A 72,089-nucleotide genomic window follows, 5' to 3' on the forward strand; every position below is an offset into this window, starting at 1 on the left:
AAGAAAAATGACTTGAGGTCACTGTTGGTGCGATGGCGCTACACGAGGGCAATCAGGCGTGACGGCCTTTTGAATTTCTGTTACGCTCAGACTTCGCAATAATTTGCCGTCATAAGGCCACGTTTGGGACAGTCATATGGTCACTCTAGATCCATCTCAGACGCCGTGACTGCGACTGTTATGTTCCTCAGACAATGGGCTCCTTTTGGTCGACAAAGTGGATCCGCCCGCAAAATTTTTCGTTCCGTTCTGGGTGATCACAAGAGCGGCCTCAGACTCTCGCAGTCAAGAAAAAAAATTACAGGGAAAGTGTCCCATCGCCATTCCGCGACCGTCGCGGGGAGAATAAGTTTGGGTTTTTTTCCCCTTTTCCCGAGCTCTGGGCTTCTCTTCACACGGAGATCATCTCGGAGAACATTGAACGTGCCCTGGGGTCGAACGTGCTGCCGGTTTGGTGCGGCAGGCATGCATAGATCTGTTCCTTAACCAGTCAGACAGAGGCGTATGTTGTGCAACTGATGGGGTGCGCGTGATGTTTCACTTTTTTGGGGACTGTTTCTTCGTGGACTGGGTTTTCTAGGCGCCCGTGACTTGATTTACACCTCCGGGTAGGGAGTGCGGAGCGACAGCCTTTATGGACTCGCTACATGGCTTTGCTCTGGCGAGCTATGGCGCGAGGCTCCTGGTTCTCTTCCCTCAATCGCCGGATGGCGTTTGGTTTGTTCTGGTATGCGCGATTGATGGATGACACCAGGACTGCTTGCGGTGTCAAGTTAGCATCCCGCTCTCGTGTGATCCCCCTTTACCTACGGCTTGGCTAGTAACGCCCTTAAACGGATTGAATGCATATTTGCACTAGAACTCCTTTGTGACGAGACACCTTTCCGACGAAAAAAGAGGGGGCGTCTTCACGGTGCGTTCTCAAATGTTGGGTAAAAGCAAATGTGCGTCCGAGAATCAGATGGTTGTATAGTCGAAGTTCCTATTGTGCCGCAGCAACTACATCAGTTGTTTGCATCTACGGAAGAACAGTAGCACGTTGGTACTAAAGGCACGAATGCCGCAGAGATTAATGTTAAAAAAGTCAAATCGACAGATTCACACACAGAACTTTGACGAAAAGTCCTCCCACTTCACGGCAGATGGCGAGATAAAAAGGCGGACTATCAGGCGAGATTGTCGATGCCCAGAAGCCGGTTAGATCCATCGTCTACTTCATGAACGAAGGCCTGGAAACCCCATGACTGCAACTTTGCAAAGCACCCATCCACATGTCTATTTTACACCGGTTCGACAAGGTCCAGCTCCTCTGCAGGCGCTCAGCAGGTATAACAGTTATAGTTCCTATGGATTTCCGAGGAGAACATGACGTTACACTAGAGTTGAATGGAGCAGTTAGTAACACACGTGAGGGAATTTTCATGATACATCTCCCATATTCCCTTTAAGAAACAGGGTCAGTGAACGCCTTGAAGGGTCAGTTATGGAAGGTACTCGTCTACGGTAGAGCAGACATTGTCAGCTTTTCTTCATGGAATTGTGGCGGGCTCCAGCTATGAAAGGAAGCCAGTGAGAAGAATTTGAATGGGGAAACAAAGAGGCGCAAGAAGAACTATGGCGGAGGGGTAATTCGTCAAGGGTATCGAATATAAGGTAGTTGGCCATAAATTCAGCAGAATCAAGAGGACCGGGGGACGGGGATGTACAAACAGTGTGACGAGCAAGTGATGGAGGATCCTGGAGAATCCCGCACTCTCCGGATCACGGACCGGATTCCTTTTTCAAACTCAAACCACCATCACCCAGTAGGCTCTGCGGGCGACCGTGTCTTTCCTCTGCTTTGTTCTCAGATATTTTCAGGTGCGAATTTCGGCTTTTTTTTGACAATATTCTCAGACCTGATGAGGCGACAGGTCTTCCTCTGGACTACTTTGTCTTGCCCAGGAAGAGACCAGTGGTACCATGGGAATGGCCTGAGAAATGGCATACTAGACTGCATGAATTGAGTACCACATTGGTGAGTTCGGAGTCTTCGCGGATAATTAGTAGCTAATGAGCGGCAGCACAAATAGGTCTGCTGAAGCCGTCTTCCAAGTCAGAAGATGACTTCGATAATCACATTAGTCTTCGTGTGAGGTTACACGGTGTAGCTGCGCAAATATCCCGGATTCAGGCTTTATTCCACGTTTCTTGATTTCCGTGTTGGCGAAGTGTCAAACCCCTCCGAGAAGTGGCACAAGGCTCGATATCAGAAAGAGAGAAGTGAAAATGACTGCGCGCGAAGTCGGTCATTTTGCAGCGTATCCTATGCTCGTTTGTGGTATTTCCTTTCTCGTCCTTGAAGGTGCGCGCGCTCCTGGGGAAATGCTGTACTGATAACTGATGTATTTCGTCCGTTATGCAGACGTGAAAGAACGCCAAACATAGTCCTTCTACGGGCAAAACAGACCGATATTTTTCACCCTTCATTTCACGATTGTCAGAAGCAATGATATGGATCCGGTATTCATCACCTGTGCGGCGCTCCTTGTCGTCGGCACCTCTGACGAGGGAGATTGCGAGAGGTCTCCGTCTGAGTGAAGGCTTCGAAGAGAAGTCCTTGATCTCCTAACAGAGGACGTGGCCAAGGCAAGCATTAAATCCTCTTATGCCAGCACTGACTGATCATTATCGACCAAGATAGACTTATACCACGACACTTTCGCGATGGGAACTTTGAAACGTGGTCGGCTTTATTTTTAACTCAGGGCCTCTCTTACCGCTAGCCAACATAGATGCTCTCAGATTTGCGAGCTTGCTGGCCTGACGGTCAGTTAGGCTACCGGTTTTTGTGATCGGAATGCACATTGACGTTTTCGGCAGATCACCTCGGACTTTGTTGTCTAAATGACGACGTGCGAGTATCCGTGACAAGGTGTCATATCATGCAGAAATTAACTCATAGGGATGGCGAGTTCTTTGTTGAAAGATATCATTCTTGCGCTTATGATGAAAGGCCAGCAGCAATTGGCTGCACGTGGGTGAAGCTATCCCCTTTCAAAATCATCTTTTGTTACGGAGTGAATGCATGCACGAGGAAACCCCCTCTATTGATTGATCTTGTGCTCGGAACGGCAAGCGTTGCTAGGCTTTTCCGTAGCTATTGGGAAACGCCGCCGGTAAAAGAAGCGAGGCTGTCGGCTCGGCCCTCTCACTTTCAGTTGACAGACAATTGGAATCCCTTCTTGTGCTAGCCCTCTCAAAGTAATCGACCTAGTTGACATGCAATCTCATGCTTCTACGGAAGCAAGGTAAAACCTGTGTTCTTTTCGTGTCTCTGCTCTCTGGCTAATCATTCTAGGAAAACGCTAGCACTGCTTTCTTTATTGGTTAGACATTGATTCCGCATGCATCCTATTGCGCTTCCTTGCAATTGTACAAGTTCGATAGATCATCTCGTACTCAAAGGATGCTGGGAGCTTCTTTCCCGTCGGCGGGGCCTTTGGCGCGGCTCTGATTGTTCCACAGGCTGACCGTCGTCCCCTTATTCGCTCGAATGCCCGCCTAGACTATACATCGAAGAGCGACGGATATAATATCATCTGACGGTGGTATGCATGTTTTCATCTCATGGGATTTATGCCTGACGTGGCGTTATATAGCCCCTCAGATCTACCCGGAGCGTTACTGTAAGCATGTCATCGATGCCGTTTACTCGCCCTAATACTAGCGTTCATGTGGAACTTGTAAGCTATCGCTCTGCTCTGATGTATAACGCTCGCTAATCCCTGAGATAGTACCATGCCTGTCATATTTCGGTTTTTTCTTTCTGGTGCTCTTAAGTGCCCCCTTGATCAACTTCCTGAACCAATCACCTTGTGGGTTGTTTTTTGATCCTCCTTCGATATTTATATGTCGGGATGTGAACCATTGACTGAATCAAGCTAGCGGCGAGTTCCTCTGGTAAGTTGCCTTCATGGCGTGCGATCCGACGCTAAGGGTCCATTTCAGGTCTGCCGTCTTGCGCGGTTTGACGGTCATTCTGGCCCAGTTCATCTTATGCGTACGAAGACCTAGACCACGTCTTTTCGGCTTGCGGCCCGGTTACCGATGTCGTATTATTAGCGTTGCTTTCTCCAGTGCTAAAAATGCGACTGTCTTCCATGTCCACACTTCACCTTAGGGATGTTCCATCGGAAACAATCATCACTCAGCCACACGTCGATGTTTGTCGCGTGAAATGACTGGACAAAGAATTGCTTGTGGCGGACGAAGCATTGGGCTTTGTTGCTGAGTAGGGGGGGATGTGGATCGCCACATAAGAACACCGCAGCAGCGATATCTGCACCTGTTTCACCGCTAGGCCGAATAGCGATGGCGCCCAAAATTTTGTCTACGTAGAGCCCGCTGGCAGAGACGTGGCAAGCGCTGATTAGGATGCCTCATGATGCAACATTCGGGCCTGGATATGACGCTCAAGGCCCTCCTGGGCTCAATGTGTGGAGATTTGATATCGAGCCGGTATGGAACATTGATTTACCGGGTATGTACAGATTGTTGGGGACCTAAGAATAGAGGCTGATGCCATGATGCAGTGTCGGATAATCTGGTCTCGAGTGTGGTCAAGCGTCGAACGTCTGGAAGAACCTGGATCTGCCGTGCGAGGATAGTTACATACCCTCAACCATATATCCTTGCGCTGTGAGTCTTGCCGCAATGATGCTGGTATAGACCTATGAAGAATATCGAGGATCTGCAGAAGCACAGACACTGTAGACTCGCTACCGAGAATCTTCGTATGGTACTGCGCTAGACTGCAATTCAATACCTGAAGGATGATGTAGAGCTGTGAAGGAAGGCGTGTAAGGCAGCATTTCCATCTCTAATGGAAGCGTATGAACTTACGAAGACGACAAATTTATTTCGGGTAGGCAACCGAAGGGCAATCGCGTCGCAGTCCGAGTTCAACAAGTGATCAGAGGGGACGTTTAAGAGCCAGGTTGGAGATGTCTTACCATTGCCGGTGTGGTTAACAGTGTTTCTGCTCAGAAACGAAGTCCGGAAAGCTACCCGACGAAGAAGACGTTGTGAGATGGTTTGATGGACGGACGTTTATCGGCGAATAAATATGAGGCGACTCGGGGCGCCGACGGGCATACTGTTAAGACGCTACTCGACACCTTTCCACACGCATAAGGCGTGAGCATTTGATCTTCTGGGTCATTTATCTCTATCTCAATGCTATTCCCAGTTCGACCACTGCACCTACTCTGTTATCATCAGCTATTGAAGGGCCTGCCTGAAATCTTGAACTGACACGTTTGCTGAGGGTTTCCAAATAGTTTCGGCGTGGTAGGCATCCGCCAGTGTGTGAAATCTACAGACGCCGAATCCGTAACTGTATCCTGAACTTTCCTTCGCAGTAATTATTATTCTGTTGGTTCATCACAGTTGTATTTCAGTAGATGACTACGCGTGTTACTTTGGAGCTTATCGTTCCTTTGTTGTACAACGGGCGACCAGGAGCCCGTGATCCGCGGGAAAGATTAGATGGCACCAGGAACCGGTTTCCTTCCCGTTATGAACTTCGGAGAGTCCGAGTTGGGAATTATTTCTGAGCATGAGAATAAATGATCTCCACCGTGGTTGAGAAGACAAGGATTCTTTACTGCGAGATGAGGCGAGGTGTTGTGGTATTTCCTTAGCTTTGCAAGCACGTTTCAGTTTCTCACTGGTGCGATGAAGGCTCAGTTGAAGTGTTCCACCTTCTTCGATCTGCCCTGAAGGTGATGTTACTCAAGGTTTCGTCATGGCTGCATCGGTTGATGTGCCGGATGTATCTGTGGAACTTCTCAGGACGTGCGCTCCAGAATAAGAAGTCACATCACCAATCTTTATCGTTTCGCAAGGTCGACTTAGTTCACACAATCGTTCATCCAATTGCAAGCAGCAGAGACAATAGAAAGACAGACCAGAATAAATCAAGCATACAAGCATGCAAGTGCTAAGTATAATCGAGGCCGAAATTTGAATGCCCTGTATGGAAAATTCAATTATGGAACAGGTCCATGGGCAGTTGATACATCAACATCTCAAACTTCTCAAGGAACCAGAACTGTGAACATCAATTCAGTACTCGACGCTCAAGAGATCAGGTTTGACAGATGGTAATACCATCGCGAACTTCGGAGCATTAATTCTCGCAGGTATCATAGATGCTGGGAGTGAGGTGCTTATGAGATGCATTCTCCGCGTGGTTAATCTGGACGCTCCCTTCTCCTCGTCCTGGTTTCCCCATCAAGGTCGAAAAGGATCAGCTGGCCCACATCAAAATCGCTCCGTTTCTATTACCAACAGGTTTTCTCGCCCGTATGACTTGAAATAAGTACATAACGTTCCCCAATTCCTGTGCCTTACAGATCGTACCTCACACCGGAAACAAACACTCCGTCGTAACCGTTATATACAATACTGATATCGAAATCTTCGCCTCTCCACGTACAGGAACCGTTCTCTACCATACTAATTAGTACGTTCCCCTCCAAGCAGGACCGAGCATCTGATGTCCTTGTTGAGCGCAGTTCCCTCCAAAGGTCAGCTTTCATCTCAGCTGGTCTGTCTGGATCTCATTCGAGTTTCATGGTTTTGAGGGAAAACATTACAAAGGTAGCCGAGAAATGATCAAATGGGTACACTTGTCAAAAACTATGAAGTACAACGCCCCGACGTGTGCCGTTTCAAGAAAGGACTGAAAGTCTTTGCTGTATGGTACTGGATCAGACGAGCGTAAACCTCAGTTTCGCCTAATCTTACAGTTACGTCAGTCCAAAAAACTCAGTAGGATAGTCCCCCAAAAATCTTGAATGACTGACATATTCAGGTCTTCATTAGCGATCTCCGAGCTAGGTTTAGAGCCCGCAACCCGAGCTAACCTAATCCGACCCTGCCCCGAAAAGTCCAACCTCTATGAAGGGCTCTGGCGGGCTGAAGGCTCGGGCTCATACTTTGACTAACCTCCGAGTCCAACTCAAGCTCCTCCAAAACCAGCCGGACCCGACTCAGAGATTGTTACTCTTTATATGAAGGCATTTCCATACCATTTCATAGCAGCACGGCTACATAGGGCAGTTTGTTAGCTGCTCTAAGGCGTCTAGCGTTAATGACGCCTCAACCTCTCAGGACAAAAATCACCGCAGAAACCCCACCTAGAAGAAAACATTCTCCGAGTCTGTCGGTCGAGAAGGACGGCTCACTTGAGCTTCTGGTGAAGTCTATGATACGAATTCGAAGCTGCAACCTGCTGTTGATACATGATCAATGGAACATGATGCGTGATGTATGATGCAGGGTTGAAGAACTAATGCGTAGCAAGAATATCGTTCAATCTCGAAGACAACACAACAATGATGGAAGATTCATAGTCGTTGATGCGAGCGCACCCACCCCTCCAAGTCCAAGGCAAAACATTACGGCATGCTGGATAAACAAGCGTTGGAGCGAACTCGAGTACGCGAAAAACTATGTACCTATGTTTCCCACTTGACAAACAAAGACGTGTCGGAGCCAAAATCGCCATGAACACTATGGAGCTTACCTTTGTCATCACCCATTCTGGATAACCAGTGGCCGCTGCACCTTTGGCTGCCAGCCCTTTACGATCGACCTGGCCTTTTCCAAATAAATGTTCCTCATCGATCTGAGAATGGGATAGTAAGTACGCCTGGGCGAACGAAATTAGGATGAATTCTACCTCGAACCCAAAATGAGCGTATATATCTCTATTCTTCACGGTTGTCGCTTCGAGATGGACGGATTTTGGTGAAGTGCGTGCGAATCCTTCTTTCATGAGAAGAGATGACATGCCTGAGATGGCCCAATTAATTCGAAGGGCCGCAACAAGGGAATCAAGTACAGACCTTTTCCCTGCCAGTCTGGATCTACGACGACCTCAAGCAAGTGCCACGAATCTAGACGATCAATGTTTCGTGCTTTGTACGCTTTTAGGAGAGTGTCCTCTACGTGAGGCGTAAAGTCCACAAAGAGACGCTATGGTCAATGATTAATCAAGACTCTGAATTAATCTGACAAAATGACCTACTTTGAGACCGCGTATGCCCCAACCTATCGCAACGGACCAGGCTCCGGCCCTGAGCAGCGTACCCAGGGGTAGATCAAATGTTTGTCCCGGTTTCAACCAAAGGGAAACTGCAACAACGCGCTCCCCCTTCTCGTTACTCGACGGTACTACAGCGAGCGTAATGATGCCGCCAACAAGCATGGTAATCTTGACAAGGCAGCGCTGAAATTTCCGAAGACGTTCCATTGTCTGCACCATTGGACAACTTGGTGAATTATAGTCCGTTACTTCGTTTTCTCTTTTAACACATCCCCACCAGTTCATGGCTGGATCGTTCGAAAATGCGCGCATCAATACCGTAGCAGCTACTTCGACATCATCCTGAGTCGCTATTCGTACGGTTGCGTTTACGCCAGAGGGTGTTTCAGGTGGTGAAGACATCCTGGTAACAAGCAGAGCTAGAACACGAGTTGGTTTGTAAAGAGAACGTGCATCCTGCGGAGATCATGGAAGAGAGGAGATGGAAAGTGGCTGTGCAGTCCTCTTTTGGGAAAGCAGCGCTCAGGCCGAGGCTTCCCACGCTTGGTTCAGTTCCTTTGGGTTTCGCCGTGGATGTCCCTGCAGCATCAAGTTTTGATCTCTACAGAAGACTTCGCGTGATGATTTTCTCCCCAGATAAGTCTTGTGAACAGAACCTCCCACTACTGTATTACTTACACCGCGCTTTCGATGCAGTGATACCGGTTGCCTATCCGACTTCGAAGCAAAGCACTTTACCTTGCTGTACCTTGACATTCACTGTGGTCTATGTACTTGTAAACTCACCGGCTTTCTCACCAATTGAGCATGCGATGACCCAGATGGTTCGAAGCTAGGTGCAGCTTAATTTAGCTCATATTGTCCACTCCGAGGCGATCCCGTCTGATGTCAGCCTTATGACAGCACTTGAGCCTGAGAACGGATGTTCTTGTGCCGAGGTCTATATCTTTCTTATACTTTGTGATCAAACGCGGGCGCTTGGTTCCTCCTAATACCTGCTGACTACCCTAGCCTGTTAGTCATGGCACTATCACTCCCCTCAGCCTACTTCATTGCTTTGGGGCTTGAAATTCTTCTAAATGGTGCCGTTAAATTCTCTCGCAGTTCGGTACAGCTAATCGCCGATATAATAGGAATGTACACTAGCCTTTTCATCGCCTCGATGTATCTTCTATTGTGAGCGGCATGTCTGGCCTAATCATGACGATCGCTCATAGTATGTTGTAGAATGAAGAAGAAAAAGACAAAGGTCATCATGGCTATGACCATTTTGAATTGTATCATGTGGGCGGTAGCGACGTCCCATATGTCCGTCAGCTTTGAACAGAACTACTTTGCTTTTTTGAAGCAACATGCCGCAGAAGGTGGCGATGTCTTCGAAGACAATGCCTCCCCGACGATTTATTCGCAGCTATCTTTGGAGTCGATCAATGTGAGTGGATGATATTAACCACGAGCTCGCTGTCTGTACTTACACTTTGATTGTAGATTGTGATTGGCGACAGTATCGTGATATGGAGAGCATGGACTTTATGGAGTCGAAAGACCTGGGTGATAATAACATCGGCGACACTTCTTACGGGCACAGCAGGTGGATAGTCATTTTTTTGTCCCTCAAAAATGCATACGCTAACAAGCGCGAATTCTTAAGCGGCTGCCGTGGGACTTGTTAGAGCATTTGCGACCGCTCCTCCGGGGATCAGTGTCTTCAATAACCCCAGTCTAAGTTCGTGGGCAATAGCCTTCATCGTCTCTACGCTGGTAACGAACGTCTGGGCCACTTCTCTCGTAGCTTATCGTACTTGGTACGTAGGTAGTTTTCTTCAAGTTACTTGGCTAATTCTGGAATCAATGCAAGGTCACATAGCAGGATAATCCGTGAAATCACAGGAGAGGGCCTCATGGATAGATTTCGTAGGCAGAACGGTGTTATGGCCATACTTATCGAGTCAGGCGTTTTTTATTCTACCACCTGGGTACGTCTGTCCTCTTCTTGCGCAATTAATTGCAGAAGAATTGAATAAGCGACAGTTTATTGCGATCATCGCCTTTATCTGCGGGAACAATGGAGTCTACATCGTAGTAGATATGCTTTCGCAGCTCACGGTAATCTTCGCATCGAAATATTCAATCAACGTGACGCTCACTTTCTGTCTATAGGCCATCTACCCCACTCTGATCATCACTCTCGTTTGCCTACAATCTACCCTTGAGGTTGCTATATCGACATTCGACCAGACAACACAGACCAATCCAGAATGGGCCGCAAGAAGTGCCTTCCGACGCAGGAGACGCAACGGACCAAGCATAGTCACGGGCACATCAATGGCCTATCCGATGCAACCTATGAAAATCGGAATGCAAACCACGACTCACACATCTACCAGTGGGCAACCAGACTTCGGAAGTACAGCTGAGGAACTCGCGGTTGATGGGAAACCTCGAAGTCTTTCTGGTGATACCGGTGGGGATGATGGTGATAAGAACATGTCGCATGCTGTCTAAACGCATAATTTGCGTTCTCTTGGGAAATTGATAGAATTACTTAGTTAACTCCACATGTCTTTCTGTATTCATGACTGTATTTGAATGGAAGCTTCTTTGATACGATATACTTTTCGGTTCCTGACTCCTGATACATTGCGTACTATTTATTGCCTATAAATTGGGATTTCGTTTCACGCCTTGGAAGTTGGAATAGAATTCAGGCTCAGCCAGTGAACTAAAGAGCGCATTGTGCACGTGCAAGGGGGGCGCAACCTTTACGCTATCTAATTCAAAAGCCGGTTATAATCGCATGTTCGACTTTTGCTTCCGTCAGCTACGGATAGGTGCTATCCATTTAATTGTTCAAGGCGTAACTTCACTGAATAATGCCCGGAGCTCTAACCTCGGCCAAGAAAAAAGGGTTGCAACTAGAACCCCTGAATTCATTCTAATGGCCGTATCAAAGATCCAGGTGCCGCGCTCATCCAGGACCTAAACACAAAATGCCGCCTTGGCAGTTTGTTCCTGCTAGATCATGATGACGGATGGAAGGTGCAATAAGGAGTAAATATCGTAAAAATAGCGCTTATCACGATACCGATGGCCAAGCATGACCTTTCCAAAGTTAGGCCCAACAAGTCATGTAGGAGCAATATACTACACTGCATCATGATATTTAGACGGAAAGAAATTAGCATACGGCGGCAATCACCTGGCTAGAATCAGCCATCGCAACGAATGTAATGTGCTTGTGTTAGAGTAGCTATCAATATTCACAATCTGTAAAGGTCCCGAAACAGACTGGTACTCAGGAGGGATGGCAAAGAAAAAGGCTACGAAACGCGATCAACGAAACCCTGATAATCATTGTTTACGGGAGACGTGCGGTGCAGATTCCTATTAACTGCGTGTCTCCAGCCCCTTTGAGGGAAGATCCGGACGTGGAACTTACGATACGTATACGGTATTCATCAAATCAGGAAGTGCTCCGATTACCTCTCATCACTTGAAAAATGTTCATAGCGAAGCTCTTCGTATTCTAATAGAATCAGCAGATGCTCCATCAAATGTTGGGCGCTAACCGACTATTTTCCATAGCCACCGCGAACACGGCATTTTCCCCTGCTAGAAACTTTGAGAGGAGATGAGGTTATATTATAAATAAGGCTCCTAGAATATCCATGTTTCGCTATCCCATCGTCATGAATACCCCACTTGAAATCACACTGCAAACGAGCCTGGACAAGCGAGCTAAAATTGGAATGCCAGTGCTCGATCTTCTTCGCCCAGCAGTCTCCACCAACGTCCCCGACTTCTTCTCTAATGACTACCTCTCCATCACCACCAATCCTCAGCTGAACAGTAATATCCTCGGCGCGCTCATCCCAGCCAAGAAACTGCTTGGATCGACCGGTTCTCGTCTGCTCAACGGGAACAGCCCAAGCCATGCAGAGACGGAGAAATACCTCCAGTCCCACTTCAACGCCCCTGCAGCTCTCATGTTCACCTCCGGTTACGATGCCAACGTCGGGTTCTTCGGATGTGTACCCCAGGCAGAGGACATCATTGTCTTCGATGAACTCATCCACGCGTCAGTAAGGGACGGGATTGCTGCAGCGCGGACGCGTAACGCGTACCCCTTCTCCCACAACTCTGTCGCGTCTTTCGAGAACTGTATAGTCGAGCTCTTGAAGAAGCGACCGGACATTTTGGCTGGCAAATCGACAGTTTTTGTCGCGGTGGAAAGCTTGTACAGCATGGATGGAGATTTCTCTCCTTTACCGCAGATCATTGAGACTCTCCGTCGATATATACCGAAGGCGTATAGTCATATGGTTGTGGATGAGGCGCATACGACCGGATTGTATGGCCCGATGGGCCGGGGCTATGTGGAACAGTTAGGATTGCAGAACGAGGTCGATACGGTCCTTCATACGTTCGGAAAAGCCAGAGGCTTGACGGGAGGTAAGCCTCTTTTTCCCTCGAGTAGGCTCTAAGATGACCTGAACCATATTGTCAGCCGTAATTCTCACGTCGCCAATTATCCGGAAGTACCTTGTCAATTATGCTCGACCTTTGATCTACACGACGTCGATGCCCCATCTCCATCTCACAGCTATCAGAAGCACGTTCGAGTTCATTTCGGGAACTGAAGGCGACAGGGTGAGCGTTCCAGTCGTAACATTTATAATTTCAATGTTAAAAACTTACGTTATAGCTTCGGAAACAAGTTTACCATTGCAGCCAGTACTTCGCTACGAAACTTCGGCTTGCCCTAAAAGGCGTTCCAGAATCTGTTCTCTCTATGTGTGCGGCTGACAGAAGCAAAGACCCTCTCGTCTCACCAATATTCCCCTTGCTCACGAACCAGTCGCTGAACCTCGCAGAATATCTTAATTCAAAAGGATACGCCGCTCAGGCGATTCCTTTCCCTGTCGTACCGAGAGGCCAGGAGCGCATTCGAGTGGTGATCCATGCAGAAAACACCCTCAGCGATATCGACGTATTTATTGGTATCCTCCTCGACTGGGCGATGTCTCAATGGTATAAGAACGGTAAAGAAGTCGGAGCTATGTCAATGTCTGAACCTGGTCCGAGAGCAATGCTGTAAAGGACTGGCGCGGTGAAGATTAGGCTATCTTCAGGTGACAATGTATATATTCAGCTGGTGGCACCAAGTCAATAACCCTGAACATGTATCGCTGACAATAGGATACGACGTACCTCCTGTTATATTATGTAGACGATCTGGATAATGGTCTAATGGCGGCCTAGTCGGCATTTTGAACATCGAGTATTTCGGTCACGAGGTGGAGGAGTTGGGTTGCAGCGGCTCTGACACGCGGCATCACGGTCATTGGATACATTCCTCGAGTTTCTGGTCGTAAAACGTGGAGGAAATAATGTTACCTTCTTCGTTTCCAAGTCGCAGTAGGGCGGCAGTGGAACCGAGTTCAGAACAAGAATATCTAGTCCTGTGACAGTCCCTTCTATGTGGCAAGCCGATGATAGAAGGTCCTGGCTTTCTGAGTTTAAATTTGGCAGGCGCTACAGTTTTCGCTCGAAAAGGCTATGATCGAAAATTTACACGTGGCTTCCACCTGGCTTAAGCACCTACCGCGTTGACGCGACGCGTTCCAATCGTGTATCCACTGCCATGAACTATCGAAATCCCGATATCGACATTCCCTACGCCGTAAATATCCTTCGACATCACGTCCCTGACCATCTCCTTGGCGTTGCCGAATTCTTTCTCACAGATGCTGATGGACTACTCTGCTCCCTTCCTGACGCATTTTGGACTTCCCTAACGTCAACTCAGCATTGCATTGCCTTGCGAGCGTCTCTTCTGTCGTATTTTGTCTCTAATGGGCGCATAATTCCGCGGCAGTTTCAACTGGAAGCGACGATTGCTATGATGGAATTACGCGATTCTTTGATTGATGTCGGAACTGGTTATGGCAAGACTCTCTGTATGATCCTCCCTCAGCTTCTCGATCCGGAAGGAATCTCCATCAACATATCTCCTCTTAAACGACTACAGACCGTGCAGGCTGCCGACTTTCTGACGTGGGGAATCCGGGCACTTTGCATCAACGAAGATACCCCAAATGACAATAAACTATGGAGTGTGAGATATTCTAATCCAACGCTTAGCTTAGTACTCATCCTTAGTGTCTAGAGCATTAGGAATGGTGACTTTAAGTTCCTCATTGTGTCTCCCGAGCAGTTTCAAGCAATTGAAGGCAAGTATCCGCGACTCGCTCGGATGCTCCGCGAGACGAAGTCATCTCCCTTGATTCAATCAATTAAACGTGTCTTTGTCGACGAAGCGTATAACATACACACGGCTGGGCTTGATCTGCATGGTATACCAGCATTCCGTCCAGCATATGCACGACTCGATGCTCTGCGTATCAAGTTATCTTCGTCTGTTCCGTTTCAAGCGCTATCTGGAACTCAGCCGCCGGGAGGTATAGTTGGTGTCGGCACTGCATTGAAAATTGCCGGCTCGCTTTTCCGTCGTCTGACCGCCCGAGAACGAGGAATAATTACGGAGGGAGTATCTTGTTCAGTGGGGTTATCTTCCATGATATTTGTCTGACCATGCGAGTCGTGAGATGGCGGTATTCAACACAAAATAACGAGCAATGAGCGTCGCATCTAGTGTTGTGAAAGGCCGGGCTTCAAGCCTCAAGCCCGGCCCAGCCCAGCCCGGCCCAGCCCTGAAAAGCCCGGCCTGCAAGTAAGGCTTGCTTAAGGCTCGGGCTGAGGCTTTGTTTAAGGAAAGCCTTAAGCCCTAGGCCGAAGCCCTGGGCTGGTGAAGGGGTGAATATCCTTTTGTGGGATCGATTTCTATGAATGTAACATAGCTTAGTATTATCCTGTAGATGAGCTTACCATGTCTTTTCATTAGAACTTGATTGTATGCAATTATTCATGAATTGAAAGCAGTTATGACATCACTGACATATGTTTTCTCCATGATGACAAGACCACTTGAGCAATGATAGCTTCGTGGATGATCAGTGTGGTTCAGTAAATAATATATTAGACTATGTAAAGCTATATCTTAATGAATATTCACATCTAATGAGTCCTGATAGGCAGAAATGTATTATGAGGGATAAGCCCGGGCTTAAGCCCGAGCCCGGCCTGAGCCTTGTAGGGCTTGGGCTCAGGGCTCGGGCTCGTAAATTTGCGAGCCTGAACCTGCTCAAGCCCGGCCCAAGCCTCCAAAGCCCGGCCCGGCCCGGCCTTTCACAACACTAGTCGCATCAAATCTGGCAAATCTGCCACGCGTGTGACCCACGTGTAAAATTTCGATCATAGCCTTTTCGAGCGATTTCTGTAACGCCTGCCAAATTTAAACTCAGAAAGACCAGACTGTATATCGACAGCTTGCTTCATATACAGGATGGTAACGAGACTATCCTCGGTCGAGCGCCGCGGCATAGGCACGTGATGTTGTGAACGCAGACTTCGCCGACGAAATAAATTATAAATATAATTCCTCTCTTGCTGATACCACCACCACCACCGTCACCTTGTTCGATGAGCAAGGTGAAATCATGGTTCTATGCCGTTAAAATTGGAAGGACAAAGGGAATTTATTCTTCATGGTGTGTGTGTATCGCTTCTTTTTCAACGATTTTCTTGCTTAGCATGACCTTTTTCTGCAGGAATGACTGCCAGCTTCAGACGAATGGATTTCCTGGTAGCAAGTACAAGAAATTCGCATCGAAACAAGATGCCGAAGAATATATCGTGTCTGCTCACAACCTTGCAGCCGTCACTCACAGTGTTTTCTTGAAGAAATCAGCTGGATACTATGCCGTGAAAGTTGGGAGGAATAAGGGTATCTACACGACATGGTACGTCCAATGATCTTCTCAAAGGGAATGGAACTCCAATGTAATGTGTGCAGGACAGAATGTCAACGGCAGATCTCAAGATTTTCAGGATGCAAGTACAAGAAATTCCCCACGAGGAGAGAAGCAGAAGATTACATTGGACTAGGCGCAGTATCGAGGGTACGACCAGCTAGCGATGCCGCCACTGTCTATTGCGACGGTGCCTGTAGGAGGAACGGTAAGGCTGGCGCTATCGCTGGCGTAGGCGTTTGGTGGAGCCATAGTGATTCACGGTAAGTAGACTATTATCTATCGAACGGCTCTGATAGAATTTTATATCGTAGCAACGTCTCAGAACGTTGTCCTGGGAGGCAATCCAATAACCGGGCAGAACTCATCGTCAGTAGAGAAAACTTTCGTTTACTTGAATCGATTTCACTGACTCGTTCGGTAGGCCCTGGTACGTGTTCACGAGCAAACGATGGACATGACGACCCCCCTCACCATCAAGACCGACTCAAAGTACGCCATCAACTGTACGGTAGTCCTATTTCCCCCTTTGCCACCCTCATCCTCATCCGTCTTTTTAGGCATGGAAACGTGGCTGCGCACTTGGCAGCTAAATGGTTTTATGGGGAGCAAGCGCAAACCCATCGAGAATGAGCCAATTATTCGGTACCTTGCGAAGCTCCGAGAGAGGGCGCGGCGCCTTGGGCGAAAGGTCGCTCTCGACTACGTTCCAGGGCATGTGGGTGTCGAAGGGAATGAGGAGGCAGATCGACATGCTACGGAAGGCACGTATCTCCCAGAGGTTAAGGAGCCGGACTGGGTCACGCTGAGGGAGGAACTGGAAGTGAAGATGAATGCGGAGCTGGCGGAGAGAAAGCGGAAGCTGCTATCGGTAGCTTGCTAGAGAGTGAGTTTTATTTTTCTGTATTCGCCGTTAACTGAAGCTGAAGTCCTCTTAGACAAAGTATAATATTTTCTTCGAGATTGCTTGGTAGTGACAAAAATTCTCATGGCAGTGCTGTGTAGGCTTCGGCATCACCCGCTGAGGACCACACCGATATCGATGCTGCGCTTTTAGCGCTTACCAGCTGCTAACCTTACTTGACATCCGTTGCCGCTTGGATACCAGTCTTCTCCACAGGCGCCTTGATGACGAGGCCTGTAACGCTTCCAGGCGTCGGTTGACCGGTCGTGTACACTTTGGGCGGGAGAAAGTAGTCTAGTTTCAGACTAGTGCTGGCAGCGGGCTTTGTCGTCTGACTCCATGGAATTGACACGTATTAGCTAACGGTCAGTCAGCAGCTGAATGCACATTTGAGGGGGAAAACGTGGGCTACGACAACTGCAACTTTTGCTGAAAGGTGAGGTCGATGCTTGCACTTTTCATCTCTCTGAAGCTCTCAACTCACAGATATTTGTTTCGGAATTATTCGGATCTCGGCCATTGCCTCCGACGGAGTGGACGGTTAATGTCGGACGATTGTTCGTATCCTATAACTTTTGAGTTTTAATACATGTATTCCCAGTGACTTGGCAGTTTTGGAGCGTCACTTGAACGACTAATTGTTTCAAGACTCGTCCAGCTCTTCTGGTCACAGGCTGTCGAGCGTGTATCGGCAAGGCTCCAGGCTCTAGGGAAGGATGCTCGAGCAGCACAAAAATATACGTCGGAGCCAAGCAACGTTGACAACAAACTCCTTCGCCTGCTTATTTCCGCAGAGGCGGTCCAGGAAGTTGCACAGTACTTCAATGATTGTTACTTATATTGAGGTTGCTGGTAACTGGTCAGTCATCAGTCTTCCTTAGTCGACCAGGTTACGAATTACAATGATTTTGTGGGTGAGAAAACGGTCTATTGGCTCCGCTCAAGTTAGCTCTGCATCCGAAGTCGACATGATTGGTTCTTGGTTGCGTTTTACCTAGCTATGCCCGCTCCCCGATGCACCGGAAAATCGTACAGCCCTTCGGCCCATAGACGAGGAGCCAATTTGTAATTTGGAGCTCGAAGTAGAAGATCCGCAGGTCCGGCAGATCTACCGCAGATTTCTCCAACTGAAGGTCATAAATCATAAATGGGCATTATTATTATGTAGGCAGCATGAGTACATAGGTCATAAGAGAAGGAAAAAAGATGACTGTGCTACAAAGTGATGCGTAAATAATTGCGGGTATAAGTTAACTAATGCGCGATGATTGAAGGATAAACTACGATATATGTGTGCGAGAGCTTTTGACAGAATGAAAAAACGAAAATGTTCGTGGGCGACATCCCAAATCACAGAATGTTCATAACCCAGATATCGTGGCCTTTGGAGCTAGGCGAAAGCCCAGCGAATCTCGTGCGACCCATGAAAAAGTCGATCCGCTTAACACCAGCCTTCTTCTCCTCGTACGACCCACTCCGGCTCTTTATGCGCCTGTATCTTTGTTCATAAGCCTCTGTCACCCTCCGCATTTCCGTTTTCGAGGGCAGCCCGTAGAACTCGGCAGGAGAGATGTTCTCCCGAAGCCCGTTGTACATTGCGTGGAGCACGTCGGAGACGGTGACATAGGTGCCGTTCAACAATGGACGAACAGAAATTCGCCAGGGAAGATAGGGAGACGTGAGCGTTAGCTGAGAAACTGGCGGTGAAATGGCAGGCTCATAGAGCGAGTGTGGTCTGGAGGAAAGGGTGGAGTAAGGTGTGGTTACGGTGGAAGGGTGGTTCGCGAGGTCGTAGTTGATTGCAGGGGGCTTCGCGACTGATAATAGCGAATGCACCTGTGGAATAACCCGTACTTTTGGTCGGGGAAGGGTGTATGGGGTCGGACCTGGAAGTCGCGACGATGAGCTTCTCGACGAGGGCAACGTCGAGGATGTTTTAGCGGGAGATGGTGTCGACGGCACCTTGTAGGTCTGGTCGAGGGCAAAGCGAACGTGTTTGCCAGGCATTGTAAGAGGGGGGAATGAACAAAGACTCCACTGGTACTAAGCTTTAAGTAGCCAAGTTTTTCATTGTTGACGCGTACTGACGTGACTTCCTAAGCAGTGTCCCGCCCAGAGCACAGCTCGATCGGACGTCCCTAAAAGGGACGTGCAGGCAAAGATACGCACTGTAATCATCTACACAGCCTTGTCAGCGCAGTGCTCCGGTACTAGATGACGTCTGACAAACACGTTCTGTGTTAGTCGGCCACCGCAATCCGAGATGCTAATGCAACCCAAGGTGGACAGTATGGCTACGGAACTGCGTTCCCACAGGTTAACACCGCGCGTAACCAAATCTCGCCCTTGCCAAATATGAGAAGCGAAGCATATAGGAGATCGCGGAAGGAGGACGGAATCTTTGGAGACCGAAAATATCAAACTGTCCATTCACTGGGAGGAGCGCTGGAGTTACCCCTGGACATGGAGACCTATCCTTGCCCGCCACAAGACCGACAATGTATGGGCACTTTAAGAAGGAGGGGACCATGGACGTGGGTTGGGTGATGGGACTAGATGCAAAAAAACTTTCAGATGAGCTCCATTAGAGAAAAGACACCCAAGCGCCTCGAAGCGCTTACCTGACCGTGATGCCTCGCACAGAACACGTTGCAGGACCCACATAGACCATCTAGGGACCACCTTCGAAAGGCACGAGGCTAGGAGATCCCGAAAAGTGGAGATAGCACGAGGCCAAAGTAATGACAAATTCCCGCCCATTTACTCTCGTTAGGAAGTGCTGTATAGTAATGATGACTGGCACAGAATACAATGTCAAGCCACACGGAAATTCAATTCCGATGTTTGATTCGAAGACAGGAACAGCCTTGAGTTAATTGGCTACCGGTAATTGGATATGTTTCAATGGAAAACACACAAAAAGGACAAGCGTCGAGCGAACGCACCTCTGAAGGCTAACCCAGTGCTCCAGAGTCTCCTGTTCCGCAGTCAATGAAATGGACGCTTGTCGGCACCGCTGAGACCGTGAGTGCGTCGTCACTGTCAGCGGCGTAGCGAAGACCGTGGAAACAACAAAGAGGCATTTAGACCACTGCTCATGGGAGCTAGCACTGCATGGGAATCCCCTTGCGGATATGACTCCGAAGATTTCAGTACTAGAGAGAAAATTTTAGATCATGCTACAAGAATTAAGATGTGTATCAACCTGTCCAGTTAAGCCCATGTCTACTGGTTGGGACCAGCAAGAGTTTTCGGCGTTGTGTCACGGTAGGCATAGTAAAACCAGAGATGGTGTGACATGATCGAAACCATAGTGGCACGTGCCATCTGAGGTTCGAGTTCTAGACTCTTACGGACTCTTACCCCACTGTACAATTGATTTCTGACTGTAACGATAGTCATAGCGCCTTCGCAGAAGGCCCAAAAATCAGCACCTAGTGCACACGTGCTATATACCGACCCCTGGAGGCGACGAGGTATTTGTTGAGATAAGCGGTAATTCTCCAGCCGCTCACCCGGATACAGCAGGGAACCCTCGCAAACAGGCGAGGGTCATCGTCGTTCGTCTACCTATTTATCTACATGCCGTGTACACTAATAGAAGCAATATGATGTAATAAGGAAAGCCGAGGAGGAGAACAGATGAACGGTGCTTCCTACTGAAGATCCCGACGTCGACTGCACCATGATGCGCGACACTTGACATTCCAACAGTATTCGACTCGAGAGAGCAATTGTCATGCACTCTTATAGATGCGCTGGACGAACTGAAGGATATAGGAGCCCACATCTTCCGGGCGCTCATAAAAAGGAGCATGTCCAGCCCCAGGAAGTCGACGATAATCCAAATTGTCCCCAAAATGTTTCTTCATAAAACTTTCATGTTTCTCCACGTCTACTAGCACGTCTTCTGTACCCTGGATACAGAGTATCGGCAGCTCATTAGCCACAGAGAGCAAGGCCGTTTCATCTTGCGTTCGTGAGAGCGAAAACTTCAGTGCAGCCGTATTCTTTGCCCATCAATCAGCCTTCCAATCAGATCCTTCGCGTAAATTAAACTCACCATACCCACGGCACTGCCCATCCACGCGCGTTGATCTTCAAACGAAATCGAATTCCCTGGAGCGACAAAGGCACTTCCGATGAATTCTTTCAGCCCATTTTGGAATTCGGCGGTATGTGGGGACCGAATCGAAGAGATGACGGTAGCGTTGTAGGGTCTAGGGATCTCCCTCAACATGGAGATCCAGGCTACGGCGTTGAGCATAACATGTCCAGCCACTGGAAGAGGAGACGCGCCGTATCGAGACAAGACGTCAGGGATAACGACGCCTCCCAGTGACCTATGCTCGAGACCGTGAATAACGAGCAGAAAGGACAGGGTAACGTACGCACCAGCTTACGACAATAGGTTTGGTGACATTGAAAGCAGCGCACACTGCCTGAAAATCTTCCGCATGTTTTGCAGAAACGTAGGCATCCTCTGATTCCGGCTGGTCGCTACGGCCGTGCCCCCGGGTCTATTCGAACAATAAGAGGATTTCACAAGGTGTAATTTTGAATCACCTCGTATTTGATCTGGAAGTATCGACGTCAAAACCCCTGCTAATGTAAGGGGGGGGAAAAACTGTACCATATACAAGTTGTCCAACAACCGCCTGTCATTGAACTGTTTAACCCAGTTCAGGCATGAGCCAAGGAAACCATGAATGAAGACCACGGGAGGCTTTCCCGGGGTTCCGGCAGCATCAGCCCAAATGCGAGTACCGTCTTGAGAGGCAATCAAGTGGGAGGACATTGCAGGTGAAAATAGAACGAAAGCTTGGGGAGGTTTTCGTCATTTATGCTGACTCTGATTTCCGTTTTCCGTCATGACCAAGCAATCAGGGAGGCGATGAGGTGATCCTCACCGACCAGTTTGAGTAAAACGTTGGGGAATTGCCCAGCTGCAGCCAGTTGCTTAAAATTTCGCCCAAATGTGATAGAGAAGTCACGTAGGCGAAACACCGGCTGTAAACGAGCCTACTCAAGGGCTACAAACCTGAATGTACCCCAAAGCGTCAGTACATCAACACAGCTCAAGTCCCTCGATGATATATTTTCTCAACATAAAGATTCTGGAGAGACTCACCATAGCTAAAAAAGAACAAAGCACGCGCGGGACAAAGGCTACCAAGACGTCTTGAAGTTTTTATTCGAAGTAGATCGCAGTCAAAAACAGCCAGCGACCGTCTGAATAAGGCGTCAGTAAGGGACATCGCACAGCCACCCGGTAACTATAGCACTCGGCCTTCACATGGTCTGATGGCCATGCCTCGGCTTTCTTCGGCTCAACAAAGCCCATTTCAATCCACGGAGTACTAGGAATACGTTCTGTTATCAACTGAAAGAATTGAATTAGCGAATGTTGGTGCCGAGCAAACAGCTCAAAAATGACTTCGGCATTAAGCCGATTATATATGAGCCGGGACGTGGCTAAGCCGTTTCAAGCCGGAAAATTATCGGCTCGTCACGTCATTCTGCGGCCCGATCTTCTATTGCCTCGCTCTGTCGCGAACTATCGAGGCGAGTCATTGCACTGACTTCCTCTGGTGAGAAGTCCCAAATGACGGCATCCTCAAGCGTGTACCATTTTGGGGCGGCCTCGAGCACGTCAAGAAAGCAAGTTCAAGTCAAGAATAAATGAATAATCCTTAGTACAAAACGCCATAGCTCAGGCGTTGAGCAAACTGGAGGATCATCGGGTTCACAACTTCCAGAAGCTCGTAGAAAGGCGCGTGCCCTGCTCCTAGAAGTGTCCGATAGTCCAAATTAGCATCAAAGCGTTTCTTCATGAGCTGTTCATGCTTCTTCGAGTCTAGCAGTGCGTCTTCCGTACCCTGGATAAAGAGTGTTGGCAGCTCATCAGCCACGGAGAGCAAGGCCGTTTCATCCTGTGTCCGTGAGAGCGAAAATTTCCCTGCAGCAGCATTCTTTGCCTGTCAGTCAGCCTTCCAATTAGATCCTTGGCGCAAGTCAAACTCACCATATCCACGGCACTTTCTACCCATGCACGTTTGTCTTCATCAGAGATTGAATTCCCAGGAGCGACGAAATCACGCATGAATGCTTCCAGTCCCTTCTGAAATTCGGTGGTATCTCGAGACAGGATGGAAGAGATGATGGCGGGTTGGCTTGGCTTTGGAATCTCCTGCGACATGGACATCCAGGTTATCCCATTGAGAATAGCATGCCCAGCCACTGGGAGAGGAGATACGCCATATCGAGACAAGACGTCAGCTACGACTATCCTGCCAAGTGACCTATAAAATATTAGGATGAGAGAGCAAAAGGAACAGACTAAAATACGCACCAGCTTACGACAATTGGTTTAGTGACATTAAAAGCAGTACACACGGCTTGAAAATCCTCTCCGTGTTTTGCAGAAATATAGGCGCCCTTTGATGCTGGCTTGTCGCTACGACCGTGTCCATAAATCTATTCCAGGAGTAAGAATATTTACGGCAGTGTGGTTTGTGATCACCTCATATCTGATCTGGAAGTGCCTATGTCGTCAAAGCCTTGCTAGTATTGTGAGGAAAGACCGTACCATGTACAAATTATCCAGCAACTGCTTGTCGTTGAACTGCCTAACCCAGTTAAGGCCAGAGTAGATAAAACCGTGAATGAAGACGACGGGGGGCCTTCCTGGCGTGCCAGAAGCGTCTGCCCAGATGCGAGTACCATCCTGAGAGGTGATCAAGTGGCCGGACATTATGAAGGAGGAAGGCTGAACAGCTAAAAAAAAACTACGATTTGCTCGCGTCAATGGATGGGGACAGGATAAGAATGTTCAAAGGCGTCATCACCGTTCTCCATCACACCTGGCAGAACCATTGAGAAGGTGCTGAATCCTGAAAATTCCAATTTAAGCGCAGCAGGTGCCGGGACATTCTTTAAAACAAGCCATACACAATACACTGAACGATAACCGTTTTCCTGAGTGTAAGAGCTTTGTAATGGGTAGCACATCATAGCCAGTAAGCAGCCAAGCATGCCATATACAGATGCAGTACGACCTTCCGGTACCTTGTCGTGGATCACTGCACTCGGGTCCTCCGGTGAGAAGTGGAGAATGCGGGGTCACCAGATGTTCCCAGAGCAGTCAGTCACATTGCGGTCTCGCGCACTTCAAGACAGCTTCAAGGGCTAAGAATAATTTGCATTGGCATGAAGCGCTATCGTACACACGTTGAACCGATTGAACGACCATCAGATTCACAACTTCCGTAAGCTCGTAGAAACGCGTGCAGCTTGATCTAGGAAGTCACCGATAGTCCAAATAAGCTCCGAAGTGTTTTTTCATGGTTTTACTATCGTTTTCCGATTCTATCAGCTCGTCTTTGTAACCTGGATACAAAGCACTGCATTTGAGTACGGGAGAATGTCTGCGCAGCAGTCCCTCACTTGTTGATTAGCATGACGATCAGATCCGTGACATAAGTACATCACACCCACCCTAATTGCCGCTCTGCCTATCCATGTCGCATGCGTAAGTACCAATCATGGAATTGCTGGGACCTACGAATATGTCTACACACTCTGGGGACTGGTAGTGCAAATTGCAATTTGAGTGCAATTCTGAAAGTCGGCGATAACAGCAGAAGCAATGGATGAGAGAGCTGTCGGATTTAACCTGACAACTTTGAACTTTGTCGTAGTCATAGTACAGCCCAAGAACGCGGTTCTGGCTGGAGGTAAACAAAAAACGCAAAGTTTGAACCTGACGGCAGATATCCGGTCCGATGTTCCGGTCATCCCTCTCTGATCCTGCCTTTTTTTAATATCCAAAACTAGCCTTCTTCTTGTTGGCCTATTCAACATTCCCTTAGTTTGCTACGGAGGTTATTCTTACCCTAGAGAAGAAAGACATGCCCGTAAAATAAACGGTGAGAAGGTGAGTATTCTAGTCATAGTATTTTGAGTAAGTATTGTCTTCACCTGGATCTCAAACCTTCTCCTAGACAGAAGAGCGACGCTTGGAAGAAGAGAACGGTCAAGTAAAAAATCACAGTAGGGTGTAAAGACACCTTGTTCCAGGAGGATCTATCTTTTGTGGAACTGACATTGTCCCGTTTTATGCATGATGAATCTTTCTGACAAACACGCTCGATATCCTTGCAGCTATGGTTGCCGGAGTGGTTCAACGATTAGGGCATGTAAATTTTCAAGAAATAGAAAATAATAGCACTGTGCTATAAATAGAACGTGCCGTTGGCGAGTATCGTTTCTGATGATGTTGACTTGTCTTAACCAGCGATGGGGGTGACTGAAAAGCCTGAGATAGATTATCGATTTTTTAAAGGGTATCATTTCCATGCATGACTACGAAGCAAAAACTGAATGTCATTTTTTCAAAACATAATCTGATAAAGCGGTGAGAATCGATAAGAGTTTTAAATAGTGCAACGAAACATTGTAGATGCTGCCCACTATAGACGCTTCCGAGTGGAGGGAGAATTACGACCGAAAAGCACAACTTCGTCGTTCCCGCGGAAGCTTTCGGCTGATCTCGAGTGCGGAAGTATCCGCAAGGCATGAGTTCTTTCCCAATTTGTCTGCAGCAGACGTCGATACGGGAAGGTTTGTTTCGAGAGGGGCTTCATGCTGTATACCGAGTTAGTAACAAGGTACTCCTCGGATGGAGTGTAGGTGACAGAGCCCCGCGCAAAGAAAAGCATATGACAATTATAGTCTTGCCGCGAGTGAAAAATTATCGATGCATGAGTCGACCGTTGTATGACGCGAGAAAAAGGTCCTGAACGGCCTGTGAAGACCTTGCTTCCTGCGAGCAGAAACTTTGAGGAACTTGAGTCGTGGAGCTGAGCTTTTTCGAAGGATATGAATGGCTAAGAGTAGAAAGCGACTCGGTATAAGTAAGCATGCAATCGAATGTAAAGAGTGATGAGGTGCGGACGCATACCGACCATTCCAAAAATTTAATTGCCGAAACTAGTCTGCTCCGACTGCTTGACATACCAAGGAGCGCGACGAGAATACACACAATTAATCAGCTAAACCTCCGATGTCCCAAGCGGGTTCTTGTTGAGCCAACCCTGTAACACAGCAGATGATTTGGTTGAGATTAGGAAATACATACACCTCCACAGAGGCCGATGAAGGTTGCGAAAGGGAACAGTATCTCGATACACAAATATCCTGGTATCATGGACCAGCCTGTAGACAAGTATTAATACCAGGGCTCTGTCCCAGATCTATATTGAAACCTAGGAACGGAATGAAATACCAGTAGTATTCCGCCTCTCCGGATCACTAGACCGATCATTTCTGTAACTTGCCTCCTGCCCACTGACATAGGGTTATTGAAGAGAAACAGTTCGCCTCCAAGATCTGGGCCAGTTTAAGTCGATTAGGTGGTGAAATTTCACCTCAGACTATGAATATACCCAGGCAATTTAGTGGCAGTCGTCTCTTTCGACAGCAGGCTGGTGCGGGGGAATTTGTTATATGCTGCACTTCTTCATGGCGTTGCTGCATGTGCTCTTGGCTGACGTCAATGCGAACGACGTCATCAGTATATGATATGCATGGACAAAATGAAGTCGCATTTCCGGTAAGAAACATGCATGAGGAAGGTCACCTTAGGTTATGCTGTAAGCCTTATCGTCCCAACACGATTATGAGACTGATACACCCAATCTAGTTCGTGAAAGCTATGCCTGAATCCATCGGGCACTTTGAATGTTGGTATAGAGCTCCTCTTTGGTCGCAGTGTTTCATACTCTGATTTGCGACCATCAAAGTCAGTGGAAGACGCGGGACGGAGGAACGGGACCATAGAATGGAACTCGGAGCACAGGACAAATACATTCGGCAACGTTAATGTGTCTTGGAAAATAGTATACAACGTTCGGATGGGTATAAATGATTGCATGATCTTCACTGCAGCACTCAAGTAATCTCATGTCGCCAGTATCCACTAAACGAGTCCATTGGGAGGACGACTCCAACCGCTACGCAGCACCGTCACCTTTCTATGTGACGCTCCTCGTTAGCCCTACGCCTCCCTCACACCAGCTTCCCCATTCACCAGCCTGGCCCCTCTCGTCTCCCAGACACCGGCTATCACCTGCTCCTAGACCATGTCTTCGACTTCGACCACCGTCGCCCTTCCCTCAATCACCGCCGCAAAGACGTTCGCATCGGCCCACCAGTATGCAGACGCCTCGACCCAGCACAGCTCCTCGAGCCCCTTCTCCCTCTCCACGACCACGGCGTCACTCCATCTCGCATCCCCATAACAGCCCGCGTTCACCATACGCATCTACGCGAATTCCGCTCCCGTTCACGCGTCTCTCCATTCACCGTGCCCTCCGTCTGGGGACTTGCCAGCCGATCGACTTCTTTACCTCAAATCGTATCGCTCCACACCCTCTTATAGCCTCTGAACCCGCGTCTAACCCACCTCTCGGGAGGGTATTCATCCTCGTTGAGATAGACAGGGTCGAGAGGTTCAACGTCGAAGTCTACGCTGGCGGAGTGGGGTTCGTCACAGTGAATGACGTGCTGGCACGGATGCAAACTGTATTACGAGAACGCCTCGAGCCTGGGGTGGCAGGCGGGTGCTATAAGGAGAGGTGTGGTTGTGGCTGTCAGGCGCTTGTTGATAGGAGGAGTGGTTTCACGACGATGTTCGACGGCTTGAGCGTGAGGAGCAGCGGCGACCATAACAAATGGCGGGTACATTTGAGGAGGGTAAGGTATAGGGCATAGACCCGAACGCCAGAGAAAGAAACAGATCAAGCACATTGTACACTCAACAGCATCATACGTAACCGGAATGTACCATCACTGTAGTAGTAGTGGCATCATCGTCACAGCTTCTAAGGACGCTGTCATGTCTTCAGCACAGAAACAATTGTAAAGTAAACAAAGACTTACACGTTGAAACGGCGCATGTCTCTTCTACTTTCCATGGCGACGATCGCATTGAAGTGCCCAAGAAATTACAAGGGGCATAGACCATTATGGTGGAAACGGCTAAGGATGTCTCTCGAGTAACATGAACGGCGAAGGTCGGGTTCTCCGTGGGGTCGGGACTTCGAACACGTTATTCAAAGTACGCCACTCCATATCTTGAGCCGCGTTCCGATCCTCCTCAGGGTACCGCAATATATGCCCGTCCATGAGGTGCAACCCATCTAAAATTCGTTATGTGTAGGCGCGGGACGAACGCTGCAGCACTCTACTTCGCATACTGGAAGAAGTAGAGAGTAGGCAGATACTAAAACGATCCTGCGTTAGAAGGGTTGGTAAATCACAGACAACAGTAATTTACGGCAATTTTGGATGATTGATGTTCCGAAGTTATGATCGATGGAGTCATAGCTGGGATGAAGCCGAGGTATACGGACATAATTCCAGTCCGTTTGATTCCTGTTCCACTTCAAGCTCGCAGCAACGGAATCCAGGACCTGTTGAACCCTAATCCATTCAATATGGTGACAAGAAGTCCAGCGTTCCGGGCAGAACATAGCATCTCCTCTCTGCTTCCGCGCTAAGTGCGTCTCGCGAGACCACGAGATCCAAATTCCAGGATGGCAGCGAATGTTCTTTGAGAACGGCATAGAAGCAAAATCCGCGCTGGTATTACGGTGTAGGGATCAAATCGCAAAAGTTCCACTGTCAAGGTGGAACAAGGGCAGAACCGGGAGTTGGAAGCCCGAGGTTTGATAGTGCCCAACGCCGAGTGGTAGTAGAAAACGCAGACTTTGATGTCTGCCAAAACAAAGGGAATCGACAAGACACATGAGCGGTGGATACTTCGACGAATAGTGTAGACTCTGCTTATTATCTACTCAAGTAAAAAAAGGGAAAGATGAGAAGGGTTGGTAAACGACGATAGGACTAAGCTTACCATAAGTCCGGCTGATCCAGGGGAATGTGGCACAATGGTTTCAACACCTACGAATAGCGAAGATCGTGCCAGGAGATCGCCCAGAACCGGATGTCGCCACGTACGTTTTGGACAACTGAACCCTAACGGGCCCAGCACTAGTCCCATCAAATGATAGGCCGCTGGGAGTCAGCTTCTGCTCCCAATAGTCACCTTTGCATCCGGAACCTACGAGGACATTGAACGTTCTGCGCACATGTTGCTCAAATTGAAAGCCCTGTCCTCGTCATACGTGCACGTCCCAGGGACAGTAAGAGGTGAGGAGCCGATTGGTTCACGTTAACGTCTTTACAGCGCACGCGGACAAGAACCCACAGATATAATCATTTGGCAGAGAAAAACGCGCTGCTGATCTAAGTCCCGTGCATCTCAACATGAAGCACAGCCTGAACCAATTGAGAGCTCCCGCAGATGCAAAACATATAAAAGTTCAACCACGAAAGCAGCAGCTACCGGCCTTCTAAATCCCGACGACGCTTTGTTGTCCAGCATACTATGTTCTTAAATGTTAGTTACTTAAACACCAAGGGAAAACGTGACTATACCTCGACCTGATCAGACGCGACGCCACGCTGATCTTCGACATTTTAAACGCTAACGTCCATCTTCACACGACCCTGACGTCATCACGAAAGCCTTGCCGAATCCCATAAAGCAAATGTAAGGTTCGACATTCAGCGACGATTTGAACATCGGAGTCCGGCACCAGTACTAGTCACTGCCCGCTGATCAGGATCTTTGAAAATGACGCAGAAAAGGGAGGCAGGGTGCGAGGATGGTGACAGCGAATGGAAAACCATAGGTAAGTGAAAAGCACCTAGACGGGAAGGACGTTTCCGGGATCGTTAGATATTATGAAAAAACGAGGTCTGGCTGCGACCCTAGTGACGATTCGAACGTCGGAGTCCTCTTCACTACCGCTGACATATATCGAACAAGAAAGTCAGTAAAACGCCGAAAAGTGGATACCTACAAAATACCCACCTGTCCTCTGCACCCGAAAAGAAGGTCCGCCCCCCCTTCCCTACTACACCTTTTCTCTCGATTCCCCGATTGAGGAAGTGAATCTCGCCGGCTGGGGGTAGCACGCCCTAGGAACTGGAACGCGCATTTGGTCTTCGAGGCGAGTCTTGAGTACAATTTTTATGAGGACTTTCAGCTCCGCGACGTTGGTGGGAGGATGGAGAAGTAAAGGTTTGGGCTATTTGAGGACGCAAAGATGTAAAGCGTTGTCCTTTGTCAGCAGCACATTGAACATATCCTTCCCAGTTATGTGAGGATTGAAGTAGTGGAACTGCGCCCAAGGGAGGAGAACGTTGGGACCATCTCTAGATAGAGGGTGGGAAGATAACGCGTGTATTATGACGAGGGACACCCAGCTCGTGTCATGGGATGCGAGCTAGACGTAGATGGGCGGCGAGACGGCGTGCGAGAAGGGAACGAAGATGGGACTTCAAGCTTCAAGCGATCTCCATTCAGTGCCAGTACGTCGGCGCCCGCACGCTGAAGACGACACAGAAAAGAAACGTTGCGGTTGGGATATAGCTACCATACAAGACCTGCCAAAAAGTCAACAAACGCCGACCAAGGGCGAGAGACGCTTACATCCACACTCCCCTAAGCCCCGTCCGACTGATTGATTCATTGCCCCTTTGTCCTTGTAATCCTTGAGCACGTGTCTCTCGAACGTAATACCTAGCCCGTACACCGTGGAATCACTTTGCATGGAGGACCTGTTGAAATCAAGCGATACAGGACATGAGAAGCTCGCCGTGACGGGAAGCACCAGTTCTTCCAGACCTGATACCTCGCTCGCGAGCATCTGAATCGACGACTCAAGGCAGAGAGATACGCAAAGTGTGTGTGTGCCATAATCAAGGCTCGCGCAAGACTTTGGCATAAAGGCGGCAGGGAGGGGAGTCGTGTTGAACTCAGGCGGAAGATGGGGATAGTATGGCAATGCTAACCACCAGTCGACGTCGCCTTGAAGTGACGATTCCGCCTTAGTCAAGTATTAGTTTTCGAGAAGAACAGCTGCTCCACCTGGACCACTAACGGGAACCGGAAATATGGTACGGAGAAATCGCTCGACACTCTCGATGAACTTGTTGAAATGTCAGTAAACACCGCGTAAAGGAATTCCTGCCGAGACACGCACAAGAACCTCGAAAAGAAAGTCTGCCGGATTTCCAAGCATCCATCTCACGCGTCACCGCACCCAAGCTCGTCAGTCGGGGGTACCACGTCATGCGGACTTGTCCCTCGTGGAAGAGCCGCCAGAAAGGAGGATTAGGCAAGTGTTGAGCCCAGGACGTGTGATGGGATGCAAACCATACGAGATCCTTGTGCGTGGGAGCGCGACTTGAGCCATCGGCGCTATATTCATGAAGAATCGTAAGCATACGCAAGACCTTCTAAAACAGGTCAACGAACACCGATAAGAGACACAATATCGAGATATGCACGCTCCCTTCATGAATCGAGAGGAAAAGTGGCTATACCTCATAAAACAATGCGCTCTGGTCAATCCAACCTCTAGAGGGTGACGGGATCGCTAGAAGACACGACTCTATCCCAAGAACGAATGTACCGTGACGGTAGCCGGCGAGGGAGGGAGGTATGGTATTGCTGTGGTGAGTTACCGCTGATGAGAATCCTGCCAAAATGTCAGTAAACGCCAAAAGGAAGATACCGCCTACGAGAAACGCACCAGAACATAGTAATCCGTTCCTATTTTTACCAGAAAAGACAGTACGCCCAATTTCCCTCAAACTACGCCTTGTTCCCTTCAGAACACGCTTCGAACTCCTCATGCGTCAACACCCTCGAGAGTCGTCTCGTGTACCCGTAAACCCAAGGAACATACAACTCCAGGACCGAGGCCTGAGGCGGTAAAGCTCATCAGATCGGGTTAGCACGCCCATCCTGCTCGTCTCATCCGTGTGGGGGTAGAACTACGTGCGCGAGGGAAAAGGCGTCGGAATGTCGGCCTGGCATGCAGGAAGGAGGGGGTAACGCGAGTGCCGAGCGAATTTATGACGAGGACGCCCATGGGATGCAAATGATACGATATTTTGATGGAACGGCATGCGAAGGGTATTGGAGAAGGTGGTCGAGGGCGCACGCGCGCAAGGCTCGACGTTCGGCGAGTCAGCTCCATATCCAGGAAGCTCGTTGCAGTTAGGAGCGTAGTCGTCACCTGCTAAAAAAGTCAGCAAACGTTGGCGAGGGTAGCAATATCGAGAGACGCACCAGCACTGTTGTATTCTCCTTCATATGTTGATTATCCCCGCTTTCCTGCATCGAATCCATGGCCGTATGCGCTCTGTCGAGTAGAAGACGCCGTGTTGCAATGAAGAGGGCTTGTTGGTTCATGTTAACGGGCTCTGTTGTTCATAGCAGCGCCTCCCTCTTGTCAGCAGCACATTGAGCGCAGATCCTGGAATCCATGCGCTGAGGTCCGTGAGCTCGTGATACCTGGGATGTCGAGCGTTGTATCTTGACGCGTGTTGTGTACGTCTGTCCTGGGAGGAAAAAATGGAATCAGCACCCCTACTACTTCAGACGCGTGATTAGTTACATTACCAGAGATAGAAACGTAGGTAGAGGCTTGGGCATGATGAGCAAGAAAAAGGTACGCGTGACTCGTGGTGGTGGTGGACGAAAAGAAATGAAGCACTGATGATGTTTGTTTGTGCCCTCTAGATTCTGGAACATCATTTCTCCGGCTCTTTGTCTCCCCTCTCGATCACCAGACGGGCTACTAATCGCTCACACTCATTCCCGGCCGGTTGTTAGAAGAATGTCGATTTCATGGAAGACCAGATACAATCATTCAGCAGAGAAAGACGCGTAGCTGATGGGAACCTCCTCGTTGTGTGTTTTATGGCTGGGTTCTGCGCTCATGGTGCTCGCCTGGACGTATTGATAAAATGACAATGGCACACATACATCTCGATATGATTGCCCTTGACGGCCTTGTCCAATCCCGGCTGGATCGTATCAAACAGCTCGAATCAGAGATTGCGCGCCTCCGTGTAGAACTTGACAACATCAGCCCCACCCTCGACAAGTATCACTCTTTCCATGCGCCTATGCGCCGCCTCCCGCCAGAAGTGCTTCTATCTGTATTCCGCCACATCGAACCAGGTCCAAGGCCAGATAAACGTGCGACACCGTGGGTTCTCACAGAAGTCTGTGCATCGTGGCGTGAGCTGGTCATGAATACGCCGACGTTATGGTCGACGATAAGGATGGACTGTCGGCACGGTTGGGATCAGTATTGGAATTTGCATGGGGGTCCGGACTCATCGTACCCGTTACTCCAACTCGCCGCCTCGCTTCGGTATTCGACAAATACGCCCTTAGATATCATTCTGATCTCTAGCCAACAGACCACCTCTATCGATCGCATAGCCAATCTGCTGAGGCAGCATTCCACCAGATGGCGCTTTCTTGTAGCCGATTCTGATGAATTCATTCCAAATTATCTCCCCGTACTGGAGAAGCTCGAGTTACGGGTCTTCTCGACGGTACTCGCTTCTCTCCAGGCACATCGCCTACATACCCTCAGCATTGGCCGACTCTACAACATCCCTTTTAGCATGTTCCCCTCCCTCCGCCATCTCAAATGCGCCATCATCGACTCTACACAGCTTATTGCCCTCCTCGAAGATGCCAAGCAGCTCACCTCTCTTCAAGTCGACTGTAAGGGTTTCGTCCATACCAACTCACCCAGTGCAGACATAACAAGCAACCTCCTTGAACTCCATCTCTCCACTGAAGTACCTGAAACCCTCGCGTACATATCCTTCCCAGTACTATACTCCCTCACTCTCGGTCTTCCGTCCATTTATGGCCCCAGCTACACTCCAAGTGACGTTGATATCCTGAACAACCTTCACTGCCCGCATCTGCGCACACTCACCTTCCACCACTCCGTCAGCATCCTTTCTCTCGCCAGACTCCTCTCGTGCCCCATTAGCCGCTTGGATCTGGTTGTGCACTGTGAGAGCGTGTATCATGCGCTCAATTCGATACCTCTTCCTCATCTTGAGGACCTGCGTATCACAGACATGTCGGGACCGTGGGAGTCTTTGGAGATGGTCAGGATGGTCAAGGCAAAGAAGAGCTTAAGGGACGTAGAGATCAAGTCGGCATCGTCTGAGAGGACAAAGGAAATGTTTGGGAAGGCGCATTTCCCGGAAGGATGTACAATGAGTTTCAGTGATTGGTGACACAGACACGGTGCTCTCGCGGTTTCTTCCACGGGCTTTTTCATAGTAGCTTGTTCCTCGCGGAGAATATACGGGAGAATGCGATTGACGTGAGAACACAATAATTCCAAGTCTTGTCGTTTCAGTAGCAGTTAGCGTTTGAAGGGAATTCAAAAGTTGTGAATGGAAACAGTTGATCCTTGGCGGTATCGTAGGCCAGAAATGGACCTGGTCGAGGTCGTATGCCCCTGCTGCGCTTTATCTATCTTCGGTTCATTCATTATTACCTTGAAGCAATAATAAAGAAGCGTTAGGCATGTTTCGCAGAGAGATAGCAAACCCATATGTTGATCTTCAGAAAAGAGGTGGAGTTCTGGTCTGGGGTAAGCCGACCATAGAGCTGCGAGCATTTGGATCACTGATTAACTGGACAATGTCGAAATATATTCCAATTCTCAGACGGAACAAACGGCATGCACACCTTCAATTCGAAGTATCGAAGATAGCCAGCTACTGAGTAACTTCAAATCTGGGCATCAAATGTTGAAGGGCAATAAATCTGAATTCATTGCGTCAAACGTGATGGGACATAGGTAAAGCAGGTGAATAAGAAGCTGAAGGAATGTGAGCCACCACGGCAATGGAGGAAATACTAACCACCGGAATAATCTCGGCCCACCGCTGAACCACTTCATTCCGCTCCGGACCTGCCCCCCCAGATCTTATTCAAATGTGTATGGTAGCAACTGGTGCCGATGTATATATCTCCGTAGCAGATTGCTCAACTTGCGGGAAGGAATGCAAACTTTTACTAGACATATGAGGGCACGGTGAATTCTGCGTTAGCGTTTGCGTGCGTGCGTTTGCGTTTAAACGCATGCGTTTGTCACGCTTGCGTTTGCATGTGCGAACTTGACAAAGATGCGTTCATGCGTAATAATACTTTTATGTACTTTAGCTATCAAATAGACGGAATGTAACAGTCTAACCTACTCGTAAAAGATCTCAGCACCGTACTTTGATGCCAACAAGGTCTCATCCCATAGAAGGACACTCTCCCCGATTAAGTGTGAACCCACCTGATCAATCATGTGGATATTTCCCTCCGGAAAACACGTCTCGAGGGCTTCCAGGGATATTGGACTATGTTAGAGGTATGAAAATAGTATGAGCAATATAAACAGATCGGAGGAAAGAGAACCAGTTCAAGGCGTCTCAGCTAAATCTTGGTACGTTTCCGCAAATTATAGTGAGATATATATATCAGGAATCCATTGGAGAATCTCTCTTAAGCTTGGAGAATGTAGCCGAGCACATATGAAGTGCAACGGGAGAAGCCACCACAGTTCAACTCGAGTTCAACGCAGCCTAACGCAAACGTGACACGCAGTCACAACCATTGTCACATTTGCGTTCTCGTTTGCGTTTTGTCTCGAACGCATGCGTTAGTTTGGGCAACGCATGCGTTTACTACAACGACGCTCGCGTTCGATTTAATAACGCATGCGTGACTTATTTTTGAGTTGCGTAAGCGAGTTGCGTCGATTCGAGAGGTGCACACAAGTTTTTCGGTTTACCAAAAGTCCAAAAAATGCAAGGGTTCACAACTGATTCAACGCGAAATGATACTGAAGTAAGAGGATTATGTTCTAAGACATATAATAGCTAACTTCTACGCCTTTATGGCTTTCCAAGATAGTTTCACACTGTTTCTATGACATAGAAAGCTGCCGATACATGTCCAGTAAATACGTCGAAAGTAGGTAAGTGCGTCATATAAATACACATGGTAGTATTATTCTTGAAGGTAGACTAACTATTAGTAGGTCACGCACTTGAACGCATCGAAGGAACGCAAACGCATCCGAGTTGAACGCATTCAAACGCAGTTGAACGCACGCACGCAAGGGTCGAACGCAGAATTCTCCTCGCCCGACATATGATAACCACCTTCTCTTTACGCACGGTTTGCCTTTGGTACACGTTACCGAGTACGCGGTCATCAGTTCGTTGCGTTGTTACTCTCCTAATCAATCCCTTCATCCATCTACTTGCATTCGTGGTTCTCTCGTCCACAATCACCGTAGGAACAAACTGGTACTTGAAACCGACCTCCCGGTCGAACGCTCTACTCCATGTTCGTATCCTTCATCACATCCGCTGCTTTTTTAACGTTGGTGAATAGTAATTATCAGTTTCCTGGTGCCGAGCTCGTTATCACACAGGCTTCCCCTCTTCTCCCACTGTCATGAGAGCTAACCGGCGTTTCATCTTGCACTTTGTTCGGATGTTATTTCTTGTATAGCCGGTGGATCGTTTCATGCGGTTCTGCGAGTACTTATATCGAGTCATCCATATTACCCCTGATGGTGTGTAGTCTTTTCTGATTGAAACATGCATATAATCGTAAGAACGTCGGGTATGACGGTCGCCTACTTCATGGGAACACCAAAGAAAGAGGTGATTGCTAGGTTTTGGATCTATCAATGTACCTGCGACAATCCTCGTCAAAAACCATAGAACGAGCCTGAGGCAAGGTACACCTTCAAGGAAAGGAAGAAATAATAGGATGAATGATATCAACATTGAACGTGCGACGAGTTAATTATCCTGGGAACTTGAGGTAGCAAACGACGAGAGATACATCGTTGTTGTGATTGTGCCGTGGTGAATGTTAACAAGAACCTTTAACTTCATCAAGAGTTCCAGCCCGTGGCACGTGACACGGTCCGGCCTGCCGCAGGTATTGGTCTATTTTTGATCACCCTTCGCTTTGCTTCTTTTCTTTTCCTCCAACACGAACACACGACCACCCTCTTCGTATTTTCGTCTCCCATTTCCCATATTCGTGAACTTCAGACATATCCATACAATAATGGACTGAAAACTACCTTGCCTTCCAATGCCAGGCTGATCTCGCTGGCGAAATTCGAAACGTGCTGCAGTGGAGTCTCTTTAATACAACGAAGGGTTACATTTTGGCCATTTCAGGCGCGCGGTGCAGGGAGATGTACGTATATCATATTTTCCGCTGGCTGCTGGAATTCAAGAAATTTTGCGATAGTCTCGAGGCTGCGGTGTCGGTGTCTTTGTTTGCCATTATCGCGAGGGTTGAAATCTAGTACATGGATGCCTGAACCTGTGCATTACCGGGTCTCTTTGAACGGTTTGATCCCTCACAGTAGGGACTCAACTCTTGTTTGGGTATAAGACGGTAATCTAATGGATCTCGAGCAACGCGTACTTCCCCTCAGAACCCTGTTGCAAAGCGCACACCCGTTCCTGGACTCGCCAGGCGTGTCCGGCCTAAAGAACTCCCACTATAATCAGCTTAGCTTAGCTCTGTTCCTGCCATGCAGGTGTTGGTTTGTGTTCACGTATACGACATTGTGCCGACTGCTGAGCGACATAAAGCACGGGGTTACTCCTGACGAGGCGCAACGGTAGTCATAGCATGGCAATGTTGTACGCCTTGTTCTTTGTCGTCTCTTTCCTGCAGTTTCTCAGATACGCATAGTTCTAGAGCTGGAGGGATACGCTATTGCTTGCCCTCGTTTTGGTACCTATTCCCCCTCAAAAGGGTTCGAAGATAATATATTCGCCAAATCGTTATCCCCGGGAAATATACCACTCCGAACAGTGTAGTAAGCGCATTTCGGAGTTTTATAATGATGAGCGTTTCGTTTCAGCGCTTATAATGGGTCCAGCCAGTTCAAAACATTTTATTTTTACTGAAAGTTTGTACCGGTTGCAGCACAGGAACTCACCGTTCACAGTTGGCACCCGTGATCATTGGGAAGAATTTATGTCGAGAGAAGATTCGACTACTTTGAGTTCGACCGGTACGTAATCCACGCCGCCCCCTCAAAAACTGATACTGACTCGGGGTGAAGGCACTCTCTTGTTGTCTACTGTCTAGCTGTCAAGTGTGACTCCCGTCGCAGACGCAGGTCTGAGGATCAGCGCCCTTTGTTTACGACGCGAAAAGAAGGGAGTATCTGACATCGAAGACTGAGGGATATATAGGCGCTGGGAAGGTGGCAAACACGGTACAGCACGTCCACGACGACAAGCAGAAAAGAATAGGAAAATTCAGAAGGTAATTTTTGTGCGTCCTTCCGTATAGGGTTTCTGACCGCAGGTCTGAATTCTACGAAGCCTTCGAAATCGCACTTTCCTGCCTCGTATATACTTAGCGGATCATATGTTTCCTGATCCGTAACGGCAGTCCTGCGCAGGCACTCCTACAGACACCTGCGTGTACAATAAATCCCTCGGCGTATTCGATTACAAGTGTACAGAGTGCGCAGAGGACGCCAGTTCGAAGACTAAAGCAACAACTCTAGATGTTTTCTCTGCCAGAGTACAGGCGATTCATGACACGGTGGCTCGGTGTCAATGATGGAATTTGATGATGGTTTAACCTGATGGAATGGTCGGGGTGGAACTATTAGCGAAGCTAACGCTCCTTGGCTAGGAAGCCTTATTAATGGCAGTGGGTATTGTACGCCTGGCAACGGGCCGGAACGAGTGCTGATTAGAGGGTGATTGGTATGTACAATTAAGAGAAAGTCTGATTCTGACTGTGTTAACGGACAACGATTAGAAATCATGAACAAAGCCCGACGTACGAGTGTCATCGTCAGCTTTCTTCGAGCCATATATCGAGGTATCTTCTTCGCAGATACTTCACTTGGTCATTCAGGTCCAGTATCAACCATGTGCAGGGCCCGCAAACTCACAAATAGTCTTGACAGGTGTAACACTATACAGAAGTAGACTTGCGCTCTTATGGTTACATGCGGGCGCCACAATACCCCATAAAGTAACCGGACCGCCAAAGTTACACGAAAGTCGCTCGAGACATGACTTATCAACCTTCCGGCATCCTGGCTTTGTATATATTAGTTGAGCATTGGAATAGAGGGATCTCTCTTACAATTCCCCAGACTGCGACCAATGGAAGTGTTGGGCACCTACGGTGCGATGCTGGCTGGCGGGTTCGTTGCAGCGATGTAAGTGCGTATCTCTTGGCTACAATTCCAGATGGTTAATCTCAAAGAACAGGTTGAGCGGAATCGTCACTATACAAGCTCTCATCTATTTTAGGCTCTACATGCAGGATTCCTGGTGGAGGAAGACCATGGTGCGCAATTTTCTCGCTTCCGTTTGTATGGCCAGCTAATTTGAGGACACACAACAGGTGCTAGCTGTTTGGTACGCCCGATTTCGATACCTCCATGCCTGTAACGATCACCAATTCACTGCTAGGGTCCTTGATATTCTCCATTCCACATTCATTTTCATTTCTCTTTTTGACTATCTCATTACATACTTTGGTGCTCTGGATAGGACTGATCACATTCCTTGGTGAGCATGAGTTCTTTCATATTCCTGAAATATCAACTCATGCCTTAGACGCACGAAGGTCTATTGCTGTAAGCGCCATTTCCACCATAATCGGACGCTATTGGCTCACGTCCTAATCAAAGCTTACTATCGTGGTTACTGTACGCTCCACTGCTTTATTTTTATCGTATTGCGATGCTTAGTGCGCTCCTAGGCCATACAAACACTAATCGCACATTGGTATGTATCCATCAATTCCGCAATAGTATCCGAAAGGCTAAGCTGTTACTCAGCCATTTTTCCGAGAAGATACATAGATGTACGCGATACGGTTGCTGCTGTCGGAGCCGCCTGCTGACAATTAAACTTTCTAGCTAGTGATAAGAATTGGGCTATAACCATTCCTATCGTAAGGGTTACACTTTATTCGGTGCCGACTGGGTTTAACCTTTTGTCCGTCTAGCTTTTTCTTGCATTTTTGCGGCTTGGTGAGTGATTCCGATCTCTGTGATGACAATCCTGTTTGAATAATTCCTACCCGCCGTTTCAGGAGCGGCGTCTGGTAAGCATCTTACCAGCTAACCCTTACACAAGACTGACCATGCTGAATTGTGATGTGCAGTTTCTACGTATGAAATGTAAGCCTTTATCCTCACATCCGCTTGGTCCCATCCTGAGTCACTGTGATAGGATACGGCTCCACCGATTCTCCGTCTTCACGGAATCTTATCCTGGCGTTAGTCTCATTGGTGTAGATGGGCGTACTAATTCAAACTGACATCCGATGATAGTGGATCTTCACTACCGGCCTCTCCCTCTCCTCCGCTGTTGATCTACTCATTACGGCTTGGCTGTGTTATTTCCTGCACTTACTGCGACGGAGGATTGACGTTCCATCCTCGTACGTACATCCCCTCCCTGAATAGCAAATATGGTGGCTGAAACGTTTCATGGATAGTATACTACAAGTCATAGACTCGTTAACTCTTTACACACTAGAAAATGGGCTGCTTACGAGGTAAGGAAACTTCGTTCATTATTCGTCGGAGCACTAATCCATTGATTTACAGTGTAGTAACAACAGCTTCGTTGATTTGTGTAGGTCCTACATGTTGTTGTCTAATTTATCCTGATCTCCCTGGTTGAACAGTGGCTCGTCATGCCCACAAACCTTGTATTCCTTGGTCTTCACTTCGTCATTGAGAAGTGTAAGTGATTCACCCCGCTGATGCTTGCTGCTTAGATGATCTCTACCAGTGTATGCTAATTCCGTCCTCGCCTCGCTCAATACGCGCAAGGAACTTCGCGAACTGCGTCAAAAAATGAGAGCATGGGGCGACCTACCGGTACTTTCGTCAGAGGACTTTTACACGCAGTACCAACCCCGGCATGCAGAGGTAGGATGTCTCGTATATGTGGCATTCCTTGTGGAGTTTAATGGATGGTTTCATTCGAACAGGTTGCTTATCGTCCGAGGGGGAAGATACGGCAGGTGCGCTTACTGACTGCCTTTCATGAATGAATGCTGATATTTTTGTCATCATAGCTCGAGGTAACCGTCAAGAAGACAGTTGAACGTGTTGTGCATGACGAAGAGTCCATGCTCTCCCCCCAACGGGAGTACTATTCGCCCTACTCGAGGCTGACTCGAAAGCCTACAGTGTTGGAATGGCGTAACTCCAGGGGTGCTGAGAGATGGCATCTTTGATATTGGCTCCTCCCTTTCTCACATTTCTTACTCTCACCTCTCATGTACCGTTCCCTTGCCACCACTAGTTCTTGCTTTCTTCACTGCATCGAATTGTATCAATATAATTGTCTTTGTGTAATGCTCTTTTTAATCGTACTGAGTAATTCCAAAGTAATTCTTCCATTCCTTAATACAGTAGTTTCTTATTACTCCGAGCTTATAGTTACTCCTCTTCGCGCCGACCGCATTTAACAGGAAAATAAATGAGAGCCTGTCTGAAGTCTGGAAGCGCACATTGACCTTGTGCAGAGGTGCTTCCGGGAACTCGCATTTGCTTTAAGATTTGCACAGGCGGACCACGTTTCGTTCGACCAGTAACTGTATGATCATCCTTTAACACATACTGAAGTGTTTCCATTAATACCCGTAGTTCAAAACTTCCTGCTTCTGGGTCTTGAATTGACCTATCAAGTTCTCGATGAGTTGGAAGGTCGTGTCATTCGCACTGGAGATTTCGTAATTATACGTCTGGAGACGGTTAGGAAAGAGCAGAAGGGCTGAGCGTGACTAGCAGACACGAGATACGGCCATTTGGTAGACACATATTCTTGCGCCGACAGTCCATATAGAAGTTCATAGATAGGCGGATGAATGTGATAACAAGCCGCAGGTCACTGCACGCATTAATGAAATAGCTGTATTGAGATAGACGACTGCCGAGGCGACTGAAGCTTCCCCCCCGGGACATTGGCATTACTGTACCATTTCGTTCAATTCGAATGTCACGCGTCACAGCGAAAAAATCTGGCAATGGAAATGATTTTTTCTCGATTATTCCGATTTCTTTTGAATTTTTTTTGGTCGAAAATTCTTGGATTGCATTCGAATTGATCGAAATGGTACAGTAACTCGTTCGAGAGCCGATGTCGGGCCACATCATTGATATCAGAGTCACATTAGATGTTTGATCTGGGAGTAATGTTCTGAGTGAGAAGTGTGAGCGCAGAGGCTTGAATCGGAATAAGATGCTCAAAAAACTGGAAAACTGGATTGATTGGCCATCTCCGCTGATACAGCTCAGGTAAATAGAAGTAAACTACTCCTACCTCAGTCGCGTCCGAAGGGGGGGACCCGGGCCGAAACAGCGGATTTTCCCAATCTGTATGTTGTTGTTTATCCATCCCATCCTTTCTTCTCGACCACCATCTTCTCTCATCGATCAGCCTCAGCTGTCCTCTTGTATTCTCTTTTCTAGTGTCCCGTTCGTTATGAGATGCCTGACTGCCTTATTATTCCTCTTTGACCAAAAATATGGACCCTTAAGTTAGCCACCGCCGCGATGCGTGCTCGCAGGTATGGATTGTTTTTTCTCTCATGTTTCTTTGTACATTAATGCCTCGTACAGATATTTTGGTTCTGCATTGATTGAGCGCCCGTACAATGCGATGGCTGCTAATATCGGACAGTTGAGGCAATGAAATAAAAAGGTGCGTAGTTGACATGTATGATCCGTAAGATTGTCCTAATAAGAAGTAGGTTCCCCGTATTTACCCTCATCTAAGAGCGTTGGACGGTCTTGGTGTGCATTTTCAACCATGTCCGGCCAGAAGCGTCTATCATCACGAACGAAAATCCGTCAAAGACGACGTTCTCTAGCAAATAGTCGACGAGTTTCAGAGGCGGACTCGGGACGAGTATTCCCACTTTCAAGTTGTGTTCGGTCTGGACCCGATTCATCCACGCCTTCGCGATCTCTTTTCTCCTCCATCTTTCAATCGACCTCCACCAAATCCTACTCTCGACGTTCTTCATCAATTCTGAATACACAAGCTTCAGCACTCGGCGTGCCGACAAGAAGCGCCTCTCGCTGATTGGGATCTCGATTGGGTTTGGCAGACCGTCGACTAGAATCACTGCGCCATCGATCTTTGGAGTGCAGATTGACTGCTTCCAGTCGTTGCAATCTTGGAGTCTTGGGTCGTCTGTCAGGAAGGTTTCCACCAAGGCCGGGTTGCCGTGCTCGAATTCGGCCAAAATTTTTGGTGCAGAGGAGACCGGATGTTCGGGCCGACGCTTGAGAATTCCACTGGGTGGGGTGGCAGTAACTGGAGGCGCGTTGTTCGTGAAGATGGGCTTGCATCCTGCCGCTTCGATCCATCGGATATGGAGCTTGTTGTCGAATTCGACTTTTTTGTTATCATTTTCGTTCGGGCCTATGTTGTTTCGAGCGTTTCCTCCTCCTCGACCTACCGTATTTGATCCTCGTGGATCGACCTCTGCACTACCTTCCGGATCGTTTGTTCCTGACTCTGGGTTGGCGGAGATCTGTTGCTCCTTACCCTCGATCCTGAGTGCGATTCGCTCGCATGCAACCTTGTAGGCCCGTTCGTGTTGGGAGAGTGATTTGCGGCCCATTTAACTGGATAGCTGTTGATTGGTGGAGAAATCGCTGTAAAATGGTGCCCTGGCAATCTATCGGTGGTGGCTGTCGTTAACCTCGGAGATAATAACGTTGACGACGGGCTCAAGTATCACGGAACTGGTGTCTGTTCTGGGCTAGAAGGGTGATGATAGAGTCAGTTGTCAATTTTTCTCGAAGGAAAGAAAGAAACCAGGGTCTGCTAGTCTTGGGGATGGTGGTGGTGGTGTAGATTGTGCGACAGGTTGCACAGGCCGCCCATTTTCTGTTTATAAATTGCCCGTGACCGTGTTTTGTCGTAACGCGATGAAATTTAATAAAAACGTGACAATCTAGAACAGTCTTTTGTTCGCGTGAAGGGCAATGATGACTTTCAATGAGAACTTGTCAGGGTCCTAGCAGGTTTACCAAGGAACATCTTACTGTAAATGCGTGTTTCCGTATATATTCTTGTATTTAGAGGCTGCGCTGGGTCCGATAACCGGGAGAGCGGATATTGAGAAGGCAGGAATGCGAAAAAATCAATCCGGTGAGCCTGGGAAGTGAAAGTTTGGACTTTACGGTATGGCCGGGACGTCATTTAGTGTTAAAATAGGAACGGCGCGTCTGCGTCGCGTGAAATGAATGTTTAAACGAGTCGCAATATCGCAATACATATCTAGCATGGTGAGGGACGGAGCTCTTGCATCGGGGGCATAGCTCAGTTGGGAGAGCAACAGACTGAAGTAGATCAACTGTCCATAACGGAGTTGCGAGGCCTGTGTTAAAGTATGAGGTGGCTTCGAGCTCATTGATTGATGTGCTGACAGTGTTGAGCACGGCCAAAGTTGCTCAGCATGTCCAGGACTTTCTCGATCCCTACCCGCCCATTCAGTACGAGTAGACTGATCCCAAATTTTGAGATGAAATTGTCATATGACATGGTCGCTTATTTCGAAACAACCCGTAATCTAAGATAATAAGAGGGATTTCCAGTTTTCTCGTTTGTAGAGCTTGTGGTGCCTAAGGCAATTGACGGGTAAAGGCGGTCGATCTGGACTAAAACTGGCTGATTCGGGGGGTCTAGGGGATTTGCACTGGTGCGGTCGCGGAAGGGGGGTCTAGGGGATCGAACCGGTCGCGGGTTCAATCCTGGGTGCCCCCAATATGTATTATCTTTCATTTTTCCATGCACTTTGGATAATGACTATAGTACACTTCGATGGGGTATAGGGTTGTGCACAAAACTAGACCTGTAACCGGTCGTCTTCCATATATGGGATTATAAATATATCGTGAGCTTGCCCCCATATATGGAAGACGACCGGTTACAGGTCTAGCACAAAACCTCGAAGGGCTAAATTATGGTTTCTTACCGACCCTCTAAACCAGGAGGTTTTGATACGGTCATTTACCGTTACTTTAGGCTGGTGTCGTACTCTATTTACGAAATCGTGATTCGCTATCACTCGCTGTACCTGGGCTACCGATATGTTGGCTATCAGTCGGGACCCTAACTGCGGCCATTTTACAACACATCCGCCCGCGTGCACCAGACCGTACTCCCGGACTCACATCGGCAGGTTGGGTCATAATTTGGGGCCCATAAAGCTTTGCGTGACTACTTGACATATTGATATATTACCGGTTAGAGACACGAATAGGCGCGCGCCATAATACAGACACCGCATTCCGGTATTGACACTGTGGGGGATGGTTCTCCTGATTCAACGGGGTTAAGCGGTAGATCCTGAACAGGGGTTCTAAAGGTCAATTAGCGCGGTGGTTTTATACTACGCATCTACATGTCAAATCGTCTAAGCCTGACCAATGGCAAGAGCTTGCTCTACAGTTAAGTCTCCTTTAACAACGGACTGCACAACAGGCAGTGCTCTAGAGAAATCGTCAAAGAGGATATGCTTAATCCCTTCGCGGGTACAGTATGCCGCCAAGTCGTTGTCTCCTTGATCCTTTGTCTTTACGAATAGAACATCCGCATGCTTAGCAGCGGACATGTCTATAAGGATTAAGATGAGCGCGCTGCTGGGACATGCACAGATGATACTGACCCGATACTCCGTCGCCGAAGAAAAACAGCGTTGGAGGATCTGGAAGATCGCGGTAAGGAAGAATCGCCCAGGACTTGTCGTGTCCAAATCCACTGCGACGACATCAGGGAGTGGGAGAGGACCGGGGGAAAGAAACTGACCTAGTAGGATGTCTAAATTTAATGGACCACGTTCCGTCCTCGTGGAGGTCCACATCGTTAGATATGATCTCTATTTCATTTGCTGCCTCTTCCCCAAGGAGATTCGAAAGCACGGCACGAATAGTTGGGGTCATACCGCTTGTTTCATGTTAGATCAGAAATGCAGTGCATTGGGAGGCTGGGCCAACCTGGAGACAATAATGACTGGGATGTCGTTGGCTTTACACCAAGCATAGAAGTCCTTGAATCCGGAATCGAGTTGTATATCTGGGCAACGTGTTATTTCATCCGATGTCGAACAGGAAACCGTGACTGACTCTTGCGCAAAACATCCTTACACTCTTCAAATGAATGTCCGTTAGCAACGACGCTGGCTAGCATCTCCCGAAAGGCATCCCTAAAGCACGTGTAAATTGATGGAATTTTTGGTGTTTCCACTGGACGCACCTGAACGTAGCCTTCTCTGTGAGAATGTCCAAATTCCCTTGTCTCCTTCTCTCCTTGCCGTACCCAAGGTTATCGGTCATATCTTCTCAGCGACGAGTAAGCACCCTCATTTCCTAATCCATGAATATATTAGACGCACAATCATTCGAGTCGCACGTCGTTATCGTGCCATCCCTAATATACGTCGGCACGTTAGTACCTCCTTCCTCCGATGATTACGATTTCAAACCAATCGGATAGAATAACGAATTTTTTGTCCTTGTGGACGGGCGGGTAGGGCAGTGTGCTTGCTGGCGCTGAGTCGGGCATATCGTGATGGCAGTAAAGATGAAAGAAAAGGCAACGCCGTGGAGACCGATCAGTGTTGCGGGCGGACCATTCCGATCTAATCTTATCTCGGCGCGTATAGGGGTGTCGCAAATAGTTGAGGAAGGAAAGGTCCCCGAAGTGCCCCGAATGTGATGGAGGGACACATTTTGGAGAAATTGACTCAGCAGATGAGAATACGGAATACTCTAGGAAACATCCGGCCGGAAATTTTCGTAAGTTTTCTTTTCGCTTTTGGACAGTGATACAATCTCACAACGTAAGAGATTTAAACTACCTGGATTTCATACTCTACTTAGATTCCAGTTGTTTTTAATGATTTCATAACTTGGTACCGGGAGGAAAATAACCCAATCCATGGTTCTGGCTCCTGTCAAGACTTCAACTTAGACATTGGCTTCACATCTCCAGCGGGTTTGATACAAAATAAAGAGAATGACCCTATGCTTGTTCAAAGAGATTTCAAGATGAATCCTAGAAGAAACTGGAACAGCCATCGCCAGCGACTACAAAGCAGTTGCAGAAATTTGACACTTTACGTTCATGCGATTTTCCTTGGATTATAAACTCGGTGGTCATGGCCTTCGACCTGTATAATCTGGGCGCTGAGCATCAGCTTTGAGGCAATAGGGTGGTACGAGGGAGGAAGACGAATCTAAAGGGGAATAGAATCAGATTCGGTCCGACTCGGACCGTAACGGAGTATTGAAGGGACCTTTCTTCTGCTGCCTTTTGGCCGTTTACCGCATTATCGCGGTAAGCCTGTATTCTATCCTCGACCCTTAGCGTTATTAAAAGATTTCAAGATCAGCCTCTGATTCTAAATCGCGGGAGAGAATCACCAGCGATCCTTGGTTGGCGACGCCGTTTTACCGACCTTCGTCTTTTTTCCCAACACGACAAGTTCCGCAGCTCTGATATCCTCATATTAGAGGATGCTGAAGGCCTTTATCCTAATACGATCGGACCCTATAAGCTAGCAGCTTTGGCATATCGTCGTATCATTTTAACAAAATTTGCAGAAAAGGTGCTGGTCCTTCCCGTACACTCCAAGGGTGCCAAGCGAACAGCGGTTTCGATAACGCTTTTATCGGACTCCCGTCTCCGCCCTCCCTCTTGCAGAAGAACTCGCGGCGCGATTATTTTGGACGTGTCCACTGCTAGAGTCTATAGAGTCTAGGACTGAGCTGAACCCGGGTACACAATGAAACCAGTTTGACCACATCTGCTGAAAACATGAAAACTACTAACGAAAATATTCAGGCTTCTATAGTGATGTATACTACGGAATGTTCTCAGAAAAGAAGCCATCGCTTGAGGAAATCGCCGTTCGAGAACCCAAACGGCAAGGATAGCCATTCGTGCGAGGTTTTCTTTGCAGTAGCTTAGGCGTTCTTCACGCTGGTTCCAATTTTCAACCGTTGTTGACGGGATGACGTTAGATCCAGTCCGATGGCCTCAGTATACCATCCCTTAAGATCTCCTTGGGGAATTGCCGTCTTCCGGACAGGCTGCTAGGCTATGAGTATCTATCTCCTTCATAGTTGAATGAGGGCTTAGCCCCTTGACCTACTACATTGATACATCTAATTTAATTGCATTTAGAACAATTTACTTGTCATGTTGATATTGGTGGGTCGTCTAGACCATGAGCCATGAAGTCCGGCACCAAACTCCCTTGATGAAGAATCGAAATGTTAATGCCCCAATATGGGGTCTGATCTCAAGGATAGTCAGGTGAGCGTTCTCCTTCGGAGTTTTTCCCCGTTCCTCTGACAGCGCCTACATTCATCCATCTGAGGCAACAGAAATATGGGGCTGACGGTAACTTTTATGTAGCCGACGATGAAACTTAAGAAAGAGGATGACATGCATTACACAACCTGCGCGCGCAATGGAGCAGTACCGGTGTAAGCAAATTCCAGTGGTTACATTTCTGCGCCTTGTCTTGAGGGTTATCCCTCTGATCCTATCAAAGGACTTGTCAAGGACCTGAACCTGACACAGCACGTGGCAGTACGTTTTTATGCCAGTCTCTTTCCACGTGTACGACGAATGATGCCTGGAATGAATGAGAGAGATTGATTCATACAGTTTTCAAACGCTGTTGATACAAGAATCACGATCGAGGCTAATGGGTTCGTATTTCCAGGTGCGATTATCAACTAAGGACTCCTGGCCAAGTAACCAAGGATGTGCCCAGGGCTCACGTTTTCTCGTTCGCAATCAAGCCGAGCGGCTTCTTCGGGAATCGGGACGATCAAAGTGACTCAGTGTGGATTCTCGCCGTGTATGCTCCTGGCTGTGCGGATATCTTTAAATCATGAGTGACGTGGCCATCAACGCAAGGCAAGTAGCCGGCGGCGGCAGATGCTTTAGTTCCGTATGTTGAATTCATTCTGCTTGTCACATTGCAGATAGATTGACCAACAACATTCATATCTGACATCTCATTGCTAGGTATCATGTGGGTCTGGGTGTTTGCGAGTCTTATAGCTTGGAGGGCTTGGTGGCTTCAACACCTACCATGTTATCAGTGCCTACCGATATACCCTTTTCGAGGTTAGTTATCCCCGTAGTCAACCGTGAAATGCCACCGTTCATATGAAACAGAGATCTGTAGCCCAGGCCCGCACCATCTTTACAGCTTGTGGGGTATGAGTCGCGGCAACGGTGTAAAACTAACCGCTCGTTGATTTAGTCATCCTGTGTTTACTCTCCAGATAGCTACGTTGTGTGACCCAGAACAATTCCTTGCCGTTTCAACCTATGCTTCTCGATATATAAAGGTCAGTCCAAGCAGCCTACCTAAAACTGGTCCCTCGATGAGCCTCTCTTCTTCTTTCACTTTCTCTACCTTAATCTTCCTCGTCTTAATAATCGCACGGGCTTATAATTTCACCCTTAGACGTCTTTCCCTCCCTCCAGGACCCCGAGGGAGCTTATTTCTTGGTGTCAAGAATCGCCTCACTACCTCTGCGCCGTGGAAGCAGTATGCTCAATGGGCAGTGCATTACGGAAGTAGGTCGCGTTATGTGATCCTTGACGCTTCTAATTCATTGATCATTAAGGCTCGGTGATATCCTTCCGTGTATACAATCGTCGCGTCATCGTGCTCAATGACAGCAAATCGGTACATGACCTTCTTGACAAGCGTGCCAACATCTACTCAGATCGGCCAAAAGCATGGATGTATCATGAGATATGCGCTCGCGGAAAATCTGTTTTCAATATATCGTCCTTGGATAATCGCCACAAACAGTATCGACGACTACTTCAGGAAGGCATCGGCGCGAAAGCGACACAGCAATATTCGTCACTCTTGGATGCTATGGCAGACACGATGGTGGAGAGTTTCATCAAAAGCCCTGAAGAATATGTACATCATTTGCGGAGGTAAGCCCCCCTCGTGTACTTACGTGGTGGCATTAATCCATCTAACATCACCGAGTAGAAATTCTGCTGCAGTAATTATGAAAGTGGCATACGGATATACCGTTACCGAAAATGACGATTTTATTGGCGTTGCCGAGGAGTCGGCCAGGATTTCTGCACAGGCGTTGACCCCTGGCAGGTGGCTTGTCGATTACTATCCCATTGGTACGTCTGGTTATTCTAGTTCCGTTGGCAACGATAGTAAATACCCAAACAGTTCGCTTTCTCCCATCTTGGTTACCATTCACTGGTTTCAAACGTCAAGGTGCGGAGTGGAAAAAGCGTCTGGACTCTCTATCCGGAGTTCCGCACGAATGGGTCAAAAAACAAATGGTCAGTGTGTTCATTTACGGACAAGCATAAACGATACAACGGTTCATCAATTGTAACAGGCCTTGGGCGGATACACCGAGTCTTTCACCTCCCGTCTTCTCAATACAAAAAGCGGAAGTGATCCTGAAGAGGAGGATATTATCAAATGGTGCGCCGGGGGGTTATACGCGGGAGCTGCGGATACCGTGAGTAGGGATCAAGTCTTACGAGCTTGATTTAACGTAGTTCTTCACAGACCGTTTCAGCTATGATATCATTCCTCATGCTCATGGCTCGCTATTCCGAAGTGCAAGAGCGAGCTCAAGCTGAGATAGATGATGTAATTGGACGAGACAATTCTCCTCGTACAACAGATCTCTCCAAGCTGGTATATTTACCTGCGGTTCTCAAAGAGATTCTTCGATTTGCCCCTGTAGCTAACCTTGGTGAGTAACAGCGTCCGGTCGCATTTACTATTGACTGAGACCTCTCTTTCCTTGAGCACTCCCCCATAAATTAATTTGCGAAGACGAATATCGTGGCTTTCGGATACCAAAGAACGCGACGATAATAGCCAATGTTTGGTGGGTCCAATTACCCACCGTGAAAAGCGAACGTTGAACATAGCTATTCTTCCACAGGGCAATCATGCATGATCCTGAGCTATATCCTCGGCCGTTCGAATTCGACCCAAACAGATACACAGCGCCAAACCAAAGTTCTTTCCCTATAAATCCAGACCCTCGCCTGTTCGCATTCGGCTATGGACGGCGTACGTGTCCAGGTGCGGATCCTCCGTTTCTTTCCCGAGGCTCTGTGCTCATTAAAATGCCAGGTATTCAATTCGCCGAAGTGTCCATGCTGCTTTCCATGTCCAATATACTCTCCAAATTTACCATCAGTTGTCCAATCAAGCCTCTTCCAGACATTGAATTCTCTTCGGGAATCACTAGGTAATGTGCACTGGTTTTACTCTGGTATCTAGTCTCTGATAATACATGGAAACACAGTCATGTAAAGCCATTCGAGATCTGCATCACACGTCGCACGTGAATGTAGAGAGAGGGATTGACGACTTCCATCATACAATTTCTGGCTAAGCTTTAGGCTGCGAGAACCGCACTAACTCGGCGCAAACAATGCCCGATATAATCTATGAAAGTTCGATGAATAGAAACTGGTTATAATCAAGGTAGGTATAATATGTAGCTTAGTACATAATGGAATAACTAGCCACGGAATATTCGTAAAGACCGCCTATCTTGCCACAGTTCCTACCAGAACGTGGTGAAAATTAAGTACATGCTAGCAACTGTGAAACTCTACCGTTATTCCTGACTTATCCACGGTGAAAGTCAAAGTTGGCAGGGGTACAGGAGTGTTTGTGTTCGACCACATGTTCTTTAAGACGATCGTAGAAGGTCCTAGCGTCGCTGAGGAGGGAAATATTGTCTACGATTTGGTATATTAGATAGATACGACCCAACAAGTTGGAACCGCGTCACAGAATCCAAGAGATGGAATAGGGAATGGCTAGTGACCGTGATGGTCGTAGCTACGAACAAGCGGGAATCGACGGAAATGCTACACGTTATTTAATCGAGATGGGCATGCACTATTCGCGGTCGCTTTGTTTTATTGCGTGAGCCTGAAACTTATTTCACACTAACAAGAAGTGGCCTTCGGGGCATAAACCAGCGCGAAAATATCATGGAAGAGTGTTATCAATTTTCGCTGGAGGACTTTGGGGAAAGTCAGTTCGATGGCGGGAAACGTTTAGGTAAAGCAAAAGTTTGAACAAGCCTGAAGTTGTTGGAGAGAGTAGCCGCAACACGGGGTACATCTCTGATAACAATGGCTAGAAATATCGCTACTTGTGAGACATTCACAATGGCCAACACAAAGAAGAAATTATGAGACCAGGCGTTATTTAACATACTGCATACTTGTCGGTCGTGCTTGTACTATCTTGTAGAGACGAAACATTACATCATATAAACGTCAGCCTCGTAGTCTTGTACAACCACCCTACGTTCCTTTTCTTGTGCCTCGAAGGCGCGAGAAGCGGAATGAATGCTCTTGGTGGATTTCAGTCGTCTGTGAGTCTTTTAAAAAAGACTGGAAATAAATTAGTGGCTGACCAATATTTAAGCAAAGTTTGCTCAATTTCGTAAGATTTACTCGGGAAGTGATTGCGGTGATAATTCTCGGGACTGCAGCACCTTCGGCATGACAGTTCATATCTCCGCCTGGCATTTCTCTACTCTCCGTAGCCTGTTGTATACCCCCGTGCGCCGACGATAGCAAGTAATCTCGTTCTTCGGTACCGCAGCCTAGCTGACGCGATATTTTATACAGTTTTGACCGTCGTTAACATATTTTGTTAGTTCGAAAGAGCTGTGTTTCACTAAATCATTTGCGTGCTCTGCCTGTAAAACCGTCCCAAGTGCTATTTTCGCAAGCCAACGGCAGTTGGATTGAAACAGCCTACCTTCTCACTAGAAATTCACATCGAGGACATCAGTCGACCGACATCTATTATGATTGACACTCAAATACGGCATTGCCATAATTGTTCAAGGTTGACATGAACCGTCGACAATCCGAAGAGGTCTTCGTATGCTACTATCATTTCTCTTTCACCTCGCGCCTCTGACTTCCGCCAGTGTGTTCCATCGGCGGCAACAGGTTAATCTGAACCCCACCGTGGGCGGTGATCCTGATAATGGCTGGAAGTCATTCCCTCAAGTAAGAGACGCTACAGCATACCCTGGTTGGGTTGTGAGTCAAGACGATGGCGCTAAACTGGTTCGGCTGTCCCTCTTCCTGATCATCGCCTCCGAATCTGACATTCAACTATTAGCCTGTATACCAATCGAGCGGACTCAACAACTCTGAAGTAACAAGAGCGGTCATTGTTTTACCTGGGAAGGTAGGCATTTACTTTCAACTCCTCATCACGTTGCTCACCGTAGCCACAAGAACCGAGACTGCTGGTACTGTAAGTCTCTCTGTTACTCCATTTTCACTCGAATGATCTCCTTACGAACCAGACTGGAATGTGATGAACAATGCACTATACAACGCCACGTATCACGACCCGAGTATAAGACGCGAACAAATCTCCATCATCGCTCCTTGCTTTTTCACCCAACAGGATAGGGATGCAGGCGCAACGGGGGACGACGTACTACTGTGGGGAATGACAACCTGGATTGATGGAAAAGCCAATATTCTGCCGAATTTTGTAGCAAATTTCAGCAGTTTTGATGTGCTCGACGCGTTGGTGGCGTATTACATGGATACGCGTGCTTTCCCAGACTTGAACGTGAGTTTATATTCATCCAGTTTTCATATATTACGAATCATCTACAGACTGTCGTTATTGGAGGACATTCTGCTGGAGGGCAAATGACACAGCGTTATGCTACATTACGGCAATCGACTGAGAACGATAATCGGCTTCATTTCTGGATCGGTAAGTTCTTTGTTTTGCTTCTTTTCGTGAGCAGGCCTTTCTTCATGGTAACCCTTTCAGCCAACCCAGGCTCTCTATGCTGGTTGACTGAAGACCGACCCATGCCAAATAGTCTTTGCTCTGACGCCGACAAGTACAAATACGGCTTAGCTGGCAATTTTCCGGCCTACGCCACGTCGGACACGAATAAATTAGGCCGGCGTGGAATCGTTTCGAAATACAATGGACGGAATTTACACTACGCCTGGGGAACGGTAAGCACCTATTCTCGAAATACTTTACCCGTCGGCTACGTTTCTTATTATGTTTTCCTTTTCTATAGGCAGATAATGGCCCTGGAGATATTTCTTGTCAGGCATTTGTGAGAATTTGTATTACAGCACTGATCCGTTCATCCATCTAATAGTTATCATCATTTGCAGACTCAAGGACGCACGCATCTAGAGAGGGGAAAGAATTTCGTCGCCATGCTAGAAAACTTGGCCGGCGGTATACCTGCTCTCTCGACCATCGATTGGATAAAGGGTGTATCTCACTCCAACGAGGATATGATGAGTAGCGAAGCAGGGATAGATAAGGTAATGCAGATTCTCTTATGCAAAGTATTTTGAGTCTCATTTGCACCGAAGTTGTTTCGATATGCGTCAAACGCCACCACTGGAACTGTATACGGGCCTTCGGACTCGAGTTCGACCTCGAATCCAGAGCCGGTTCAAACAGCGAATGCTATGAACAAACAATCGCCATCTTTTATTTTCTTGTTGGTGTTACCTGTGGTTTTCTATTTCAAAATTTAGCAGAGATGCTGATACGAAGTTATGCCTATTGCATACACATTTCAACCAATTCCTTCTACTATTAGAACTCCTAATACCTAATAGACGACCATTTTTTTGACGCAGTATCTCCAACTGACTTCCGATCACAAGCCGACCGGGTGTATATGAGATACGTACTACTCCACATTCAAACGCCGGAATTCTGATATGAGTGTTCAGGAAGAAGCATGATTCGGTTGCTCTTTCTTGCGATGGGTCTTCTGACAACCCCGAAAAAAATCACCTGCGAATACCTTCCATCACAGAGTACCGGACTTACATTGTCCTCCCACAACATCTGCCGAAACTCCCACGTAATGGATAAAATCTCAGACCGACTAGGGCCCAAAGATCATCATTGAATCCCGGGAAAAGATTTCAAGAAGGGTTGTCAGTCCAACATTCCTTGGTTCGACGATGGAGCACGCGCTACAACAACACGAGGCTCCCATGTTCTTAAGGGGCACGATCTGCTCGAGATAGACATCTTCTGAGAAGTTGTCCAGGAATGGGTGCAGCCTGAAACAAATTATTCGTATGCTGATCCGACCCACCAATGTGATTTATCGGCAGCATTTTGGATAATAAAGTGTCATTTTTATCTTGATGGTCAGAAATTGCATACCGACGAGGTTCCACTCCTCAATCGTTGAAGACTTCAATACGTGAGTGTTTCTTCGTGACCGGAATCAGGCCTGAAGGACCAGACGTTGCTTGGAAGAATGCCGAATATATTGGCGAATGGCTTATTATTACAACTAGGCATCTCTACATCAGAGGGGTGAATTCTTAACCTCTACGTGTCTATGATCAAAGCGCAATTGCCCAACTCGTGCACCTGAATAGTAGTTTGGCATCTCCTCGGTAGTTTTCAAACCAAGGACATAGAGAAGTATAGAGTTCGGAGGGCCACCTGCTGACAGAATTGAAATGTTCGGCTTGGAGTCACGAGTTGGCAGACCTGGGCAGACAATGACAGATGAGCGAAAAACACCGCGTTCGCACGATGATGATGTCTCTGAACCACATGATGTTCCCCAGACCCTCTCGGTACGAACTTTCTCCGAGGGGTGCGAAACAGTCGCATTCCATAGTCCTCCGGTAATTCTTTCATGACGGGACTATGATATGGCGAGGGGATTGGTACTTGTAAATTTGATTCTCTTGGGTTGTTTTAAGTGCTTGAGCAATAAAGCAGTCACATATAAAAAGATGGCCCCTTGAAATGCCTTGTTTCAAAATGTCCGGATCCCAGATGAGGGTGTATGCCTTGGCAGTGATAGAGAGGCCGAGGACGCGAGTTAGTCCTATGCTGCAACATATGTAGTAGAATCAATAGGATTGCTGAGATAGACTCCTTGATAGAAGCAACCGCATTGCTCAGCATTAGATGGTGCTGTTCAGTAATGACGAGGTTCAGGGACCGCAAAATGACTAGTTCGGAACGTCAGTCATGAGCTTGACATGGAGAAGACATTGTCATATGGTGAGTTGGTTCTTCCTGAAAGTAAAATGAACAACAAAACATCGGCGTAACTACGTACTCTATGTTACGAGCCAGACACACTCCCTACGGCAGCCGTATTGGCCGTACACTAATTTTAATCAGTTTAACTACTTTGTACCTCGATAGTGTCTGTGCGAAGATCCCCGGATCACTCCATGTACATCTGAATTTGGGTTTGCGAGTAAACTAACGGAGGTCAGGACCGACGTCGGGAGGCCCTTCATAGCGTCGTGGTCCGGCCGTACCATCGGTGGCCACCTTAATGAAGTGGACTAGCTTTGTCAAATTTAGCACTTTCGTAGGTGAGGGAATACATGCCCACGATACTGAGTTCCATATTGTGAAAAGGAACTTTTTTTTGTCTCAACTGCGAGTGAATATCTGTGCTCGTAACTCCTTGACATGTCGTTCTTCAAAGTAACGATATATAGCCGCTTCAGAGTCATTATCGCGTGTCTACATAGGCTCATCAGGGCAGATATACTCACAAAGGCCCTAAAAGCGTTTCAATTTGGTTGAGGAATGTAAGAGTTTAGAAAACTGGCATATAGAGGAATACCAAGACGCACGCACATAAAGCAGACTCCATGACTCATATGGCATACGTAGATCCCTTGCCGAGATCTCTCCATAGGTGAGATGGAGTGTAGTCAGAGAAATTCTTAATCGATAGCGACAAAAGACTATGGCCATTACATCTCGAATTTAACAGGAGCCTTTCTATACACTATATGACTTTCTACTCTGAAGTAAACATGTCTGGACCTCGATATACTGAAAACAAAGTTATGCATCGACTGGCCTTGCTTACCTCAACGTACAGGTTCCAGAGTACTGTTGGATATATAAACTTTGCCGCGGAGTTAGATGAGAGCTCGATAGAAAGGAATAGATCAACAAACTTTGGTAACAGACTACTTCAATGAAATCAACGTTAGCGGAATTTCCAACCTGTAGAAAGAGTGAATTACGTAGGAGCAGGTCTTATTCCTTCTACCGCAGATCACGCTAGTCTCTCATAGACAGACGACGATACACACCTGTTGACGGGAGGGAGTGACGGTGTGTATGTACGATGACGCATAATCATGGCAATATTATTGCGCTGTCAACCCTGTCGTCGTGGTTTCGTCAGGGGATTCACCGTTCGCACTATTGGCCGTGAAGACAGAGATTCCGATGAAGAGAAGAAGCTCGTTGACGATCATGCCTCGAAGGACGAAACTACCCCTGTGGAACAGCATGTCAACAACCACATTGCACTTCTCAACGACGATACTTTAGACCTTGTGCTGGCGGATCTTCAGCGATCGAGAACTAGGAATTAGTCTCCATGATATCGCCTTCAACCTTCCTGTTTAGTTTGGAGTGTGGCGATTAAGTTTGATACCAGACCGTTATCTGGGACATACTTTCCTTATCAAGAGACCGTCATCGATTGCGTCGTATGGGTCCCCTCGCGAGCCTGAGGCACGAAATGATGCATCTAGAATAAATACAGCGCCACCCCGACCCGAGACCAGGGAAATTATCGGAAGGATCATGAACACGACGTTGTGTGTAGTTCCGCTGTGTATAGGGATGTCAGAGATAGTGAAGCGTTCATAAGAATTTAAATTGCATCGACGGACTAAAGTAAAGTTAGCGACAGTAAATGAAAATACGAATTCTCTTTGGCAGGCAGATTAACGGGGATGATATCTGGAGAATGGAGGAGGCAGGTGGACTAAAGAAGGGAAGAAACTCGTCGTTCGATTGGATTTTAAGGGTAAAATTTGAAAGTGTTCTAGAAAATAAACAGGAAGGGTAGAGAGATGCCTTTGCATGTGATTACAGTGCGTATGCTTTAGTGGGACACGTTGCATTTCCAAGGAAAACATGCAGTATATTCGTCGAGGCTCAAGCATCACTCTGTGGAGAATCAGTTCAAGAATATTCCGTGATCTTGACACGTTCAGGAGGCATTTTGGAGCTTCACATGAAGGGTCGAGGCAAGGTCGAGAGCTACATCGAATATTAAGGTATCAACATTCGAGCGGCGAACGTGAAATAAAATATTCATTTGGTGTAGTGTCCCAGAAGGAGGCTACGGAGATGCCAATTGGTTCTGGTATCGATGAGAGGGCCGGGAGCAGTAAGAGTTGGCGTCGGGGTGCAGGGTATATTTGGGCTACCACCCCGAAAGATCCGAGTGCAGCTAGAATTCAGGCCCAGCAGGGAAAGGGCAGGGCGAACACAACGAACCCTGATGGTGGACATCGGAATGCGGGGTTGGCCTCGGAGACGGGGGCAGATAAGTAACCGTAGGCTGCGGAACAATTGATATTGATTTCATGTGTTTTCAATGAGCAGGAAACAAGTTAATGTCTATGTGTTGGAAAAGGGAGCACTGCCGTTACAGTATTGCAAAACACGGCAAACTTACGCGCTGCTGATCCGTCTAGGGTATCTAGAAGAAAGATAACGGAGTGAGCGAGGCCCGGAGGACTCAAGACGTAAGAGTTCCCCAATACTCACGAATCAGAGAGCTTCCTACGATTCAAGCTAGAATTGAACTCAGGCGGGATGACTGCCTGCCTCTAGAAACAAATGCAAGCTAGACGTCGCCACAAACCCGCATACCGTGCGGCGATCACCGACATAAGTCGAGGAGCTCCATGGCGAAAACAGTACGGAAGTCTAAACGTAACTTTGAGTAGTTGTTCCATATATAGAAGTTACAAGGAGAAATCAACACGCATACGCCGTCATTGACAATGAACTGTTGAACGTGTCTGCACTGCCTCTGGATGAACGAATGGTGGGGTCATGTGAGTGGCGGGCTACTTGTTAGTGCTTGGCACGCTAGATACTGGTAGCATTCACCTCGATAGTGTAAGTAGATTTGGATGACGCCACCGCCGTCATCGCCGCCCAGATGGAGTCAAACGCCCCGCTGAACATGGAACAGCTGCTTCTACGAGGCGAGGACAATAGGATCCTACAATTCCCGGTTCTGCGAGGAAGACCGAAGGCGCTGACGAAGAGCGGATATATCAAACTCGCACGGGCGGGATCGTCACATCATAAACACGCTGCTGAAAAGAGTATGTTCAAAGAGTTGACGCCTCGAGTAAAGACTGCCGCTTACTGCCCGCTGGGAGGGGGGGAATGCCTTCAATGGGACAATGTTCCAGGAAATTCGAGTAGGATCCTATCGATTATTTTAGAATCTTTCCGCGATTGGCGCACTTTCGAGTCATACAGGCAATTCAGGCCTTGCAGAGTGGGGATAAGACCCTGGCTGATGGTACAACGGAATAAATTCACCGCTGAAGATCATTGTGGCGAGGCAGAAATGAGAGCAGGTGTACTAATTGATTGTGGCACGGCAGAGTCCAGACTTGCGACGCGTCATAACACCCGAGCGACGGTACAATATGTTTCGACCGGCAGAAGACGTACTCGTTTCCGAATGCGCGCGGATGAGTCTGATGATCAACTAGACGTATTTCTTCATCAGATTGACATGCGACTCACGGATAAAGAGGGATTGAAAAGGACACAGCTATTATTACTTTTGATTGCTGGAGTAGGATCCATAAGCTCGGAGCCTTGACGACCAAGAAGATCATTGGGGGGGCCAGCCGCCAAATTCCAGGAAGGAGGGGTGACACTGCTGAAAAATATGACGCGATGTCAATCGCAATTCATCATATGGCCCAGATAACATATTCTCACCTCGACTCACTCGGCTTTCCAAAGACGGGGCGCATTCTGGGAGGTTCTGAGTCATTTTGCAGTGACGTGGGAAAATCAGAGACGCGTGTTATGACATTCCGTATGATGACCCTGAGTGCACCGGTATCCTGCCTAATATGGCATGTCAGATCAATACATCTTCCAGCATGGACTATGGCTGGGACTTGAGGCGTCACTTTCTTTTTTGTTTGAGAGTATTTGCGTTCCACGCACAAATACATTCTCCCGGGGAAGTACAAGGATTCAGTGGATTGGTGTGTGTTCGAATTTGTTTCAAGTGTATTTTTGGCGTATTTCTGATTTCGCGGGAGGATTGTTCCTGTCGAAGCAGGGGAAAGTTGCATCAGACAGGCTATTATCGTAGATGGCGGAATACGGGTGGCGCGGCATCGGTGAGCCTTACCATCGGGAGGAAAAGGATTGTAAGGCGGTAACGAGCAGGCCAGGTCCGCTCCAACGGTACTTTCCTGAGGCTCGACCACTGATATTTTGGAGAACCATAATTTGGACCTTCTTCAGGAAAATGTTATGTACCGGTCGCATGATTTCTCATAGGCCTACTGAGTCAAACTGCTTGTATTGGTCAAACTGTCCCCGGGACGAAACGAAGTTCCCTGAAATGCTGCACATGCATCAGCTGAAGATCTGTTCTCATGGATACATCAGTCAGAAAAAAATAGATACCTACTATTCCTTTCCTGATATGCTTTCCTTGTGGTCTACAATTCTGTCGTCCCCTGGTGGTACCTTACTAGAGGTCCAATGCATCCAGGTAGGTAAATTTGGTGATCGTCCCTCACACTAGCAGCGGTATGGTCAGTACATTGTCCGCCTAGAGGGGAAATTTCTATCCAGTCATTTCATCTTGACATGTATCATCATGGTCGTGTAACGTATCAAACGTTAAGAAGGGTGATCGCGTCAATACGACTGTCGCATCAGGTTCGTTTTGGAGTTGCCGTGTTAGGTGCGATGACTAGGTCGCGGTCGCGGGACCGACGCGTCAAACGCTACCCAAGTATGATAGGTTGTCGTACGACGCTCCGGCCGTTTTCACCTGCTTGTTTTTCAAAGTGTTACCCGAGTCACCACTACGATATTATCCTTGACAGGCATACCAATACTTACGTCCATTGTCCGCCCATTGAGGATAAGTTACAGATCATTATCTCGATTCTAGCCGGGCATGGCCTCGAGGGTTTTCGCGACTTCTATTGGGGACGTATCACGGCTGAAGCGCTTTACTGAACAATTTCCCTGTCAAACCGTGTTGCTGACCGGTGGTGGTGAGACTGAGGCTATTTACGGAGTCAGTGAAGTTGGAAAAGACACCTAATCCGGAGATGCCTACATTTTTCAATGTAAGACGCGTAAGAACGCGCTGTTGGACCGCTACCGAGGAGCACACTGGACGTGTGGTGAAGGTTGCGACCGTAGTGGCTGTGTCGGGATTTGTCATCGGCTGCCAAGAGCCGACTTCGGACTGCCAGCTGTACTCTGACCGTGCCCACCATGACCATATCTAACACGACGCACGACGTCCGTGGGTCGCCTCTTCTTCGCGCATTGTGAATCTGTTGTTCTAATGGCTCCTTATGACGTGAGATCTAGCTCTGTAAGCACACATAGGATCTGAATTTTTTTGTTGGGTCTGACAATTTACTTTTTTTCACAGCTAGGCCAACAATGGCTGGAGCGTAAGTTCCTTCTTGCGTTCGGAAGCTCAAGTCGTTTAGCACTGCACTTACACTACTTGAAAGTATCGGGGAGAAAATACGATCTCGGGGCAGACCATGTGCGTAACCTAATTTTCTGCAAATTTCGTTTCCTAATGCTCGAATACCAGATTCTAAATGTGCTGTCAAGAGCTACATGGACGATCCAGGATTACGTTCATTATGCGTAAACGGTGTTGAAGGACACTTTGCAGTATTTCTGTGAGGGCTCGACAGTGTGTGCGACCTAGTCTCTCTGCGGATATCAGTCTAATTCGGGAGGAAAGTAGGCTCCATTTGCAATGCTTTTATCTTCAGAGACAGAAGCTGACGGTCACAGTTTCCTCGTCGATTCCGTGCGGTTGTGAGACCTCGATGTTTCAACATGCATCAATGTGGCTGGGCGAATTGATATGTGCGCGGTATCCCACTGTACCTTTCATCCTTCAGCTGCTGATATTCATTTTCCAGTTTGGTTCGCAGACATTCGGATTCTCATTCAGGCTTCTTTTGGTTCTCAGGATTGCTCTCAATCATTGGCGTCCAACTGTACGATCAACAAGGGTAGGTGTATTATGGTGTTTGGTCCCTTTCCCATGACTAAGGCTAAGGCTGTCTGCAAGGAGGGACCTCAGAGAGTGGAGACTTTGGCTCCCGCAGGTTCGAAGGTGTAAAGATGTCACTGCCACCTTGCTCTGCTACTCGTCCATTTGGGTTAGTTCATAGATACTTGGTCGAAACATATCAGAACGCTGATGGTACCCTTCGCAGCATCGGTGGTCTTATTACCAATAGTCCTAGCGAAGACGCATCATCGTCATTCGGCGTGTTTTCTAAGCAGAGTCTGTGGAACGATGACCGCTATCAGATGACGACGTCAAACCTTCCCTCGTCACTGCGGTTTGCTTCCGATCCAAAAGTCTCTCAAGTCAAGAAGGAAGCCTCGCTCTGTCTCCGTGACGTATGCCAGTTCCTGGATCAAGTCCTCTCAGCGGTGCCCTTCGCAGTGAGTCTCTCTTCTCTTCTTTCATTTGTGTGTTCTATTGTTGACCGACAGTGATACATCGTAGCAGCGGTCTTCCCTGTCAGGGAAGTGCGAAGTCGATCAGACTCTTTTCCCCGGTTGAGTTGTCGAAGAATGAAGCGCCCATATTTGTACACAACGTCGTCAAGGCGAAAGTGGGGCGTTTCATCGTGATCTGCATCTTCGAGTTCGGGTCTTCTTGCTCTCAGTCGGTCGCTACCGATGAACATAATATCCGTTCTAGTCTCCAGTAAGCCTTCGCCTCTTTCTGTGATATGCAGAGACGGAATGATGCTTTGTTTCGAAGAAATTCTTCGAGGTCGTCGATATGCAATATTCACTTGGTTGCCATGGGTTCCCTATAGGTGTATCGGTCTGTAGAATGCTTGCTTCCCCCACGACGGATGATATTCGATGTCATTAATGCAGCCTAGTTTCATTTCACCCATCCTTGAACTTCAAGACACGTTTTCGATATCAAGGTCCCAGCCCGAGCTTCGCACGCCAATTCGGGCTCTAGCAAGGGCTACTAATAGGCGCTGGTCATTGCGGACCTACATGCTGTTGTAGGTCCCCAATGTCAGGGATGTATAAAGTTGCAAGCGACCCTTGCTACTGTGGTGTTCCTTGGTGCCGTGTGAGCGCTTATTCGTCTTCTGAGCAACTTCACGGAATTGATGATACGATGCTTCAGTGTTTCCCATTTGTTGCTATACTCCGAGCGCCCGTGGTCTAAACGCCGCGAAAAGGTTAATCTTTTGGGATTTACGCTGTTATCTCCGACGTTTCATGGCGGGCGGGGATACGGAAGCGGGTACCTGTTCATTATGGACCTACAGTGACGTCGTGGGCCCAGTAGTGCGCTGTCGGTGTATGTCTTACCTTATTGTCTTTCGCGCAGATAAGGGTGATTTCCACCGACGTGTCTGTCAGTTTGAGTCTGGAGCTGTCAACTATGGCCCGGGAATTTGAAACTTGGAATATTAATGTGCGCACGATTTCGTTCAGCGGCGAGGTGACGACGCATATTTATACATGTTGGATTTTCATTTCTCTGCTTTCAAGTTTTCTCCTCCGAGGATGCTTCCGCGGATCGCAACCTTTTTGTCATATCTGAGGAACCCTTCCGCGAGATGCGGAAGTTTTCTCTTTTTCCTATGACTGGATTTTTTTGCGATGCTGTTCTTTGGTTGCGCGTCGGGGGCGAACTTCATACCCGTTTATCTGTTATCTGTTATGTATATCCAATGCTAACTGCGGAGTAATAAACTGTCGTCAGTACGCAGCCTGGATCAGAAAGAAGCTGGACTGTCTGATATTAAATCGTCCCTGAGTTTCGTTTCGGGAGCGAGTATTTTGGAGGAATGAAGACTTTGTGGGGGAGCGAGCTGTTCTCGGGATGTAGCGTAGAGGGAATAAACGGGTAGTCTAAGTGCGTTGGTAGCTGATGTGGTACATTTCATCTCAGGGCTATCATACCTGTGGAACCGAGGATACGTGCAGGGTAGAACCCTCCGATTCAGAGGCAGCGAAGTTGCTCGATAGTTACTATTCAGTAGCCTTCCTGCACGTTCTGGAGAAAGTTCCCAGGAGGAAGACAGATTGTTCGGTAGACGTTATGTTGATTGCGTAAATGCTGTGCTGAACGTGGGTTCGATGCAACACTCAGCGTCGGGTTACCCTGATTTGCATGATGCCCGTGGCTCTATAAGGTTATGAACGTGTTGACGCCGGGTAAGTGGTTAATGAAGTGAGGAGAAGAGGGGAATAGGTCCCGTGTTGGGTGTGTTGGGGACGAGCGTCGTAGAGAACAGTGAAGAGTTACGTGAGGCAGTCCGGGTAACATTGCCCGTTATACGATTAAGCTCGTGGAATGGATGCACCGGCTATCTTTTAATGTCGCTGAGCAGTTAGTGAAATGATGAGAAGAAAGGGATTGTTCCCGTGTTAGGTTTCATATTGGGGACGGGCGTCGTATCGTAGAAAGGAGCAGGGAGTTACGTTCTGTGTTCAGAACTGGTTCTCCCTGAATTCGCCGTACAGTCAATCTTTTAATGTCGCCGAGCAGTTAAGGGAATAGTTCCCGTGTTGGATTTCATAATAGAGAATATTGGGGACGAACGTCATAGAAAACAACCGGGGGGGGTTCAGAGCCGGTTCTCGCAGAATTGACGTACAGTCAACCTTTTGACGAGGGAAGGAAGGAGGGGATATGTGGGTATCTTTTGGAAAGAATAAGAAGGGAGGACAGCATCCGGGAAAACACGAGGAATAAGGTTGGTATGGTACCGATCCGACTGCAGGCTCTGTCGTTGTGGTAAAGCCACGTCATGAGTACGGTTTCGGTAATAGGCTGGTGTATCTTGTCAAAAACATTCTAGGACGCCGTCGTGTAGAATCGCCCTAGTCATGGATGGCTGTGGCCAATAAATAAATCGGAGGGAGTTCGGCAGTTTTTGGAGTCCCCCTCCTCATCATCGTAGCGCATAGCTTTGCGGCGAGTCAATAGCGACTCCGTCCTGGTGCCTTTGACTTTATTTTGGTACAGCCATCTGGTCCTTTGGCAAGTAGTACGATTCGAAGATTCCCTAAGCTCAGAGTTCAGAGAGAAAGAGGACGGTGAGCCCAAGGAGAAGAAGGGAGTGAGTTGGGAGGGTGGAGCGGGTGGGCGGGGACGTCATACTATCGGTTTTGTGGAACATGGAAGTTGTACATGAAGATTAGCATAATACAGGTTATGAACAGAGACATGAAATAGAGGTCCATACTGTGGAATTATACCGTTGAAGTCGTAGAACTGATGCGAGAAGGAGTCTTCTGAGTGTTGTTCAGAAGAAATGGTTCGTTGTATTAAAGAGGAGAAAAATAGCGGGATCCAGAGAATGGCACCGTATTATTCTCTGCAGAGAGGGGAGGGCAGTTTTGAGGGCATCAGAGAACGTAGAGAATGGGGACAAGTTGATCATTGATAAGAAAAATGTATGAAGAGGGGAATCATCGAAATGTGTGTTGGAGTTTCAAGTGTCGCGCATCACAGTGCAGTTGACGTCGGGATCATCGGTTGTCAGGGTTAGTCAGGCAAGAACTCGTTTATTACATCCTGTTGCTTCTATTAGTGTACACGGTGAGTAGATAAATAGGTAGTCGAATGAAGACAACCCTTGCCTGTTTGCGAGGGTTCCCTGCTATATCCGGGTGAGCGGCTGGAGAATTACCGCTTATCTCAACAATGTGGTATGCCATCGAGAAGCAATTAAGAACGTAGGGCAGACAAAGCTGAAAAGCAAATCTTTAAAACGAGGCTCGCTTCAATCAGGCAGAGGCGCGCAAGTATAAGTACTATCCTGACCACGAGCGTCAATTGTAAGACGATACCGGCTCACCGGACCGTCATCCGCCGTACCCGCTATTTGCTTTTACACCCCAATTCAAACAAACCCAAACAACCTCATCTTTTCGACCTCCATGGCAGGTAGAGTAAAAAAACGCGTCCAACGCTCTCACGATGACCACTGACCTATCCCACAGATCCTACCCAATGGACCCTCCAATCGCCTCCGTTCGATAGTATCTCCCAAGTCCGGTTCTCGCCTACGAACCCCGAGCATTTGCTGGTGTCTTCTTGGGACACGGTACGTACTACGTCGCGTCTGCTCCTACGCGTCGAGGGTGTGACTAATGGTCCGTTGTTAGACGGTGCGATTCTACGATACGGGCGACACAGACAAGCCCAACGAGCAAAAGGCGAAATTCGACCACCGCGCAGCGGTGCTGAGCTGTTGTTGGTCGAATGCTACGAACGCGTATAGCGGGGGGCTGGACTGTACGGTTCGACAGTGCGCTCGCTAGTCACTCCTCGCTGTCATACATGCTAACCCCTTCCCTCCTTGCCAGCCTAGGCCTCGAAACAGAAAAGACGACCCCCCTAGGCGCGCACGACGATTCCATATCCTCCATGGTCTGGTCCACAGACAAGAACGCCCTAATCACAGGGTCCTGGGACCGGACGCTCCGCTTCTGGGATCCCCGTGCGGATACGGCCCAACAATCGAGCGACCTCATGCCGGAGAGGGTGTACCACATCGATATAGTGGGGCATATGCTCGTGTTGGCGATGGCGAGCCGCCTGGTGCGGATATACGATACGCGGAGGATGGAGGCGCCCCTGCAGGAGAGGGAGAGCAGTTTGAAGTATTTGACGAGGTCGTTGGCTTGTATGGCTAATGGGGAAGGTGCGTTTTCGTGGGATTTGTGCTTCGGGCTGTTACTGACGGTGGTGTGCGTTAGGGTACGCGATGGCGTCGACGGAGGGTAGGATCGCGGTGGAGTATTTCGATGCGTCGCCAGAGGTGCAGGCGAACAAGTACGCGTTCAAGTGTCATAGGCAGACGATTGAAGGGGTAGACCACGTCTGGCCTGTGAACGCGCTGGCTTTTCATCCTACGTGCGCTCCCTTCCTCTCTCTCCCCTCCCTTTCACTCTAATCCCCCTTCTCCTGGTAGGTACAACATGTTTGCCTCAGCAGGCTCAGACGGTGTAGTCTCCATCTGGGATCCCAAAGCGAAGAAACGGCTGAGGCAGCTGAACAAGTTCAATAATCCCGTGTCGAGTGTCGCGTTTAGCTGCGATGGGAGCAGGCTGGCGATTGCGAGTTCGTATACGTGGGACAACGGCGAGGCGGGAGCCAAGACTGCGGAGAGGCCGGCGTTGACGGTGAAGCGGTTGGGGGATGATATCAAGGTGTGTCTGTATGCGCTCTTTTTGCGTGTCGAGTGGCTGACGGTTCGTTTGTGCAGCCCAAGCAGGCATAGTGCTTTGTTGTATGTACGCTCGTGGGATAATTGCGAGCCACTTGTTGTGTTTTTGGAGAACAATGACTGTGAGGTTGTGAGGTTGTGGGAGGTGACCCTTCCTTTGTTCCGTCTTTGTGTCCTTCTCTTTGTTCTGGGATACTTCAAAAGGCGCTTGGTTTGAGGCAAGGGCAAGTCTTTCTTTCCTTTCTACCCAGGCGTCAGGTATCCATTATTAGCTTGTTCTGTCTCCTTGCCAGCACCTGTGTTCCATTCTGTTACCACGCGGTCAAGGCGTGGGGTGGGTATATCAAGACGAAGTCGATGGGCGTCTCTTGGCTGTTCCCTTTCACTCACTCCCCCCAGGTCGACGCCCTCCAACCGGAATTTCCCCTCTCCTTCATACAAACACGGTACGCAACATTCATTCGTTCGTTCGCCTCGGCTCGCATTAACATGTCTTTAGGGCATTAGTGACTCGTGCTCGGGATAACCCACCACCACCCGTCAATGCCAACATTCCATAGCTCGGGGAGTCCCACGAGCAGGGTTCCGCGCCACCCTTTTCCGTCAGGACTCGCGTCGTCGGGCTCAATACGAGAGGGACTTTAGACGGCCGTACGCCTCTGTCCTTCAACTTTCCTTTACTGATATTCTGTGTGCCTTATTTTCCCAGGAATCAATCGATAAACAAAGTCTAACACGAGGCTAAAGTCGAGTCATGCCCGACTGTAGCCCCGCCCAGGACCTGTTATTGTTCCTTTCATTTAATGAATTTCAGCTTCCGTTTGAGATTTCCTTTTTGCTCAAGGGCTTCGTCGCCACAACAGTTCATTTCCCATTTTTCTTTTAAAGAAAAAGGACACACACGCAACTCGGTGTTGACGTATCTTTGTGTTTGTACCTTCCTTTTTCGGATTTTTGGGGCGCTTTTGTTTTTGTTTTCCTCTCAGAGCCGAGTTTTCTCCGTGCGCGATGGGCCTTTTTTCTTTATTGTTCTGTCTTCAATGGGGTGACTTTATTGTCTTTAGGAATAAGTGAGGGTATGAGGGGGAATACGGTAAGTAACGGGTTCGTAAAAAATCAAAATACTGGGTCGTAAAAACGTGTCGAGCAATGATGGTACAACAGAACGTGGAAATCGGGCGGGTTGTACAACGCATCGGGGGAGAGCGTAAGGGGAGGTGAGAAAAAAAAAGAAAGTAATAAAATAGTCCACACCACAACGCGCAAGGGTAAATGAAGAAAATAAAGTAAAAAAGTGAAGGGGGGAGACGCCCAGCGTATCCCCCTTTCACTGACAAAGCCCGAACCCGTGACCTTCCGTAACCACCTCACCCGTACCACCACCACCGCCTTCGAAATCAAACGCGTACGGATCTAGGTAGTCCTCAACTACACCGTGGAACTTTGGTATGCCCAGGTCTATTGGCGGGATAGCGTTCATATCAAAGTCGTCTGGAGCGAAACCTCCCGAGGAGGACGACGATGTGCTATCTTGGGACCCCCACCAAGAGGCGTTGTTGAAAAAGTTGAGAGACAAGTCGAATTCGGCTTGTTGTTGTTCTTGGTCGAGGGAGGAGGAGGGGTATGTGGGGAGGGGGAGGTTGGTGGGGGGTGTGAACGGGCCGGAGCGGGGGGATGAGCAGATTGAGGATGGGGGCGAGGTGATCTGCGCGGGTGGGAGAAGCTCCGTTGGGCTGTTCGTGAGTCCCCCTCCTCCGCCTTGTGTGTCGTACACGTACTCTGGGGGCTGAACGCAACGTCAGGTTAGACAGGAACTCGGGTTTAATCGGACAAGACTCACCTGGAGAGTTGCTTCGTAACCCATGTTATACGCCGTCGTCGTGGGCTGGAAATCGAACGCGACCTCGGAGCCTCTCCTGCTCGCGCTGATCATAGGCATCAGGGACGGCGATGTCGGGCACGAGGGCGGCGACATGTACACGTTGGGTATCTGGATCGCTTGGTACGGACTAGGCGCAGACGAGGATCGTCCATGCAGCTGTCGCGTCGGGAGCACGAATGACATGAACTCCGAATCCACGCTCTCCCGCCTCCCCCCACTCCCACTCTTCCTCCCGCCAGCAGAAGCCTTCTTCGTCCGCTGAGGCCGGTACACATAGTTGGGGTACATCTGCTCGTGCTCCTTCTTCTTCTCCTTGGCGAGCTGTTCCCAGTACTGCCGCTCCTCCGCGGAGAGACCCTTCCACTGCTGGGAGATCGTCTTGGAGAGGTCTGCCTGGCGCTGTTTCTTCGTCGTTGGGGGGGACCCTTCTTGTCGGTCCTCGCAGCATTTCCGGCGGAAGAGGATGAACGCGTTCTCGGGGCGTTTGATGTAGTCTTCGTCGCCCTTTTTGGGGCGGCGTTCTTTAGGGCTGGGAGAGGTGGTGGTGGCGGGGGAGAGGGTGCGGTAGGAGCTCGGGGGTGTGCTGGTGGCTGCGAGTTCAAAGGGAGAGTTGGAGGGGGAGGAGTAAGGACTGTCGGTGAGGTTGTGGGTTGTAGGGAACGTGAAGGCGCGGGGGGGTGGGCGAGATTATGGCGAGGGTTGGTGGCTGGGGGGCGTCCGTCGTCACTTCGAGTGCTAGATCCAATGATAAGGTCAGTTTTAATTGCTTGCCACTTTCTAACGCGAACTGATACTGCACTTACATCGGGATTGGGCATCGCGTGTGCGAAGAGCGGGCATTATCGATGATGGTGGTGGTGGTGGTAAGGAAGAGAGAGAAGAGAGGGAAATGATAATACCCTATAGGTGTCGCCAGGGAGAGAGAGGGAGGAGGGGAGCAAGTTGCCAAGTTTTTTGTCTCGCGGGGCACAATTGGAAAGACAATTACGAGCCCTCAGTTTTATACTTTCGACCTGTCAGGAAAAACCCCCGCTGAGCCTGGATTTCCCGCGTTTTTCATTGTTCACGCTAAAAACGGAATTTCGTCCTGAAATGGAGGGGTGGCGTTATTGTCTTTTTCTATCGGTTATCTGGCTCCGGGATCCTAGGCGAGTCAGAGGCATGATCGAATAATTTATTGTTTCCGTTATCTTTTTCGATGTCGCTCATTTCATCATTTGACCCACGTAAAGATCATCTCTTCCACCCCCCTCCCCTTGTCGTGGGTATTTTATTTATCCATTCATCTTCATCTTCTCTCCGCCGATAATCTCGTATTTTTCTAGCTTTTCATCCCCCCTACAGATTAATAGCCCACAAATCACACCTCCCCCTTCCTCCTCCTCGGAATTATAACCACACCACCCATCCTCATGTCACGGGGCTCAGAAGACACTCAGATCTCTTTCAAGTTTCCCTTTGCGGCAATCGAGACCCGGCCGTTTGTATTTCGCCCGTTTAGGCCGTGACTCCTGCATCTCGATAACCAGTGGCTGTGCCGATCTATCCATGTGAGACATTGGGCCCTAACCGGCGGCGTGAGTTTCTCAAATCCCGAAACGAGAAAGAAAAGGGTCCAAGCAAGCAAGCAAACTCGTTGCGTATTTCACCGCCACGGCAAATATCAAAGCGCGGGCCCCTCCCTCATAGCATTGTTCGACGATTATGGAAAGTCAGATGGGTGACGTCAGGGATTGGAATCTCAAGATGTTATGATGATGATGTCGCGGTGAACGGTGAGATGTTAGTTTGGTGGCAGAAGGAACAATGCCTATCCATTGTTAAGCGCTAGTAGATCGAACATCCGTACCCGCACCCATCCATCCACTCGAAGGTTATGAGAAGCGGGAAGTTCATCTCATTCATTAAAAAGAAAAAGTGTCAGACCAGAATCGAGATGCGAACTGAAAAGCTATCCTAAAAGGGCGGACAATGGGTTAGTGTGTATATTGGGGGTTGCCTCGTGTGGACGGTAAAGGGGAAGATGGGCGGGAACAGAAGAAGCCTCAGGGAGAAGAAGAAGAAGAAGGATGTCAAAAGTGCCCGGGTTTTGACGCGTCGGTCCCGCGCGTGCGTGCGCGTCCTAGTCATCGGGCTTTAAAAGGCATGGCGCGAACACGTCGCGCGGGTTGTCATTAGTCTCGCGTCTGTGTTATGGGACGCGAGTTTCCGCTCCGGGAGGACAATGAGCTGTTGCAATCAAGGGTTTGGATTATTGCATTCCTTAGGTACAATGTTTGTGTGCATATGCACGAATGATATGAAGATGGGGGAAACTTTATATTATAGTATACATTGTGCCCGACGCAGAATCCCGCGGGTAGGTAATATCACCCGGAGAGGAATCTTGACTCGGTCGGGACGTGAGAAAACGCGTGCGGACCCGCTACGTCACGGAGGCAATTCGATTCCCTCCTGGTCTAATTTTTCTCTGAGCCTCAATCAACACATTCTAGATCAGCTAATAATTTATGAGAACGGATCCTCGTAAAACGACGGATGCCCGCTGCTGCTCTCTCAGTGTTTCGTGTCTAAAAGAAGCAACTTGACTCGGTCGGTGCGTGAGAGCGCGTCAAGAAAATTTCCTGACGTGATACCCGCACTCACTTACACGCGCACGCTCATTTGATCAAGAAAGTCGGTCAAGCGTCGGGCATGAATATGCTGCTTGATCGTACTTAGCCCCGCCGTTCATCACCACTCAAGCTTCACCGCCAAAAAGGTTCGCCCGACGTAGCGTCAAAACCGCCCTGTCAGTGTTTGGGCGGACCAGAACAATCTCTTTTTTCTTTTTCTCAACGGGCTTGGTATAATAGTTCATTTCACCTCGAAAATCAAATACTTACGGGACTCGAGGGAGGGTACAGTTGTGGCGGCCCACTGGAAGATGGGTTGCTTCTGACATTCCATATTGGGATC

At 48.3% G+C, this 72,089-nt stretch overlaps 1 protein-coding gene across 1 annotated transcript; it reads left to right on the forward strand.

The window, feature by feature from the left end:
* Positions 1–13,949: 13,949 nt before the first annotated feature.
* Positions 13,950–14,441, forward strand: EV420DRAFT_1235247 (uncharacterized protein; the record flags this gene model as incomplete). The annotated part of the gene is made up of 2 exons (XM_060466577.1): positions 13,950–14,213; positions 14,265–14,441. Coding segments are annotated over 2 exons (441 nt in total), but the record flags the coding sequence as incomplete, so codon positions are not given.
* Positions 14,442–72,089: the final 57,648 nt, after the last annotated feature.

The sequence above is a fragment of the Desarmillaria tabescens genome (genome assembly GCF_030435595.1).
Source record: "Desarmillaria tabescens strain CCBAS 213 chromosome Unknown EV420scaffold_136, whole genome shotgun sequence".
Lineage (NCBI taxonomy): Eukaryota > Fungi > Basidiomycota > Agaricomycetes > Agaricales > Physalacriaceae > Desarmillaria > Desarmillaria tabescens.